This window comes from Xenopus tropicalis, chromosome 6 (assembly GCF_000004195.4).
Source record: "Xenopus tropicalis strain Nigerian chromosome 6, UCB_Xtro_10.0, whole genome shotgun sequence".
Taxonomy (NCBI): Eukaryota; Metazoa; Chordata; class Amphibia; order Anura; family Pipidae; genus Xenopus; species Xenopus tropicalis.
This window is the reverse complement of record NC_030682.2, coordinates 33728822-33800910: the sequence shown is the minus strand read 5'-3', so window position 1 is coordinate 33800910 and position 72089 is coordinate 33728822. Positions and strand designations below refer to the sequence as shown.

Here is a 72089-nt window from a genome sequence, read left to right as displayed (position 1 = left end):
ATTTGGGTGGAAATTGGAAGCTTTTTATACTTATAATGCAGCATAATTACAAGAGCTTGCTAAGAAGCACCAGTGATAACTTGCACAAGATGCATCAATACCGCTGCTAATTAGCACCCGATTTGGTTGGACAAAACCCACTAGGGATCCCAGGAATTACTGCGTCGTCCAGGCCCAAAGTAGTTCCAGGGTTTCTTAGTGTCCATGTATGGCACTGTACTAAATTTACCAAATTGCTAGGAACATATTTTGGCAAAAGTACCTCTGTGAATAGCACCTATATAGTTTGTGTAAGATCCAACTTTCTGCAAACTAACTGGAAATGGTCTAGAAAGGCTATCTGAGAACATTACAGGGAAATTTCAAGGGCAAAGTTATTTGTTAGGCACCCCTATGACTTCAATATATTACCCCATAACCAGGCCGGTGTACTTCATAGCCACCATTTTACTCACTCTTTTAGAAAGTGATGTGCGTATGAACCAAGTGACATACCTGACATACCCCAGAGGATTGCTGGGAATAAGGAGGAAGATGCCTTGCCCTCTAGCCCTGCCATAAACAATCCCGGGTCGATGTGATTTTTTAAGAAGTGAAGTTCTGGCCCAAGGTAAGTGATAAAAGTCACCGTGCCTTACGAATTTGCACCCCCCCAGCGGCTTTACCTTTGCTAGTACAGGTATGGGATCCGTTATCCAGAAACCCATTATCCAGAAAGCTCAGAATTACTGAAAGCCTATCTCCCATTGACTCCATTTTAATCAAATAATTTTGATTTTTAAAATAGATTTCCTTTTTCTTTATAATAATAAAACAGCACATTGTACTTGATCCCAATAAAGGTATAATTAATCCTCATTGGATGCAAGACAATCCTATTGGTTTTAGTTAATGCTTTATTGATTTTTTAGTAGATCGCGCCTTTTTCGTAGCGTTACACCTTAAAAGGCGCGACGTTTCGCGCAAGTTTTAACGCTATGGAAAAAACGCGACTTTGCGCAACTTTCGTAATGGCTACGAAAAACTCGCGTTTTTACGCAAAAATCGTAAAGACGCCGAAAAAATCGCAAAAAATACGAAAAAGTCGTAAAGACGCCGAAAAAAATCGCAAAATTACCGATCATTACGAAAAAAACGCAATCGGACACATTCGGCCCGTTCGCGGGTTAGTAAATGTGCCCCTTAAGGTATGAAGATCCAAATAACGGAAAGACCCCTTATCCGGAAAACCCTTTGTCCCAAGCATTCTGGATAATGGGCCCTATACCTGTACTATAAAAAGATATATAATTAGCAGGTTATGTTTGTGCTTTGCTCCTTTAGGGCTCTGGTACACGGGGAGATTAGTCGCCCGCGGCAAAACTCCCTGCTCGCGGGCGACTAATCTCCCCGAGTTGCCTTCCCTCTGCCATCCCACCGGCGAACATGTAAGTCGCCGGCGGGATGGCAGACGCGGCGAGGCGATTTCGGGAAATCGCCGAAAAAGCCTCGCGAGTCTTTTTCGGCGATTTGCGCGAAATCGCGCCGCCGCGTCTGCTATCCCGCCGGCGACTTACATGTTCGCTGGTGGGATGGCAGGGGGAAGGCAACTCGGGGAGATTAGTCGCCCGCGAGCAGGGAGTTTTGCCGCGGGCGACTAATCTCCCCGTGTACCAGAGCCCTTAGAGTGAAGATACACTGAGCTACTAGTAGCAACTACTTTTTCACAGCTACTAAACTCCAGAAAATACCCTGCCATAGAGAATACTGAGAGTTGCCTACAACACACACACACAGACAATTATCAGTAAATGATCAGCATTGTCTATTTTAGTAGCTACAAGAAGCTGCTACTAGTAGCTGTGTGTATCTTCACCCTTACTGAGAAGTGCTACTTACAATTCAGATTGCATTAAGACGCAAAGGGTAGAGGACATACAAATATACCCTCTGCTCCTGCCTAGGGAAATAGTTACATTTAGGTCCCCTGCAGTCAGCAATGCTTCCCCACTGATTGCTATTTTTGGTGTGGAAGTTTCCCTATGGCATTTCTGAGCCATACATTTTCTAATAATGCTCAAGATTGCATTTTGGCCAAAAACACATTGAAGTACAGGAAAAAAAAACATGGCAGCTGCTATGTTGATTTTGCACAGCGACTTCATGATAAATGACCCAGCTTTTGCTATGTCTTAGAATACAATGCACTTCAAATGGCATTTGTAGCATTATATGATTGTTAATGAAAACAACAGATTATTCTAATTGGACCTCAATAAGATAAGTGACACCAAAAATGCCTGACACCATCATGTCTTGCCAATATTACTGGTCTGACGGAGAAATGGAATTCAGCCATATTGTTTCATGCAGGCATTTATTAGGAATGCACGTCTCGGTTTATTCCTGTGGCGCCACACATTATCATTCTCTTGCCAGTGCATCCACGTTTGCTCTTTGTTTCTTGCTCTCACTAAAATCATTTTGCACTAATTAATGTGCTTCTGTTTTGTTTTTCTTGTCAAAATCTATAAATGGATCAAAATCATATTTTGATGTCTCCTAGATCATTAGATGTTAAAGGGAGCCCTATGTTTGTGTCTCTCCTATATCTCATTTATTATACAATCGGCTTAATTAAAAAAGCATGCCTATATATTTTTTATAGGCTTGAATGGCCTATGTTTTAGACTACTTAAGGGAAAATAATTGGAGCCATGCATCTTTTAGCTTAATTTCAACTTGGCTGAAAAATGTTTTGGCCCATGAAAAGTCCACTGAGACACTAAATGAGCATTACTAAGTAGCAAAATACATGCCTTTTTAAAAAAAAAAAAAATATATATATATATATAATCATGGATAAATTGCCAGCTGAAATATAGCAAACTGAAGAGAATAATTAACGATCACAGCGTCTGGATAAAAAACGATACTTTTAAATACAATCCAAACTGGACCTACAGCCAGTGGCTTCTGTTTTAATCTAAATATGTTTACAAATGGTAGGAAATGCAATATGAGTTTATGTAATATTCTGCAAGTCTTAAGTAAGCATAAGGCTTAAAATGTAATTTCTTGGATGGAGTCGATCTGGATTTCTAGAACACAAAAGGAAAAAAGGAAAAATCAGCCAACTGTCCATTTGATATCTGTTATTTTTGCCTTTATGGAAAATACCAATGCAATAACATAAGCAGTGTCGGACTGGCCCACTGAAATACCAGGAAAACTCCCAATGGGACCAGGTTTCACTGGGGCCTCCTGCTTACCCAACCATTACCCAACCATACTAATCTCTATATAAGAATAAATAGAAGAAATGGAAAAAAGATATATGACTGTATGTATAAAGAAGTGATCAAAGCATTAAAGCAAGTGAGTGAGAATAAAAGCCTGTGGTCTATGGTTTTCTGGCCCCTGCCACCCCAGTCCTACACTGAACATAAGGACCAGGCCCCAAACTGTCCATACTTAAAACTAACTACATATACCAGTGTATGACGACTAGGTCCTTCTGCACCCAGCCTTCCAGAACTCATGCATCAAACCCCCAGCGATAGAGCCGCACTCATAGCCAATGTTCAGTCAAAAAATATATGTAGGGCGGATAAAGGGCACGAAGGGGGGCCGAAACATGTCATGTATGGCATAAAAATAAAAGCACCTTTTTCCAGCAATTTTGCACTTTGTCTCGTGCTCCCCCCTACATATATGTTTTGACTGGATATACCAGTGTATGATATGCAGCAACATGTACCTCTTTGTAAAACTCACAAGTGATACATAAACACTGATATAAAGAGAAACTGTGTTGGTAATGCACATTTTACATGTCTGTATGGGTTGCTACTTGACAGCCATCTACAAACAGCCATGCAAACCAAATCATTTGCTGCCTTTGGCCAGTGGAGATTCCCTGAGGACTTGGGCACCTGCACAATACAACAATCGCATTTACATATTCAGATTGCACAGGGCTATCATAAATGATCTGAGCCTGGAGCATATTCACACCTGCCCGTGATCTGGAATTGAGATAAGAAGAAGAAAATACATTAGCACTTTCAGTAAATGTACTCAGCCTACAGGAGCAAGGGACAATCACTCATCTAAACCCCCAAGGGGACTTGGAAAGTGACAAAAAACAACATGTACAAACTAAGGATCACACCTTTACAGGTAATGGTGCTATTTATATAAGCTGCAGGCTGATAGGAGTTTCATGTCCCAGGTGTTTTTATTTTTTTTTTTTTGTTGTTGTTACAAAAAATCATCCAAAATCATCTTAGAACATCCCAAAAGTGAAATTTTTTAACAGTTTTTAAAAAGTTTTTGTTCTGTATTGAATGCAACCTTTTTTGCACATTGTACACTGCCTTCTGCTGTTGCAAAATAGCTGCAGTCCTCTGTGCTCTGTGTCAGAGACTTGTGGCAGCCTCTCGAATAGAGTGCGCTCTGTGTAAGGGCTTGTACTCGAGAGTGTTCCTTTCTGCGTTCCACCACAGGAAGAGCCATTTTCTATTATTCTGTATGTGTCTGTACTCACACAGGCGCATGTAAGCAGATACAAAGCAAAATGCTGCGTTCCACCTGCAGTCAGTACGGGCACATAGGGAAGTATAGAATGCATTTGTTTCTGTGCTCCAATGCAGTAGAATGCAAGAGAGCACCACTGCAGGGGAATGCAGAAACAAACACTATTGGGTACCCTGAGTGCCTTTAGGCAAGTGGAGCGGACAGGGAGAGGCATGTCTGTGCCTCCTAAAGCAGTGGTTTGTACCTCCTAATGCTGTGGGGTCTGCTCCTCATGCCAGGGGGACAGATAGCACAATTGCCTGGGGCAAATATGCCTGATTAGTGACTGATCTTGTGGTGGTTTGAGCAGGGTGGTAGCACGCTATAGTCAGCCCACTGTTCATGTTCTTTTTCTTATTAATATTATTTGTAGTCTGCAGCTTTAGGTGTATTTTAATTCATCAGAATTGCCTTCATTCATAGCTTCATAGAAAGAAAGGGATGATTAGCACAACTTTCACGAGTACTGCAGACTCTTTATATCTGTGGCTCTGAGTGAAAGACTCTTAAACCTATCGTCCTGAAAGTCAATGACACCTAAAAGAACAGAAGATGTGAAGAACATACTAAATTGCTTGTAAAGATGCTCACTTTATTCAGGTACGTTATATCATCCAGCTGGCTTTTGTGGGCATATGCTCCCATTCACACATAAGCATAAACGGAACAAATGTGACCTTGGATCAGGTAGACAGCTTGGGTTTTAGATGAAAAGGTACTTCTATGGTTTCTAAGTTTTTTCTATGGAAAAAAAAAGTCAAAAAAGGCTTTCTAAACTGGTGTAGTTAAAAGCTCTACTTAAAAACATGTGATAGCTATAGGAAGGGGTAAATACAGACATTAAAGATGAAAACCCAAAAAGTTTCATGCTATACTGGAATTCAGCCAAAATGCACCTCATTATATCGGGGTATAAATGAACTTCCATGTCAGCTAAACTGACTCTTTATTCTATATTTATTTGTGGTGTAATTGGTCAAGATTTTTAATTACTGACCTCCATTTAAACTCTGTGGGACCTGACACAACTAGGTAGCTTACCTGCAGGGCACAGAAAGTGCTATAGAGAGCCCTGTAATAACTTCTGTTCTGCTGTTAACTACAGGTTGTGCATGCTCTGCATTCCATAACCTGCTCTTATTGGGACCTGGTCACCCATTCTGCATAAGATCATCGAAATTCCTATATCACCTGTATCCAGGAAAATCAAAATAAAGACCCATAACTGTGTATACACACATACATACACATACAAGTACTCATACATACAAGTACTCGTTAACAGTAGAGCAGTAAGCACTGGGTGTCAGATCAGTTGAAACCCAGCTGGCACCTACAATATATTTTTTAAATGTTAAACAAATTCATCACAAGGCCAGAACTTTACAAATGTAAGGTACAGGGCTTATGTGCCCATTCTGCCTAAAAATAGCATGCCCTATACTATCTAAAGGGGCTTCCTGATCATTTTTACATAGTAATGAGAATTTGCATTAAGTGTTTAATTGGACAAAGCATGGTTTTTGCACAATCATCACTATTTTCACGACACTGCCATTTAATGAATTGGCCCTTGAGTATTACAAACAGATATGGGTAACACATTATCACACAAGGCTTTCTTACCCTAGTGAGGGCATGTTTAGGAATCTCTCTTCTATTAAGAAGGAGACAAATGCACTAATTTTTGATCCACGTGTAGTTTATCATTTTCTATGTAAAATATTTATTTGTGTGGTATTTATCTATCATCTCCTCTATCAGTGCATTCTAGATAAACATCAGTAATCCTAAATTTTCTTATTTTTTCGTAAATCCCCCCAGCTGACAACATGATGCCACTTGTTGAAAGGCATCAATAAATGTTCTGTCTTAGAATGCAAGGCATTTGCTTTGAAAATCAGAAGGAAAGGATGACTATTTTAATTATCTAGGACATGTGAAGTCAATTGTTCCTAATGATTTTCCAATGACAGATTATGAATGAATTGATATTGGGTCTTTCTGCTCTGCTGCTCACTGAAGAGTTTGTTGAGGGACAAGCACTTGGATGTGTCACCTTGTGTCTTGGGGATAGAAAGGGATGAAAGGATAGGATAAGAATAAGCCTCTTCACTGTTCCAGTGGACTTTTTTTTTATAGAATGTATGTGTATAAGCTCATGTGCCATAGCACCATCTGAGGAAAACATTTCTATTCTCTCTTGTTAGGCTTACTTATTAGTTATTGGAGAACAACTTGTGTAGCCTTTAAAGAAAGCAGTCAGACGAGTAAAGTGACTTATGTGTTCATAGAGGCCAATAAAAGCCTTTGTTGTTCAAGAGCCTATAAATACATCTCTTTGTATAGTGAGTAGTCTCCTTCTTGAATTCTACCTAGAAGTTATTAGTACATACTATACAACAGCCACGAGCATCTTGTCAAATATATCCTTGTAAATGGTGCTTAGTGATTTGGCCACGTGACTCACTGTTACTTACTGTTTAATATACCCCTGTTGTATGAAATGAAGATTTAGACGTCAGAGAATCTTTGAGTTCCATCACCTCTGATGACTTCTAATATGCTTATACAGGTATAGGACCCATTATCCAGAATGCTTGGGACCAAGGGTCTTTCCGTAATTTGGATCTCCGTACCATAAGTCTACTAAAAAATCAATAAAACATTAATTAAACCCAATAGAATTTTTTTGCATTAAATAAATAAATAATCAGTTACTAGGTACTGTTTTATTATTACAGAGAAAAAGGAAATCAGTTTTGAATAATTTGATTAAAATTGAGTCTGTGGGAGATGGGCTTTCCGTAATTTGGAGCTTTCTGGATAACGGATTTCCGGATAAGGGATCCTATACCTGTATTTTACAATAGGATGGCATATATATATACCATATATAAAAAAGACATTTTTACATTTGTGAACTTTTTTGATGGGTTGTGAATTTGTTCTCTATGGTTTCAAAAACTCAAATGTTCAAGGTTTATTATGTGTACAAAAAAACTGCAGCATCTAAAAAGCTTGCCCGTTCATGTTAAAGCCAATTTAGTTAGCAAGACTAGGCAATAATTGAAACAATTTTTTCAATTCGAGTTTTCAAAATTTTGAAAGAGTTTTTAGACCCACTGAAAATCATGAGAATATGAATTTGAGTTGTTTTTCATGGTTTCAAGTTTTTTTAGATTCAAATTTTTTTAATGAATAAGCAAACATTTGAGTTTGATAACATTTTGAGTTTATTAAAAAAAAAACCTCTAAAATTTACAAATTCAAATTTCGCTAAAAAAGCCCCTATATGTTCGAACACTTTAAAACCTGATGCAAAAAGTCAAAAAGAACTTGTTTTTTGATCCTCCTCTCATTTGTTATAAGGTCGACAACTAATCTTTGTTCACAAAAAAGTATAAGATATACTCATAGCATGGATACCCTTGATTCGTGCCTTTTTAGTTCAAATATTGACAAATACCAAACCTCCATCTACAAAGCTCAAGTGCAGTTTATTAAGGTTTCTGTCAATAACAAAGATTCCTTGCTTTTTCCATACTCAGGCCCCGATTTGTGGAAAGGCTACAAAGGCCCCGGCCCAGGGCCGAAATTTTCCCAGGGTGGCACGCCGCCCAGTCGCATCTGTAATTTTTCCTTCCTACAGAAACCGAAGCATTGGGGACTGAACATGCTTGAGATTTTGACAGTGTCCAATCCTCAGTGCTGCGGGTGTCTGTAGGAACTAGTGAGCCAGGGAAGGCCAAAGGAAGGAATGCATAAGTATACGCACACACTCTTCATAGGGGGCAGGCTTCAGGGATGCTGGGAGTGGCCGCCCTAGCCTCTGATTCAAAAATAAAAATATTATGTGTTTATTGTTTAGCAAAGATTTCAAATGCTCACACTGTTCATACTTCCATATTTGCAGTTCTTCTTAAATGAGTGGGGGCAATGATATTGCTGGGGTGAGGGATTTTCCATAGTCATTAATAAATTGGTAATTCTGCTGCTGTTAATGAAGGAATCATTAGAATGAGTGCACATATCTTATAGCTCACAGCAATCCCTAAATGCTGATATAGTGAACATTTTAATGCTATTTGACACAATGACCTGCACTAATATTCTCCATATGGTTCTGCCTATGAGTGACAAAATTGTGCACAGATCAGACCTTTTATATTACATGCATTTGGATTTAGTATTATATTGTGCACATATTTGCAGGTAAATATTTACACAGACCTTTTGGGATATTCACTTATTCTTACAATCTAATCAGAGTGTCTGACATTTAGGTAGCGGAAACTTGCTTAATGTCAAAAGGAACAATTGTCCTGTGTTATACAATTTACTATTTGTGCTTTCATATGCAATATTATTACCATTTCTTAAAATATGTTATATATTGCATGCAAGTGCAGCCCATGATGTTTAGCACTCTATGGTTTTATGTTCTTAACCTCTGGGCACAGGTAGGGAGTCAGTCTGTATGTAATAACATCATAGTGCTATTCTGTGTGCTGCTGTTACCCATGTGTTCAGTGACCACCAGTAACTTGTGTAGAAATATAGATATAAACTTCATAGCAAAGATAAAAGAACAGCAAATTTGGTTTTTGTAAGCCCTTTTTTTTTATCCCAACTGATTCTATCATCTCCAGGCTGCATTGGTATAAATACAATTCTCAAGCTCCTGAAGCTGCCCCCACAAAGACATGCAGTGAAATTCCCTCTAGGAATGCACTGAATTGTAGTAAAAGATTCAGCCAAATACCAAAACAAATCAGAATATTAATTTGCGTACGTAAATTAGGATATGGAAGGGTTGCTGTGTTTATGTGACAAAAAGTCAAATGATTTTAAGGATTAGGATTCGGTTCGGCCAGGTGTGTGGAGTTAGCCAAATCCCAATCCTGCTGAAAAAGGCCAAGTCTTGGCCGAATCCCGAACCGAATCCTGGATTTGGTGCAACCCTAATTCCCACACACACATCTGTGAAGGCTTGTCAGCTGATAATTACATGGAATTGTGGCACAATTTTAAACCAAAGTATAATCACCCTCGGGATAAGCCTAAATTCCACCCCTATTCGTCTCCTTTATGAGGTAATGTATCAGATATGCACCCATTTCATCTACACTTGTGTGAAGAACAATTATCTGAGAAACATGACCAATCTTAAAGGGGTTACTTCACCTTTAAGTTAACTTTTAGTATGTTATAGAATGGCAAATTCTCAGCAACTTTTTATTTATTTTTCAATTTTCTTCATTTGTTCTCAAGTTTTTCAAATCACTGCCTTCTTCTTCTGCCTCTTTTCCAGCTAAAGCCAAAAGACTATAGGGCTGATTCACTAAAGTGCGTTAAAACGTGCGTTATTAATAGCATGCGTTAAAATTTTTATCGCGTCTAATTTTTCACGTCTTAACGCGCAATTCACTAAAAGCATACTTGTGTTCATTTTATGTGCGATACTGCTTGCGTTATTTTAGTCGCGAGGACTATTTTCGTGCGGTATTTGATGGAATGTACGCTAATCAACGCACTGTGACAAATAGTCGCCGTGTGCAAAAAAACGCACGCCATGTTAGCCATACATGCTATTACTATCGAAAAATTACTGACCATTTCCCTGCAAACTGGCGGCTGCATCACTCTAGGGCCAACACAGACTTGAATAAATCCCACTGCAAAGTCCATATTGTGTTGCCAAAAGCTCATGAACTGTACTTTTCTATAATTACCGCCTGCTCCAAGTAGGTGTTAATTTTCGCACAGACTAATATGATATTTAGCGCGTCTAAGTGTTTGTGAATCGTGCGTTAGTATTATTTCGGCGCGCAAATTAACGCATGCGTTAAAATTAACGCATTCGGTAGCATGAAATTTAACGCATGCGATATGCGACTTAACACATGCGGAAATACTGTAGCGAATCGTGCATTAATTTTCGCAAAGTTTTAACACAAAAAGCGCAATTTAGTGAATCAGCCCTTATTGCACTTGAGGCTACAATTTTGTTACTGTTACTTTTAATTACTTACCTATTCAGGCCATCACCTATTAATATTCCAGTCTCTCATTCAAATCAAAGCCTGGTTGCTAGGGTAATTTGGACCCTAGGAACCAGATAGCTGCTAAAATTCCAAACTGGAGAGCAGCTAAAAAGCTAAATAATTAAAAAACCACTAATAATGAAAAAAATACAGACCAGTTGCACATTTTCTCCAAATACACTCTCTACATTATAGTAAACATTACGTTGAAGGTGAACAACCCCTTTAATAATGACATTATTACAAATCTCTAAAGCAGGGCATACATGTACCCTTAATAACATACAAAGCAGGTGGGCTTTTATCCTGACAGATACCCATGTACTATGGATATTGGTTGCTTCCTGTTTGAAAATCAAATCCGCTAATGAACAATGTCTGCCAGCGACTCCAATAATTATGTTATCATTATTATTAATACTATGTTATTCATTTATCTCTTACTTAATCAATATTTACTTATGGGCATTCACAGCACTTGTTTATATTTCCCCTCATCACAGAAAGTATTCTTAGCTTGTGTTTGCATTGCTTGGAATACGTTATATCCACTTAGTATTAATTATTAGCAAGTAGACTAACCAATATTTAAATAAAAAAAAAACATACTTATTATTTATTTTATATTTATATAGTGCAGTCCCTGTCCCAGTGGAGCTTACAATCTATGGTGCTTTTAATATTCACACACACACTATGGTCAGTTTTATCAGGAGCCATTAACTTGCCTGTATGTTTTGGAACTCACGAATCATACATACCAACACCTGTTATTAAGCAGTAATAATACTGTTGGGCAAGATAGATAGATACTGTAGCTAGATAGACATATCGATAGATAGATAGATAGACAGACAGAAAGATAGACCTATAGATAGATAGACAGATAGATAGATAGATGATAGACAGATAGATAGATAGATAGATAGATAGATAGATAGATAGATAGATAGATATAGATAGACATATAGATAGATAGACATATAGATAGATAGATAGATAGATAGATAGATGATAGATAGATAGATAGATATAGATAGACATATAGATAGATAGACATATACTGTAGATAGATAGATGCCCACAGTTGAGCACAGATTGCTGCATGTACCTTTAATGAATGGGATTTTAGGTGCAACAAAGGGGAATATAAATGAAAGCTGTAACACAATTGTGAAAAAAGTACATGAGACACCGCACATGAGAGTTTACAAGCATTTGGGTTAGGGGAAGAAATGGCATAATTAGTGTAGAATAAAAAGATGTTTTAATATTATCTGAAAACAATACTCCAGAGCATCTACCAGCACATTAGTATTCATAGTGTATTTAGAACATTTTGTGCAGAATTTTGTCTCCTCACGTGGAAAATGCACTTGGGACATATCAATGTGCTCTGTTTTTGCTCCCAGCAAGAAATTTACTGAAAAATATCTGGAGCGGTAGTTAGTAAAACCAAAAACATTAATTCTCTTCAGCGTAATCAGCGCAAACCATTGGAATTTCCCTTGTATATGCTACATTAGGCCTATCACAAGTAAAACATAAATAACCTTCCCCAAACACACAAAAAATCTACTTAGAAAAGGAAATAAAATTAAGGTCAATCGAATAAGCCATCAAAATTAATTAGCTTCATATTTTCTCTTTTCCTAATTAATATCAATATGTGTGAGTGCTGGATGAGTCTTTAATCAGAGCCCATTTTATTCATGGTAATCTGCTGAGAAAAATAATATTATGTGAAGATGTTAATAATAATAATAATAACAACAGTAATAGTGTTACTGGGAGCTGCACAGTGTAAAATCCCCATTATCATAGCAGTTGTAGTTTTATACCTGCCAAGGTCTAACGCGGCTGCCTATGAGGGCAGGCTAAACGCTTCACGTGGAAAATCTGTGAATGCTTAAAGAGGTATTTGAAAGCTGGAAATGATTTCCTAACGTAGAAACAAAAAAAATATATATATATTATCCTTCCATCATAAAACCAGAACTCTAAATACAAATTACAGCCTGGAGTCTTTTAGTGCCACTTTGCTAAAACATGAATCAGTACACAATTTTTTCGATTTAACTCACTGAAATAAAAAAAAAGAGGGGGAAACAGACAGGTTTGTATTATGCGCTATATGTGTAATGATACGCTAAGGACTCACAAATAAACCAATAGCACTCAGTTGAACTTGTAAGATTGTGGTTCTGTTAAGAGCAAACATTAATGGTTCTAAAAAATTGTTTGTTTTTACACAACATATAATATTTGCCACCTTCTACATAAAGTGTATCTCCCACTCACCAGAAGATGTTTTTATATTCTTTCATTAGTGGTAATGATATTAGGTGCTACCTAGGGGTACCCAGTGCTGAAGCAACTAGAGTGGCTATCAACCTTAAGGTGCCATACACAGGCAAATTTAAGATGCTGGTATCAAACATTGACCAGATATTGATTGGGCAGGTTTAAAACCTCCATCAGGGACAGGGACGCAACAGCATTTCCATCATTGTTAGTAGGTTGTTTGGCCCCTCAAGAGGGATAAAGATCCACTCATTTGTTGACCTTGCCAATCTTTTAAAGTTTATTCTGTTCCAGGGTCGGACTGGGGGGTGCAGGGCCCACCGGGGCTCCCGCCCCAGGGGCCCTGCAGGTGCCCCAGCCGCGTCCCCTAACCCCCCCAAGGGCCCCCCTAACCCCCCCAAAGGGCCCCCGCCTGACGTCCTCCCCGAGCGCGTATAAATTGAACGCGTCGGGGAGGAACAGTCAGTAGCTGGGAGCGCCGGCAAAGGTCGGACTGGGCCGCTGGGGCCCACTAGGGCCGGGGCCCACCGGGATTTTTCCCGGTGTCCCGGCGGCCCAGTCCGACCCTGTTCTGTTCAAGCCCCCCTTTGAGAGCCAACATTTGGTTTGGGTCAATCTTAGCTTGAAAGATGTCATGGCAGTGCTCAGACCACATCCAATGTGAGTTTCCACAACTATTTTGAAGAGCAAATTTGAGGCTGGGCTCACACCAACCAAGGCTCTGTGCCCCCATAGGTGTTGGCCCCCACAGTTTGGTAACCAATGAGCTACTATAACACTGAGTCAGTTGTGTTACTGCAGCTCTTACTGTGTCAGTGCAACTGCTTTACAGGAAGATCGACGCTGGTCCTTTTCTACACATGAACTTCGGCAATGTTTATGTGATTCTCTCTGCATGAGTACAGGTCACAGGCTCTGGTGAATATCATCATTAGCACATGATCCACTCAGCACATGAATGTAAGACGTGATGGTCAGATAACCCCCTCACTGCATGAACATCATTGACATGCAAATGGTCCCCTCAGCACATGAACATCAGTGCCGGTTGTACAATCCCTTCTGTGCATCACCACTGGTAACATGACCCACTCTGTACATGAATATCAACTCTGTAAATACTGTCTCTTCAGTGCAGAAACATGAATCCATTCACAATACAAATGAGAAACAGGCATATGCAAGAAAAAAGAGGATACTGTTAATGCATTGCTGTGATGACTTTGGCAAACCATCTCTTCTATATCCTCGTCTATACCTCCTCCCAGCCCTGCCTGACAGCTTAACATATACAGGTATAGGATCCATTATCCGGAAACCCGTTATCCAGAAAGCTCCGAACTACGGAAAGCCCGTCTCCCATAGACTTTATTTAAATAAAATAATTCACATTTTTAAAATTGATTTTCTTTTTCTCTGTCATAATAAAACAGTACCTTATATTTGATCCCAACTAAGATATAATGAATCCTTATTGGAGCCAAAACAACCCTGTTGGGTTTAATTAATGTATAAGTGATATTTTCGTAGACTTAAGGTATGAAGATCCAAATTACAGAAAAAACCCTTATCCGGAATACCCTTGGTCCTGAGCATTCTGGATAACAGGTTCTATACCTGTACAAGATCCAACTCAAATGCCTTTTTTTAAACAATGTACACGAGAGCTCTCTAGCTATTACAAATTGTAACACTACAGATTTAAAACTCAATTATGTTTCTATAATTCTGACAGAATACAGAAAATATATATACAGGCACAGTCTCAATTTAGCAAATAATTAATATGCAAGTTTAACTAGCGAAACCCAGCTAAAAAGAAACCTAAAAGTAGAAACAACATTCACTTTGACCTTGGATGCAACTTCAAGAGCACTAGGGACTCCCTAACAACCCTCTATAGTGGGCATCTGAATGATACATAAGTTAGGGCAAGACACAAAGTGCAAAAAACACATTAGATATTTGCACCCTGCCTTGTATGGAGTAAATGACCCTCATAATCTTCACGGTTAATCACAGATACAGTATCTTACAGTTTTGCAGTAATATACAGGAAAACATAAGTTATAGGGAAAGCAGAGTGTTTTACTGAAATAATATCTCAAACCCTAAATAACAAAAAAAATGATCTGACATGGTGGGAAATGACATGGCTATAAGCAGGCAGGTGACAATAGAGTAGGCAAGAAATATAGTTACTATTATCTGCAAATGAATCACAAGCAGCAGTGCCCTTTATGATGTGACATATCTAGACTTTACTAGAAAGTGGTACCTAGGTGCTCATATTCTCAGCCAAAGAGAATTGTTAACATTTTGGATAAGAACACATCATGGCTCATTTATAAACACTGGGCAAATTTGCACCTGGGCAATAACCCACAGCAACCAATCAAATGTTGATTTTTATTGTTCAGCCTACAGCTGGCTGTAAAAAGTTACTGCATTCATTGGTATGGGATACCATACCAATGCAAATTTGCAAATGGAGTTTCGCTGCCCACAGTTTTGTTGGTGAGAGTTTCCAAGGGGTGATCTCCTGACAAGTGGGTCTGACCATACAGACAAAAAGGAAAGGGCAGCCAATCTAAACTTTCTTCAGAAGATTCCCTTTTATGAATGACAAGGCACCAACAGAATTTCATAAATTTCTTGTGGGCAATCCTCATTTCAGTGTTTTGGAATGATCTGGAAAATTGTTAGCCTGAAAAGCAAAGGATCTTTAGGGTTCCATGCTGTTTCCATGGCTTATTTGCAAAACATGATTTTACTACTGCAGAAAGAACGTAGAACTGGCCCTGTTTCATACTGACCCGGTTTCAGTACCAGGGGCTACACACTTAGTGATAATCATTGCTACATTCACAATTAAAATTAAACCACTTTGGCAGAACATCATTTGTTTTTATGCTGCTGACTTTATCTGCTTGGGTGAAACTGTAAAACTGGTCAGAATTTGTTAAATGTTTATTTGCTTGAAAACCAACAAAACCTTGGTTACCAAAACCTGGTTACCAGGAAAACATAACAATTAAAAAATGTAAGTTATTTAGCAAGTCGGTTTCTTTTGATGGTTGGAACAGTTAAGCGACGGTGTCCCTCCCCTCCGTGCTAGCATAAACAGGCCTCCTTTGCAGACTGTTTCTAATCTTTGTGATCAAAGAAAAAAAGCAGCGCTGATTAAAGAAACAGATCTTTCTGTCCTTCATGGTTGCTACTGCTTGTTCTGGAACGGTACAGACTTGTCATTTTCCTACCCTTGCCTAAAACATCATAGAAAGGAAAGAAAGAAAGGGTACAGAGTTTTATTTCTCACGAAGAAAGAAAGCACAACACAGTAATAAATCCCCCAGTCATCTAATATCCCAGTGCCAACATTGGTTACTACTCCAGGCCAGTTCTTTTCACCAGTACATACTAAGGTGTTTGATGATTAGCCACAAGTGAAATTGGCCTAGGTAATTTATTAAGAACTATATGCTGACATATCATTATTTTCCAGTACAGGTATGGGATCTATTATTCGGAAATCCCCCCCATCTAGAAACCTCCAAATTATGGGAAGGCTATCTCCCATAGACTCTATTTTAATTGTATAATTATTACAATTTTTTTTAAATTATTTCCTTTATCTCTGTAATAATAAAACATTATCTTAGTATCTGTACTTTATCCAAACTAAGAGATAATTAATCTTTATTGGAGGCAAACAATGAATGTTAAAATGATTTTTTAGCAGACTTAAGTCATGAAGAACCAAGTTACAGAAAGATCCCTTATCTGGAAAGCCCCAGGTCCCTAACATTCTGGGTAATAGGTCCAATACCTGAACTACCTAATAGTATGAACATTGTATATAATGTAAATGATACACTGATATACTGCTATATATCTATACAGCAGCATATATATTGTCATGTATACAAGCCCTCGTCTTCTGGTTAAAGGGAATTTATAGCCCGTTTTTTTACATAAACTTATTCAGTTGGGCTTTTGTACAAAAGTTGAATGCACACTATCTGAACTCCCAAAAATAAATATAAATGTATATTTCTTTACACAAACATATATGATGTATAGATTGGTAAGTAACTTGATGGACTCTGGTCTTTTTTCAACCTTATGTAACTATATGATTCCTCAGATTGAAAGGAAACCATGATACTCCCCCTCACCTTGTTCTGTTGTGAAGTGATGAATTCTGGGACTTGAAGTCCATCTGCTTTCCTTAGTGGGTGGTGCACAGATTATCTGCAAAGCAATGGGACTTGGGGTGAGGGGAGCAGGGTGTCCTGGGATTTGAGGAATTGACGTCACACCCACAACACAGCGGTGCATTTAGGTCTGGTGCAGCAAACCTAAATACGTCCCTGATCACCATCACTTCACGATGAAACAAAGTGGGGGGTGTTTGCATAAGGGGTGGAAAAACAGACTACGATTTCCTTTCTATATGTAGAATCAGATATGTCTGTGCCAAAATATGCAATGCAAAATACATTATAAATACTGAAATCCCTACTGATTTGGAAATCAATTATTCATTTCTACATATAGCCAGTGGATTAATAGGGGGTAGCCCCCAAAAAACAGTTGGTAGTTGGCAGTGTTTTAATGATGTCTGTATATTTTTTAGTTTGTTTATGGCCACAAGTGCAGCGTGCAAAGTGCAATTTCAATTACAAATTGCCATTCTTTTTACCCACATTGCCATCGCCACGTTGGATCCACATGAAGCAGTGACAGGAGAAAATGATCATACACCAAGATCTGTCTGTCACCGGTCTGGGTGTGTTTAGTATGGCACTATGTCCAGTTATTTCTATCAAGATTGCTGACATATAGACAGGGGCCCATGGACAGCTGCTGATCTCTGCCAGAGGGCAACAGTGGTGGAAATGCCCATATGCCATTAGCTTTAGAGTTTAGATGTTTTTGTGTCTTTTATCAGGAGTTTACAGATCAATAGTTTTTTCCTAGTTCCTCCTCCCCTTTGAGATCACAAGACACCCCCCAAGCAATGTAGCAAGCCAAACATATAAAGAAACAAAAAACAAATACAAAATTAAACAGCAGACGAAGGATAAAGAGAATGAAACATATATAACTTTTGCAGGTAGTCAGAAACTAACCTACAATAAAAGCCCAGGTGCTTTAGGACTGTCCTTCAGGCCATATTTGCATGATAATACTGGGTCTTGTTACTCAATGAGTAACTTTTTTAAGGATAAAAAGACAAAGAAAAGTATGCTGCAAGATGAGAGGCAGATGGATGCAGCACCAATATTTTCATTGGGTTGAAGTCAAGACAATCATTTGAACAGAAATCAGTTATTTGAACACTGCAGTTCTCATCCACTTTTTGACAACCAAGTCCAACTTGCAGTGTAAACTGAAATAAGAAATGTGTGTAGTCTGGGAATGATTGACATACAGAACGCAATTCTATGCACCTCTTACCTGCGGAGAAAAGAATATTGAAAAGACTGACATGAAGGCGGAAGAGGATGTGAGGGATGTTTAAAAGTGACAGGCACGTCTGTTCTTTACAGTCAGAAATGTATGTCTTATTTGTTCTCAAAGTATGTTAAAAAGGAGAAATCACCAAGTCATGTGATCCAGCCAAGTATGTATGCAAAATTATCGTGGGACCAGAAATAACCATCTGTGTGCTCTGCCATTTTTTAGAAATACCAGAAGTTTGCCTTAATATACTTTTCTTAAGCTTATTCTGTAATAAAAGTAAAATCCACACAAAATAAAAATTTCACTTTATGCACAGAATCGAATTGAGCGTTTGTGCAATTTCACTGTAACTACTATTTTTCATCTATTGTCCCCTCCAGAGGTGGTCTATATAGACTGGCATCCCATTCAATTGTAATCAATAAGGTGCATCTTGTCCCCTCTTTAGAACCACCCACAGTGATTTTATTGACACAAGGGAACCCCGGAGCTACTGCCACCTCCAAATGCTCCAGGGTTCCAAGAGCGGGCAGACATTCATTGAATTCCAAAAACCAATAATTTTCTGTGCAGCTGCATCTGATGAAGTGTTAATTGTGTGTATAGTAATGCGTTAGGTGCAAGAATTATGAGAAACTCTGGGAAAAGCACTGCGCTGTTTGCCACGGTCGCCAAATGAGCGGATCTTTCATGATAAGGTGGGCAATATTGGGCTGAGGGTCAAACAACTAGATTGCAATGATAGCAATGCAGGCCACCAACTTGGTCTTAAGGGGCCGAATTAGCAACTTTTATCGGCCTGTGTATGGCCACCTTACCTCTGCCACAGTTTGTCTTCGCAATTCATCAGGCAAAGTCATATTTCCTAAAAATAGGACATAGGTTGTTGTGATAGAAATGTGGCAAATTTTTCTTGATAAATATTTACAGTTTTGCAATGGAGTAATTCCAACTGGTGAAAAGATGTGAATGTTTCCAATGTGAAGTTAATTCTCCAACCCATCCCCCCCCACCCGACCAATACAGTGCTAAACAGTGATGATAATCCCTTTTCCCTTCACCCAAAAATTGGTGAAAATGCTGAAAAATTTGAGAAATGGTGAACAATTTGTGAAATGCAGCTACTTCACATACTTATGCATATATGTATTATTAGTAAATTAACTGAAAAATAAAAAAATTACCACTGATATGAATTACTTGGAGATCATTTCATAATACTTTCATCACCAGGCAATAATTACTTAGCAATACAATTCATTGAAAATCTACATAAACAATTGTATTTTTTGGTAATAGTTTAGTGATGAGCGAATCTGTCCCGTTTCGCTTTCGCTGAAAAATTCACGAATCTTTCAAAAGATTCGCAAAACGACGAAAAATTGTCGCCCGCGGCTATTCTTTCGTCGCGCGGCTATTATTTCGTCGTGCGGCTATTATTTTGTCGCGTGGCTATTATTTTGTCGCCCGCGGCTAGTATTTTGTTGCCCGTGGAAAATTTTTTCATCCATTTCGCGAAACAATCCGCCAATGGCGAAACTCGGAAATTCACAGCGAATCCATGCCTGGTGAAACATTTCGCCCATCACTATAATAGTTTTAATATATTTAATGTTCCACAAAATGTATAGCAGAAACTTTAGTTCAATTGCCACGAAAAAACTTCAAATTTACCAAAATGAAAACTGACATTAGGGGGCCCATTTACTAAACAATTTTGAGATAATTTTGTATTTTTTCTAACTTTTTTTTAACTTATAGAACATTTCGGAATGTATGCGAAAAGTTCATTAAAATTCCACAACTTTTTCGTGGTTTTGTTAAAAAACCCCGAAAAAATAGTATTTTGCGCAAAGACTACAAACATTTTGGAATTCTTTAAAGCTTTGGTTAAACTTGCCTCGGGACTATCTTTTGACAAGGCTTGATCTGTCGAGTCCCATTGAGTCCTATGGAAAACTTCCAAAGCAAGACATGGAGGGCATCAAAGCCAAAAAGGTTTTCGTGGCATAACAAACTTTTCGGCACAAAAATGTAGGGACTTTCATTTCACAATTGCGATATTTTCGTATGGCTGATAAAATAATTTTCATGACATTTTAGAACATCAGAAATTATTGTGGTTACTACGAATTTTTACCATATCCTGATTTAAAGGAGAATGCAAGTCAAAATTTAAAAAGCATACTGCCCAATAGTCCTCCTATTGTTTAGTAAAAACGCCACACTTTTGGCTCACCTAATCAAATATTTACTCAGTCACACTTACTTCACATTTTCTAGAACAGGCAGCCATCTCTAAAAAGGTATTCTCCCTTCCTTTCCCTCCTTGCTTCATACTGCACATGTGTTTCATTCCCTCCCCCCCTCCCCTCTGCCAGATCTGCTTCTGATTGGCTTGTGGGCATGTGTAGCTTAGAACAGGAGACAGGATCAAGTTACACACATGCTCAGAGAATAGGAAGGCTGCCGCTGGCACCTACAGGAAGGGGAGAGAGATTTCAGTGATGTCACTGTAGGCTTCACACTGCTGTAGGCTGCCAGCACCATATCTCAGAGAAGCAAGCAGGGATCTGGGAATTTAGATATGCAGTAAGTACTTAAAAAGAATGCCTTTAGACTTACTTTTAATTTATATTAACCTTTCATTGTCCTTTAAGCCCAGAAAACCATCGGATCTTAGTAAATGTGCCCCTAGCTCTTATGTTTGTGCATAATCTTCATCATTTAAAATCCTGGCGGGGACACTAAAAAATTGATGTTACCAATTGTAAGCACTTCGCCACAGTTTACAGACAGCATGCTGGAACTACAGTAAATGACCCACAATGCATTGTACTGTGATGTTCCTTTCCTTATTTACATCACTTGTGCAGGGGATTGTGGGATATAGAGGATGTAGGCTGAATGCAGGCTGAGGACAATCGACTGCTGTTAAAAAATGTTTTTGAGTCTCAAAGTAGTCAGCCAGACCAGCAGGAGAACAGGGGGTCAGGCTTAGGGGACTGTTCCAAACCATATTACTACTAGAGATGCACAGAATCCCAGCTTTTTTTTAATCCGTAGTCCTGGCCGAACCGAATCCTAATTAGCGTGTGCTAATTAGTATTCAAAGAGGGTTAAATGCAGGGTCGGACTGGGCCGCCAGGACACCGGGAAAAATCCCGGTGGGCCCCGGCCCTAGTGGGCCCCAGCGGCCCAGTCCGACCTTTGCCGGCGCTCCCCCTACTGACTGTTCCTCCCCGACGCGTTCAATTTATACGCGCCCGGGGAGGACGTCAAGTGGGGGCCCTGCGGGGGGGTTAGGGGGGCCCCTGGGGGGGGTTAGGGGACGCGGCTGGGGCACCTGCAGGGCCCCTGGGGCGGGAGCCCCGGTGGGCCCTGCACCCCCAGTCCGACCCTGGTTAAATGATACTAATCAACATATGTTAGTTAGGATTCAGAATCGTTTCGGGATTTGGCTGAATCCTTCAGGGCGGTTTCAGGGGTCGGCCGAACCCAAAAAAGTGGGTTCGGTGCATCCCTAATTATTATATTATAAATCATAAAAAGGCTTCAGCACATATAAAGGCTGTAATTTACATTAATAAATATAGATTCACAGTCTTCATTTTCTCTGAAATAAAAAAACTGTTTATTTTAGAATCATAGAATATTTGTAACCACTTTCATGCCAGCTCCGCATAAAGGAGACATATTGCTCAAAGGACAGAGCATTTGTGCAACGAACATCATAATTTACAAAGCAAGGGCACTGTTTTAACTGTTTAACCTAAAGGAGCAAGAGTTTTATGCAAAAAAAAAAACCATTTGGAAATAGGTAGATTTATTTCAGAAATAAACCCTTATAATTACCGACTTTTGGTTCCCAGGAATATACACATTAAAAGGGGAACATGAATACCCCTTGTATATCAGGGCAAAAGCTCACAAACCTCTGTGATTTATTGTAATAAGAGTTACAGGCACTGGATTTCATTTCTCTCCTGCTGATAGCATTTATCAGCAAAATCTTGATAAAAACAAAATATGCAACTTAAGCCTGATCAAAACTAGACTGCTGGGGAAGAAAGTGAGGGATTATCTGCTTGCACAAATGTAAGGTGCTATTGTCATTGTGGGTTGGATGGGTTTTGCCAGCCGGGACGGTAAGCCTGAACTGACAGACCTTTTCACATCTGACAGATGAAAATATGAAACTTAAATTCTTCATGACAGATAGATCTGATGAATGAAAAAGGACCAGCAGACTAATGTTGCCATGTACTGTATGGAGGGGCCATGTGCATCTTGTATAGGGAGAGAAATACAGAAAGTAAGAGTGTTGGAAAGTGTGTGTGGGTCTATAGCGGAGGCAGGGATGGATAAGGAAAGATACATGAAAGAAAGATGGAGATAGAAATACAGGCAGCTTCTAAAAATCAAATATTAAGACTCTTTAAGGTATTTCCCCTGGGGAGAGCAGTCATCTTGAGATTAGGTAGAATTCACAATGTCTTATTGGATTCAGTACAGGGTTTATTCTACCCCTTCTGGCTTAAATTAAAGAATTCTTTTCTTCACCTTCCTCTTGGCAGTTGTGTGAACAAATAAAGCCCAAGCCCAACCCTACAATACAGCAAAATTCCTCATTTATATGAATGAATGAAATAAGACAGTATAGAATAAAACTGATGGAATGGTGTATTTATTCAAGTTTAGACGCTATGTAACTTGCAAGCAATATACAGTTACATTTACAGGAAAATAATTGTCTTGGGACTTTGTTTAAAAAGCTGCATGACTGTCTACTGTTTGCATGTTTTTGTCTCATTATTTTATGGTCATTTTCCATTAAAAAACAGGTTTATATTACAATAAAGTTGGGAAATGCAATTTCATCTGCCAGTTCTTACTTACCACTAGCATTATTAGCACTATTTTTATTCTTAAAGGACAATGAAAGGTTAATATAAATTAAAGGCATAATTTTTAAGTACTTACTGCATATCTAAATTCCCAGATCCCTGCTTGCTTCTCTGAGATATGGTGCTGGCAGCCTACAGCAGTGTGAAGACTACAGTGACATCACTGAAATCTCTCTCCCCTTCCTGTAGGTTGCCAGCGGCAGCCTTCCCATTCTCTGAGCATGTGTGTAACTTGATCCTGTCTCCTGTTCTGAACTACACATGTCCACCAGCCAATCAGAAGCGGATCTGGCAGAGGGGAGGGGGGGAGGGAATGAAACACATGTGCAGTATGAATCAAGGAGGCACAAGTAAGTGTGACTGAGTAAATATTTGATTAGGTGAGCCAAAAGTGCGGTGTTTTTACTAAACAATAGGAGGACTATTGGGCAGTATGCTTTATACATTTTGACTTGCATTCTCCTTTAAAGAGCGATAATATAAGACATGAAAGCATCCACAAAAAGAATAAGTAATCAATTATTTATTAATTAAATGTAATATTATCATTCTCATTACTAATTTAGCCAACAATATGAAGTGAATTTCTCTGGAATGTCCTGGAATTGTCATCATTTTCTCTTTAGGATTTTCATTAGCATGTTCATAATAGGTGTGACATGAATCCTTTAGTATTTTTCTGGTCATCCTCTTTTTGCTTTTAATTGCTCTGAGGGTAGCAGGTCTTTTAAAGACCTGGAAGATATGGGCCTTCACAGTCCCAGCTCATTTATGCTGCAATTGTGGTAGTGCAAACATGGATGCTATTGGTGCACGAATCAATGGCATTCATTAAAGGTACTTGCGTCCAAAGCTGCTCCTTGCATAGATGCACTAGGCGCAGCTGTGTCCAGTGATCCTGGGGAACCATGGAGCTACCGCTATCCTAAAGGTGACAGTAGCTTCAGGATTTTTACAGCAGAAGTTGGGATGTCCAGCTTTTTGTTAACATTTGTCCCTATCAGCAAAATAAGTACTGTGTTCATAGGGACTTGTAAACAAAAAACACTCTTTTTCTTGAATTTTTTTCAAAGTTGAACCTGAAGGTTCAACACTGTTTCTTGGGGTCTCCAGTTGTGAGCAGAAGAGCAGAGCACACAGCAACCTCCTCCTGGCTGATTCGCATAGCATCAATCTAATAGACTGGCAATACAATTCATGCTACGCAAAGTAGGAAGAAAGGGATTGGAGCATATGCAGTACTGGCGCGGCTTCAAGTCCTTCCTGCTAACTGTTGCCAATCTCTGCAAAGAAGTAGTGGAGGTGGGGGTCAGTGACCCACCTCCTCCACTCCGACAGCACAGGACACAAAATCTGGTAAGCTCCAACTTCTTTTTAAGATATAAAGAAAAGTAGCGATTTCTGTTAACAAGTCCTTATTGTCCAAATACTTATTCTGACAATAGGGACTTAATCAACAAATGTTAAAAGAGAGTAAACTTCCCCTTTAAAGGTTAAGTCATTTTTTTGTATATTATAGAACTGCCTATGCTTAGCAACTTATCAATTGGTCTTCCTTATTTATTTCTTATAGCTTTTGATCTATTTGCCTTTTCCTTCTAACTCTTTACAGCTTTCAAATGATGGGGAGGTCACTGATCCCAGCAGCCAAAAAAACGATTGCTCATGCTACAATTTTATTTTTATTGTTACTTTTTGTAACTTGTTTTTCAGTTCAAGCCCTCTCCTACTCATTTACAATCCTCTCTTTTAAACTGCTCCTGGTCACTAATGTAATTTGGACCCTAGCAACCAGATAGCTGCTGAAACTCCAAACTGCATAGCTGTTGAACAAAAAGTGAAAAAACTACAAAAAAACTACAAAAAACAAAGACTACTACTACAACTACTACTACAGAATATTACTCTCTGCATCATACTAAACATTAACTCAAAGCTAAACAACCTCTTTAAATTATATCTATCTTACATTTTTTTTATTGATTTTTGCATTAAACTTTTTAAAAATAACAATTATCTGCTTAATAAATATAGCAGCAACTGGTGCAAAACAAATAGCAAAGAATGACATTCAATAAAAACCTTAAGAAAAAGACCCCAATACTGAGGCTTAAAATGAAAAAATATGAATGTAAATCCCAATTGTTTTTGTTGGATTAAGACCAGGATGCACAGCCCATGTCCCAGATTAAATCTGATACATGGCAATGAAAGATGTTTCCTGGTTGACTAGAAGCTGAAGACATATCCCCTGCAATAAAACTGACAAGTTACCATTGTCTACAGCTTATTAATTAGATTATTAAATGACCCTAATCCTTTGATGAGTGTGGTCCTCAACAAACTTAAAAGTTTATGACCGTGCTTAAATGATCTTTCCTATCAGCAGATTATGGGGCTGGACATGACATCTCTCCACTGAGTTCAGTTTCATCTCAGCTGCTTGTTGCACTGATGGGCAACATATAAGAAGCTACAGAAATGTAAATTAAAGTTTACGCCTGCACTAATTGTTCTGATTTATCTGTGATACATTTTACTTTCTTAAACCAAGCTTGCATTTTGATTACAGCATAAGCATACGGCATCATGGATTGTAGCTAAATATAACATTTTACATAAATTCTTCACTTCACTGCCCTCCTTCTTTCCTTTCTTTGCCCATGGGATAAGGTGAATTAACACTATCTGGTAAGAAGCAGATTGGTGGCCTAAATTATTTTTCTTATGGAGATTTTACAGTTTTGAATATGAATCATTAGCACAATCCTCTCTATACTGAGTTTGATAACTCTCAATTCAGATACTATCCTGTAGCTTCCCATCAAGTAACAGATCTTATATAAACCCATGTATCATTCAAAGCCCTTTAATAAGGGTCAACGTAGGAACATAGGCAGGGGCGGGCCAAGCCGACCGGGCGCCCTAGGCAACCCGGTCGGCCAACTCCGCCCACCTCCCCGCCCCCCCCCCCCGAACGGCGCATGCGCGCCAAAGCACAGGAGAAGGTTCTGGGGGGCGGAGCGATTAGATCGCTCATTGCCTCCGCCACTAATGACAAGCGGTGGAGGCAATGACAAAGTAGCACTAGGGGTAGGCAGGAGAGGCTCCTGCCTGGCGCCCCTCAATCATTGTGCCCTAGGCAGCTGCCTCTTCTGCCTACCCCTAGTTCCGGCCCTGAACATAGGAATTAGGAAATAGTGTAATTTCTAAATTACACTATTTACATAGCAAATACTTTACTCTACCATTTAAAATGTTATTCTTGAACCAACAAATGTATTTTTTTTAGTTTTATATGGGTGTGTAGGTGCCATCTCAGTGCATTGTGCCTGAGTCTGAGCTTTCAGAAGGAGCCAGTGCTACACATTAGAACTGCTTTCAGGTAACCTATTGTTTCTCCTACTCCCATCCATGTAACTGGAGGAGTCCCAAGCCGGACTTGGATTTCTTACTACTGAGTGCTATTCTGATACCTACTGGGAGCTGCTATCTTGCTCCCTTCCCATTGTTCTACTGATTGGCTGCTAGGGTTTGATATTTATGTCCTCTGATATTTATCAGAGCACAGGTCACATGGCTGTGGCACCCGGGGAAAGAAGAATATGGCTAGCCCCATGTGAAATTTCAAAATTAAATATAAAAAAATCTGTTTGTATTTTTGAAAAATGGGTTTCAATACAGGATTCTGCTGAAAAAACATGCTTTCTTATGACAGTATTCCTTTAACTTGAAAGTGTAGGGACACACACTGCAGTAAGGATCGTAGTCAGAGTGACACCTAGAAGATTGGCCCAAGCAGTGAGCTTTACAGTCAAAAAGCAGAAAGGCAAGGGGGTGCAAAGGGTCCAACTCCAAATAACAGGCATGGATTGGGAACTAGCAAATTTATGACAGTTAGGAAAAAATCAGGTTCAGAGGTGAGCCAGAGCAGGGTGAAGACTACATTCAAACAGATACAGGGATAAATTGCTGGGCAAGATCTGATGGCCAGGCAGACAACAAATGCTTGAGTGAAGTTTATGGGCACAAACAGGTCAATTTGTCACATTAAAATGAGCTTTTCCTCTGCCCCTCCTAAATTTTGAGCCTACCCCTGTCATCTGCACATACTCCAGTGTGCTATAAAAATATACAAGGAATGTGTTTTTTTTTTCCTTTATGTGGTGAGCAGAGCTCATCATTACATTTGCAGCCAGATAATGGATGTGACAAATATAACAAGAGGTGGCAAAATTGATTTGTACTCTGGGCAGGTTCAATTGAAACATACTTAGTTGCTGAAAGATCATTACCAGCAGAATACATTTCTATATAGCAATAAAAAAAAAGCAGATGACTATCTCACAACTGTCACTTTCCCTTGCCACTGTGGAAATACATGGTTTAGTTAATCTCTATTAACTATCAGAAAGGAGAGATAAGGGTGCTGACATTTGTTCCTGTAGCACAGCCTTCAGGCCCTGAGCAGCATGTCTATGATCATACAGACTGTGCTGGAATGTTAGACTGGGGAACTGACTGAGCACTCATCCCAGCCACTCACACAGCATGGAATGATTCTCCCATGAATAGCAGGAGAAAGACATGCACGGGAATGAATATGTGAAATGGGTGGGAAAGGGATAAAGGCAACCTGTCTGGAGTCTGAGAGGGAAGAATCCAGGCGCCACCATGAAACAGCTGCCTCAGGTATGCTAGCCAGTTTCAGCTCGTCCCCAGCTACATTGGCAAATGCTGTGATACCTGCCTGCCGAAGTCTCCAGGAAGATTTGCTTTTTAAGATAATTAACACGTTATAAGGGGCTGCACGAAGGAATTCATCTTTTGTGTAAACACCGAGTGATGTGTTACACTGTGTTACCAGATGTAGATATCAATCAGCATTATATATACTGTATATATATATGAATGAGCTTTTTAATCAATAAAACGGAACGGTGGAAAGATGTACCATTTATTATTGGTGCCAATTAAAGGTAAATGAGGAAAAAAAATTGCCATTTAGTGTTTTTTTGCAGCATAAAGTAAATTTTTGTTTTTTGCAGACATTACTTGTAGATGTAAACTTGGGCTAAGTAAACTGCTTTAATTATAACCTTGCCATAAGGTAAGGCTGATGGCACATAGTGCTTTTTGTAGGACTGTAAAGTGCCTAAAACCCTGTTGACTTGGATAGAAAACGCCTATCAGTGTTTCTAGAATCTAAAGTGCCAGCACTGTCACTGTCAAGCAAGTTCTATTCGAAGGAGGAAGCAGGAGCCAATTCTGGTCAACTAGCTGCAAGCCCAGCCTGGCAATCTGTGGATACTGGCAAATGCCAGAGGGGCTGCTGTAAGGTGCAGTCACTATTTATTGGGCTGATGAGGGAGCTGTTTGGGCCTCTGTGTGGTTGTTATACCAGGGCCTATTTTGAGACCCAGTCCAGACCTGACAGTCAGATATTTGAGTTCATGATGAAGAATACTGTGTACCCAGAACAGTCACCTGGCCAATAAGTGACTAATCTCTGACATGCAAACATATGGCTTCTTTCAAAGTATTAGAGTGGCTTCAAAAAGAACTCATCCACTGTTGATCCTTCATGCACATTTATATACAAAGCACCTGGCACGGCTTTGTTAATGTGTATGAACAAATTACAAAACAAACTGTTCATCAACAATGTCACAAAACCAGTAATAATCAATAATGGTGCGACAGCCAGAAGTCTCAGCCTATTCTTCTGAATATAAGTTTAAGGGGGTACATATCAAGGGTTTAATATTGCCTTAAGCTATATACTGGTTTCGTGGTTTTCTCTTTTTTTTTCTTAAGGTGCACTTAAAGGACAAGTAAAGTGAAAACCCTATTTTTCAGGCACTCTTCAGGCATACCCTATGCACCTGCATAGGGTATGCGCTACCATCTTTGGCCGCTATCCTAAGGCTCTCTCTGGACTGAATGCATGTGAAATAAAACTGCCCAGGATCCTCAGCATAAAGTGAAAACCAGAAATTTTGTGCCCGAATATGGCAGTGCTGCTCTTTTTGGAGTATATCCCTTGTGATGTTAGACATTATCTAGGGATCCCTGGGGCCTTCTATTATAAAACAATTTATGCAATTGAGCTCACTAATTAAACAGAAAATAGAGTATACTGTACATCAAAATTAGGGAATATCAGTATATTTGGGTGTATAGCACAGCTTTTTATTGATACATTTTGGAGTCAAACCCCCAAGCCATCCCTTCATGCTCCAGTATTGACATGTGCCGGCAGCCAATTGGAAGCTAGTGCCTTGTTCATGACAGTTTGCAATCTAGAGGGGATTATTCGACTGACAACAAATGTGCCCCCTGATAAACAAAAGTACTTCTTGCTTCTGAAAACATTTTGCCACAAACACTTGAAAAAAAAATAAATCCATTAGAATATGTTAAATCTTTACCAGATGTAAGTTCCGCCGTGTGTCAGGAGTTTAGCAGGACTGGAATGTCATAGGAGGCATTTATCGAAATACCTGGGGAAATGTAACAAAAAGAACTGTTCTAGAAAATGGCCTTTCAGCTAAATTACCTCATATATTTGCTAATGTATCCGATTTAAAAGTCATAAAATACTATGTTAAAAGCACATTAGGAGATGTGTTATATTTATAAGTGTTTGTCACCTTGGCAACGAGCTGAGCTCCAACCCTTGCACTCGCTTTGATGGGCCAAGACCTTTTAAAACTGGTAAATAATTCTTTATAAGCGAACGTTTTGCTTTCAGCTACTAAATGGAAGATTTGTAAAACACCTTGTCAAATGTAATTAACTCCTTGCATACCTATGGATCCAGCTGTATGTATACATATACAGTGTAGGTATATATGTATGTATGTGTGTATATATTTATTTATATATATATATACACATGTGTCCATGTGTGTGTGTGTCATTTTTTTATATATTGTTGCTTCTGAATCGAGTAACGTTATATTAAATAAACAAACACATTGCAGCATTTATGAGTTAATGTCCCTTTAAAACATTAATCAGAAATCTCTGGTGGAAAAATTGCTTAATTCCTGGTATGAGAATTTAAATGATTTCCTCCATGATTCCAAAATACCGGACTTACCAATCCTTTGATCATCTCACTAAAATATGTAGAATTTAATACCAGTAGCAATACATTTTCTGCTTTACAAAAAGGGCTTCTATCCCTCCGCTCTGTCTGACTGTGCAACTCCTCCCGGCAGTGCATTCCACAGCTTTATAGGTCTCACTGTAAAAGCAACCCTGCTGCTGAAGATGTAACCTCCTTTCTTGTAATTTCAGTAGGCGCCATTGTCTCCTCTGTAGGGGACAAATACTAAGTACCTTTATGTTTCCTAAATTTTAAAGGGGAGGGTGGTCCTGTAAATAAATTTATATATTGTATTAATCTCCCAAGTTAGGAATCTTTTGTCTAGCTTAAACACTAATGGGATGGTCTAACATTACACCTACAAACCTACCAAATGCTTTTTATTCTTTTAGTGCCATCAATCAAGTCATTTTACCATTACAAAGATGGCTTCCACGGATGCTGGAAATGCTTCAAACCATTTCTTGCCGAGTTGGAGGGATATTTAATTAGCTATCACTTTTGTAAGGATAATTTATTTAACATTGCAGAGTGGCACTTTCACAATTTCTTTAGCGAAAAAATTATTGACCAGTGAATAACATCAGGCCCAGACTGGAAATCTGTGGGTTCTGGCAAGTGCCAGAGGGGCTGCTGTAAGATTCCATAGACAGTCGCTATTTATTGGGCTGGTGATTGCTGTTTGGCCTATGTGTACTTGATATACCAGGGCCTATTTTCAATCCCAGTCCAGGCCTGGGTAACAATAAATTCCTTAATTTTGCACAAAATAAGTCCTTTGTCTTCCTACAGGGAGTGGAAGTTCTTTAAAATGGACAAAGTGAAAAAATACAAAGTCAAATTTGCGTCACAAAAATTTCAATCAATGATGATTTTTTTTATAAATAAGTGAAGCTGGAAAAATTCCAAAGTGTTTTCCAACTTCAACACTAATAAACCTTTAAGTTGTCCTCTTTTGAACTCTTAGGTTTTATCTACTAATCAACTTCCTCTTTACAAAAGCTAGGAAAGCCCCTCACTACAAATGGGGTTACACATTCATTCTCAGTACTTTCATTATATATTATAGGCAAAGGGAAATTTAACAGGTTTAGTGAATAAAAAACACACACTTATATCTGCAATATCTCAGTCTATGCTTTCTCTTTTGCTGATACCTAATCTTTGACTACATTTTTGCATCATAATGTAATCAGACCTGTAGCATCCGCTCCTTAACAGACATTCAAACTGGAAGCTTCCGTGCACAACTTCAAGTACACAGAGGCCAAAACACTCCACCAGCCCAATAAGTAGTGACTGTCTATGGTATCTTTAAGCAGACCCTCTGGCATTTGCCAGAATACACAGATTACCTAAAGGCTCTGGCACACAGGGAGATTAGTCGACCGCGACAAATCTCCCTGTTCGCGGGGCGACTAATCTCCCCGAAATGCCATCCCACCAGCGAAAATGTAAATCGCCGGTGGGATGGCATACGCGGCGGCGCGATTTCAGTGAAGTCGCAGAAGTTGCTTTGAGAGGAAACTTCCGCAATTTCATTTTCTCCCCGTGTGCCAGAGCCCTAATAGGGCAATTTAGGGAGTAGGTTAATTATATAAAATACTGAATTTCTAGCCATATTTTGTAATAATTTAGTTGCAATCAGAACATATGGTATTACAATTTTTAAGTAATCATGCATTGCATATTACGCCTTCGTAATTTACTTCGTCTTTAGCCTGGAAGTCAAGGACTAGTGCAGGTACGCATTTTGGGTGATCATATCATGGAATCCTATCAGAGACATCTGTTTAAGGAGGTGAATAGGACACTAAAATATGGACCCAATCTCCTTTCCTCACTCAACCACTTTATTATCCAAGTATCTTTTATTGACATGCTAGCATCTATCCTTCCATCTATTTCTCCTCTTTGTTCCCATTCTGAAATAGGGAATGACCATGAAGTAGGCCAAATGGTTAGGAGCAGGAGGGCCCACTTACACCTGGGCCCACAGGGAGTTTTCCTGGTATCCTGATGGGCCCATCCGACACTGTTTGTACCTATGATAGTTGTGACAAAAATGTTATAAAAAACACCATTAAAGCAGTTCTTGCAGGTGACACTGGAATGACTAAATACATTTTAGAGAAGCAAAGTTAGTCAATAGTTTGATTAATTCAAATAATTTTCTTCAATCTTTTTTTCGCTTGGCATTTTTACTGTAAATCTGAGCATATGTGCTTGGCCATTAAACTTCATTCAGCATACCACATGGAAAATTGTAGTTTGGGAAAACACTAAACAACCCCTTCAGAAGTGAACTATTTGGCATAATAATAATTGTGATCATAACATTTTAGTAGAAAATCGTTTGAAGTCTACTAAGAGAATAAGGGTGTATCTGTATGTAGTGTTCATGCTTGTTTCCAAGTCTCAGATGTATTTGATCAGAATTGTGTTGCCTCAAGGCTCAACAGCCCAGCGTGCCAATAAAGTGTAGGTGAGAGATTTCACAAAATCATGCCTAACTGGCTTGCTGAAGGAAACAGAATTTTGCCCAAGTATTACAGTCATTTTTGTGCCGTTTCTTCAGTTTTAGATTATTTATTAAAACCACCCACATAGATTTTTTTTTTATAGATTAAGCAATACCAGAAAATACACAATCACCTTTATTAAATTACATGTTTTTAATTATAGTAAGACATGGTGTATATTGTAAAATGCATGCCTGTGTTTAGTCAGAGCTCAGCAACAGAAACATTGCAGGAGCAAGTCAAATTAGATGGAGATTCAGTTGGAAGAATGCAATAAATAGCATAACTGGAAAATATGCTCAACGCAAACATTTTTCCTTTGTACAGACTTAACGGTGACCCAACTGCCAACAGATTGCTTGTTTTGTCTTTATACCAATGCATATTATATAAAAAAAAATGATGATGATGATGTAATACAATGTCTTACAGAAAGAACGGTTATTTTGCGCCAAAAAACAACATCTCTCACGTCTTACAACCTATACACTACACTCCGTCACAGATCAAGGAAAGCGTATTTTGAGCTGCTCCCTTGGCACCTTGGTTCTCACCATTAATAAGAGGAGTTGGTTCTAATTATCCTCCTTTCCATCTTGGTTTCCCAGTGACCATAAAGAAGGAGTGTGTATAAATGAATCATATTTCCTCTCCATCCTTTAAGTATTTCCTTTAAAATGGATAACTTTAATAATTACAGTCACCAGAACATTCAGGACCACATCACTCTGTATGGTTAGGAAGTCATTTTCCAGTGCACATTTCCCTGTGCAAACTTGCAGCAACCCCAATGAAATGAAACTGGGTCTGAACATTGTGGCAGCTTTAGGGCTCGTACAGATGGGTGTTTTGCCTTGCGTTCCTCTGCGGTGGCGTTCTCCTGTGTTCCAACCCGAGGGAACGCAAGGTGGAACACAGCCCTTTCTTCCCTTCTGTGCTGTTCTCATACAGGCACGAGTAAGTGCTGAACACAGGTGGAACACATCTTGTTGCGTTCCACCTGCATTTGGTGCTTCCATGCACATGTGTGAGTACAGCACGATAGGGAAGAATGTGCTGCATCTGTTTCTGCATTGCCCTGTGGTGGAATGTAGAAAGGATCCAGCACAGCAGAATGCAGGAGCAGATGCTCGTAATCACACAGGTGCTGTGTTCCACCTGCATTCGGCGCTTACATGTGCCTGTGTAAGTACATTAAGATAGGGAGGAAAGCTTTGAGCAAAGTATTGCAACATGACTTCTAAATAGTTGGACTAAATAAAAAGGTTAGAGTCAGGCAGGCTAGAAGAAGTCTCTCCACTGTTTTATTATAACCTCTTGGGTGCTGTCATTTAGCCTGTCCTATATAGTAGGTGCAAAGAAAATCTGTATCTTTCTATTCTTTCTATTTCTATTGAAAAAATACTTTTTTGTCATCCCTTGGACCTGATTTCCTGTGGACAAAACTTTTCCACACATGAAGCAGAATTCGGTGTGAAAACATGAGAGTATGCATTTTCGCTGCCGAAATTTGCTTTATGATGTCCACACACAGGCCAATTCAGTATCTGTTAGTGCAGACACAGGATTGGGTAGTGAAGAGTGGATTGGAAACAGCTAGGTATAACCATAGTCTAAGGACTCATACAAATCCACCCTTCATTCCCCTGCAATGACGTTCTCCTGCATTTTATATGTAATAAAAGGTACAGGTATAGGACCCATTATCCAGAATGCTTGGGACCAAGGGTATTCCAGATAACACGTCTTTCTGTAATTTGGATCTCAATACCATAAGTCTACTAAAAAATCAATAAACCATTAATTAAACCCAACAGGATTGTTTTGCCACCAATAAGGATTAATTATATCTTAGTTAGCATCAATTACAAGGTACTGGTTTATTTGATTAAAATGGAGTCTATGGGAGACAGGCTTTCCGTAAGTCGGAGCTTTCTGGATGGGTTTCCGGATAAGGGATCCCATACCTGTACTATGTTTGTCCAGGAGCAGTAACCTATAGCAACCAATACGATGTTTGCTGGTGGTGACCAGTAAATGCTTCCTGCTGATGGTTGCTATGGGTTACTGCTCCTGGGCAAATATAAATTTACACTTTGCAAAATCTGCTTAGCAAATATTTTTTTGCCACTAAAGTTGTGGCGTAATTCGGACATTTTAAATATAAACAAGGGCAGGGCAAACATTTCACTGTGCAGATAATTCTGCAATGCGCAAACTAGTAATGGCAGATTCTGTTAATGCCTATAAGAGGGGCCTGGATGAGTTCTTGAATAAGCATAGTATCCAAGGCTATTGTGATACCAATGTCTACAGTATTAATGTTTGTATATATTTAGTTTATGTATGTTTATGTAAGTTACTATAGATTGGTAAGTATAGGTTGTGTGCGCTGGGTTTACTTGGAAGGGTTGGACCTTATGTAACCATGTAACTAACTGTCCTTCAGGTTGGGCTTTCCAATGCATTACCTCTGGATAAATTTGCCTCCTCCTATTTTTAACATGGCTTGGCACACTGGGGGGCATTTACTATTTCTCGATATTTTCACGGAAAAAAGGGATTTTGATTTATTTATTATCCAACATAACTGCAACAATTCCGAAAAAAATACACCAACTAAAACCTGTCAAGATCATGTAGAATCTATGGCATGAAATCCCCCCCCCCTCAAAGTTTGTGCTCTATATAATTAGCTGTGGGTATATACCGGTAGATGATTTCTTCATTGTCTGGACTAATGATACACACAGATTAGTTGATAAATAATGGAATTCACAATGCGCTTGCCACACCACATGAGCTGTTCTTGTACTGAGCAAATGTGCTAGTGTAAAATATTCAGTAAAATTAATGTCCTCCCACCTTCTACAGTAGTTTCATGATGCAAGCAGGAAGTTTATCTGCAAAACAGGAAGTGAAAAGGGCAAAGGGAATCCCTTGCACTCTGTTCCTGTGGGATAGCATGTATCATTCTAATGTAGTAAGTATTCCTTTAGCTAAGTCTTTCAGATAAAAGTCATGATTTTAGAGTGAAGCAAAACAGACCTGCTGCTTTAAAATAATAAGTTATGGAACTTCTTATTTGAGGAAACAATAGAAAGCCTTGGAAGCATGGGATTCTAATACTGCCACTGTGTTATAAGCCATACATGCAAAATAACAAAATATCTAAGACACAATACATACCCAGATGTTTTACTAGCAAGACATAACCTAGTATTAAAACCACACAGTATTGACAGTGACATATGGTGCCCATTCATGTTGCAACCCCATGAGAATATACTTAAGTTAATTCATTCACCCTCCACCCCAAATTTCCACAGGCAATACATACTTTTTTATCATTTGTTGACATATTTTGACTGTGGCTCAAAGAATTCCTACTACAATTTGGCTGGCTTGTGCATCTACTGTATTCAGACAAAATCCCTGTAGGGTTTTTTTTTTATTTTCCATGAATGTGCTCTGATTACTACCAAATTACTAGGTCATGCACCAAATTTCTATCCAGCATACCACCCTAAGCCCAACTGGACAGGAAATGTTTCTCAGATGTTTGGTGTGCTAAAGGAACAAGCCTACCCTTTCCCTGAAGAGCTCAGTCAACGTGGGAGAACATTTTTAAAGTACTAACAGTACTACAAATCAGTAACCCGATAACATCTTTTCATGCAAGTGTCCTGTCTCCTTGGCATCACATGAATCTTTGGGGGTAATGCAACAAGCCGAGTCCACCAGGAACATGTACAGGTCCTTCTCATGATTAAATAAGGAAAATATAGATTTTTAGCTAAACTCAAGTATTGCACGATATTAGGTGAATAGCATGAGAGTGGAACTAAGGTTTGAATTTGCTTTGCTTATTGTGGTCCATAATTTTACCCACTACAGCTATAATAGCGCTGTAGCTGTACTATTAAAGACAGTTATTAAACAGGTTTCTGATTAATTAAAGGAATACTGTCATGGGAAAACATGTTTTTTTCAAAATGCATCAGTTAATAGAGCTTCTCTAGCAGAATTGAAATCTGCATTGAAAATCTGTTTGTTTGTTTTTTTTAAATTTTGAAATTTCACATGGGGCTAGCCATATTCTTCATTTCAGCTGCTGATCAGCAGAACAATGGGAAGGGAGCAAGATAGCAGCTCCCAGTAGATATCAGAATAGCATTCAATAGTAAGAAATCCAAGTCTGGCTTGGGACTCCTCCAGTTACATAGGAGTGGGAGAAACAATAGGTTACCTGAAGGCAGTTCTAATGTGTAGCGCTGGCTCCTTCTGAAAGCTCAGACTCAGGCACAATGCACTGAGATGGCCCCCACACACCTATATTACAACTGAAAAAAATACATTTGTTGGTTCAAGAAATTAATTTTAAATGGTAGAGTGAATTATTTGCTATATAAACAGCTATGTAAAAAGTATACCATAAAAATCATGACAGAATCACTTTAAAATCGATTATCAACCAATGTAAAACAATTAGGTTACAAGTGATATTTAAAACAATTAGGTTACAACTGGAATTAAGAATCAGTGAGAGTGACCTAAGAAATAAAGATATGAATTCAATTGGGAACCCTAACCAACAAGTAATGAATATATTTTTATTAACAGGTATAGTGTAGTTTCAGACCATGAAAACAAGTGTTCTCAAAAGTGAGTGACCACATTTACTAGCTTCAGTATTTGCCGCCATTTTGATAATATAATCTTTATGACAGAGATTGTTAAAATCCATGCACTGCATGAGCTTTATGACAATAAAACGGGGCACTTTATCTACTGTTAGGGTTCAGTCAAATGGCAGAAGATGCAATACCTCTTTTCAAAAGAGTACACCCAGTGTAGTTTTCATGCAGGTATGTGCCTGTTTTTTTTCAAAGCAAGGGTTTCACAGTAAAGGGCACTTTTCAATTAACACAGCATAAGCATAGAAACAAAATAAACTATATTCTTCTTAGACTTGCTTATCCATTTGAACATATATAACTTGTGAGGGTGGGTGCAGCAAATTATACAAAATAAAAAACAGAATAAATAAATATTGGCAAATTTTAGTTTTTCATTTAAAGATTTGTTTTTGTTTCTTAATTACAAATATCCTAATCTACTATGGTCATTAAACAACAAACTTCTTCACCATTACCCCAGTTTCTCTATCGCAGTCTCTGGTGACCCACTGTTTCTCATTCACAAGACCTTACTGCGTCTGCTCAGAAGCTCAACCACAATGGTGATCCTTAGCATGCATTTGTACATTTGTAGTCATCCAGACTATGACCTGACTCGCTGCTCTGAGGACAAAAAACTACAGGGCATGCTTTAAGGACTAAAAACAGAAAGCTCATATAAACAACATTGCAGTATCTAAATTTTAGTTTTGACTAATTATAAAAATGTATTTTAAAAGAAACCTATAAAGTTATTAAGTACTGTCTTTTAACTATTAATACATATTACAAGTATCCATTATTCATAGAGAAATATAATTATACATAAAGACCATCTCCCATAGACTTCATTTTAATTAAATACGTGTATGGGACCTGTTATCCAGAATGCTTGGGACCTGGGGTTTTCCGGATAAGGGATCTTTCCGTAATTTAAATCTCCATAACTTGGAGATAAGTCTGCTAAAAATCATTTAAATATTGAAAAAACCCAATAGGATTGTTTTGCCTCCAATTAGGATTAATTATATCTTAGTTGGGATCAAGTACAAGGTACTGTTTTATTATTACAGAGAAAAGGGAAATCATTTTTAAAAATTAGAATTATTTACTTATAATGGAGTCTATGAGAGATGGCCTTTCTGTAATTTGGAACTTTTTGGCTAACAGGTTTCCGGATAAGGGATCCCATACCTGTAATTCCAATTTTTAAAAATGATTTCTTTTTTCTCTATAATAAATAAAACAGGACTTTGTACTTGATCTCAGCTAAAAATTAATCCTTATTGAGGGTAAAACAATCCTATTGGGTTTTAGTAGACTTAAGATATGGAGGTCCAAGTTATGGAATGACCCAAACACTCTGGATAACAGGTCCCATACCTGAACATTGAAATGTCCGTTGCTACTTACAACTTCTATCCCTCAGGTAAGAGGTGACCATTTTGGACTTGAATGGCTATACAAACTTTGTTTGCTGAAAGTTAAACTGGAATAGAAGAATTATGGGTGCAAATGTTTACTTTATTTCCCTACCTAATGCCTATTACCACTGTTCAATACACCTCCTGAGTGGTTCATTAATGAATATTTCAGCCAACCTTTTGCAATTAAGGTGAGTTACTAAAGAGAGTCAGACTCTACACATAATAGAGCGGCTCATAAATGATTGTTTAAATACATTTTTCATTCCCCGGGGAAATAAAATTTGCAACCTGATCTACAGAGGTGCTTATTGCAGCACATATGTTAGAAATAATATATGTGGTTATCCTGTGGCAGTATCCGTGTTCTGTGGTAGTATTCTGCAGTAATTACCCTGCTTTAATTTGACTTCCTCTATTGAACTTGTGCTCCTGTACTTCATCAACCAACCGGCTGAACTTTAAACTGAAATGCTAACTACACATCTGCACTTTCATCAGCCATAAAGAGAGAAAGAAAAGGCAAAAAACAACATAAATGGAAAGGCTGTGACACTCCAGTTGGATCAATAACATAACTTGGTTGCTCAGTCAGGTGTTCAATTTCCAACTTCTTTTTTTTCTTCACATAAATGCTATTTTTTCCATTTTTTTTCATTCTGACTGCTAAGGAAGAACAGCGCTGTAACATAACAAATCTGCAACAGATTAAGCAACATATGCAACTTGTCATGATTTATTAGATATGTTAATATCCCAAGTACAAATTTTTGCACAGCATTTACACACGCAGATACAGATACAAAATAATAATAATTGCAAAGATAATTAACTGGCAAACATACAGATGAGTTTACAATGGGCCTTTGTGGTTGTGTGCACACAATAAAAAAAATGTTGGCTTCTCATTCTTGGCTGGCCCAACATTAGTTTGTGGGTGCTGGTTTTATAGCCTGGTAATTGGAAGCGAAATGAGGCTCTTAGTCATTTTTACCAACACTGGTGGTCTTGTGTGAATTGGAAAATGGCACCTGTGGACCACTCAACAATTCATAGTTTTTGAACACCTGGTATGAAAACCCTTACAAAGCAAAAAAAAACTTCAACCTTTGCTTTATAAGACTCTAGACAACAAAATACAGTTGCAGCCCGTATAAAAATTCATATATTAATACAGGGTTTATTTACTTGCTCTTGTCACTTGCACTTGTCATGCAGATTTTTCAAACTACATCCTCTTGATGTTCTACCTTTACCTGGCTGGTTCTGGAAGCTGCATATTTCAGATTGAAAAGAAGGAAGATATACTTATTGGACAGCGCTGCGGAATATGTTGGCGCTTTATAAATAAATGTTAATAATAATAATATTAAAGGAGTTATGTAATAAAAGGCACAGGAATAGTAACCCACAGCAACCAATCAATAGGTGGCATTAACTTGTCTTCTGTTTAAAAGCAAATATCTTGCTATGATTGGTTGCTATGGGTTACTGCTCCTGAGCAAACTTAATGCCTTTTACTTCATATGAGGGCAAATGTTTCATAGAGATACAGCATCTTAGTAGTAGTGGAAATAATAAAGAAGTGTATTTACTGGGCAGCATATAGTCAAGACAAAGCATTTGATATTCTAAGGCAATTTGCAACTGATTATTATTTTTTTTTTCATTTGTGGTTTTTCAGGTATTTAGCTTTTTGTACGCAGCTTCCCAGCTTGGAAGTTTAGAAACTATCTGGTTGATGGGGCCTTGTTTACCTTTGCAACTAGGTAGTGGTTTGAATGGGAGACTGGAATATTAATAGGAGAGGGACTAAATAGAAAGATAAGGAATAAAAAGTAACAATAATAATAAAATGGTAACCTCATAGAGCTGGGGTCAGTGACTCCATTTGAAAGTTGGAAAGATGTAAAAGAGAAAGGCAAATAATTTAAACTAAAACTATAAAAAAAAAAAATAATAATAATTAGAACCAATGGCAAAGTTGCTAGAAATAGGAAAATACTAAGCTAATTTAAAGGTGAACCACACCTTTAGTATAGTGCTAGAAGTTTTAAAAACATTTCTGCAAGGCAATTGAAATGTGGGCATATCACTGGTACAGTTTTCCAGTATTCAGAAGTAAATGATGTTAGTGTGTGACAGGTTCTGCTGCCTGGACCAAAAATGTTTTAAAGGTTAAATGCATGGGCAGAGTTAGGGTCAGAATATGAGATTGTGACAAGGGAATGGTTACTCTGTCTGCTGAGGATATTTTCATTAATCAGTAATCAGACCTATACTGCACTATTTGCTATCATAGAACTATGCAGCTGTAGGGGCCGCCTCCAAGCAGGGGAGTGGACAACAACTTTGGTAAGATGGGCATGACAAACCATTACATTAGCATTAAAATTGCTACCTTTTATTGCTAACTTTACATCTGGATTAGAATAAAATGTCTCTTATTAATATTTTAAAATTGTTTTATAGATAAAACTAAAAAAGGAAATTAAAAACAGGCAAAAAACCCACTGTATTGAAAAAAAATGTTTTTGAGTTTAAAGGGGAAGTTCACATTTTGGAATACCTTTCCCACAAGTACCTATTCCCAAAATAGTCATACTACCAGTAGTATCTTGTCTCTCTTTAGCTTTACTTATAAAGTATGCACATACCTAATTTGGGGGTTCTTTGCTGTTTGTGGCATGTCCCCTCACTTCCTTACTACTTTACACGTCATGAATTATACAAAACAATTAATAGTATGCAAATTAGCGAGGGAAGCCGAGACTTGTGTTGCTATAGGCCTTGGCTATAGGGACTATTGATAAATATGTTTCCAAAGTACTAAACTCCACCTTTTATTTAAAAACAATGCACAACCTATGTGCAGAAATTTACATGGTTGCTTTTTAATTTGGGATTAGGACTTTTTTCAACTGCATACCTTGTTTAGCTCACAATTAATGGTAGACTTTTCATTGTCAGTTAGAGTATGATCTAATAATGTAACAATTACAGTACAATCAGACAGCATAATACAAAGCATGTTATAACCCAGACCTGTGCAATCACTCAGTGTAAACCTTGCGCAACATCTGGAAGCAGACCATTATATATGTCAATATGATGAATAGATTTTGGCTCTCCATAGAAAAAGGTAAAGGAAAGAGGATATTTTGTAGTGTATGTAAGCCTTAGATAAGACAAAATAAGTGAATGAGTTGCTTTATAAGGAAAGATTGAAGCATATTGTAACATTAATGGCTTATCTGATTAAAGCCATAACTTTTAAGGTTTTATACTGTGTTTTGAAAAACACAAGCCCAATCTACAATCTTGCAATATTTCTTTCTGGTTTAATGTACTTCAAGAATTTTTTTCTTTGTAACAGTACTTATGTAGGGGTTAACTGATGAAAATGAAAAGATAAGCATCCATCCAGTAAAACAAGGGACATCATAATTAATTTTAACCTGGACCTAAAACTAATAAGATATGAGATATAATTGGCCCACTACATGTAAGAAGTTGGATAGCATAGGTTTACAATATAAACAACCCATTTGAAATGTTTTTCATTCAGTTTATTGTATGGAAATTACAGGAAACTGAAGAAAACACGAGCATGCAAAGTAACACTTAGGGGCACATTTACTAACCCACGAACGGGCCGAATGCGTCCGATTGCGTTTTTTTCGTAATGATCGGTAATTTTGGGTTTTTTTCGGCGTCTTTACGATTTTTGCGTAAAAACGCGAGTTTTTCGGCGTCTTTACGATTTTTGCGTAAAAACGCGAGTTTTTCGGCGTCTTTACGAAAGTTGCGCAAAGTCGCGATTTTTTCGTAGCGTTAAAACTTGAGCGAAACGTCGCGCTTTTTAAGTTTTAACGCTACGAAAAAGGCGCGACTTTGCGCGCAAGTGTTAACGTTACGAAAAAATCGCGACTTTGTGCAACTTTCGTAAAGACGCCGAAAAAATCGCAAAAAATACGAAAAAGTCACAAAATGTTCGTTTCCAATCAGCCCCTTAAGATGCAAACAAACAGGAACTATGGCTACCACATAAGCAACCCACACCAGATGTATCTCTCCACTATTAGATTGTGCTCTATTAAACAGGGCCTTTTCGATAATTTCTTTTGATTATGGTAATAATCAAACCCAGCATGCCTTGGACACCTCGTCCTTTTTCTCAATATACAACACAGAAACTCTTGGTGCAATCAGTTGTATAAAGGACATTGTCCCCAAAGCAGTGTAAACGGTCTGGGAAAACCATAGGTGCAAGCAGACAGTAATTACAGGGTTAACTTGCTGTGCCCTTTGCAGCTACTTTACCAAGGTCTGTCTAGGAAGAGCTCCTAGTAATCTGCCTGTAAATTATATGTAGGTAGAGTATGTAGGCAAGAAATTTAAAAATAACAAAAACCATTATTTTCTGTCATTAATCAGCCTTTACATCAAGCAAGTACACTTGCAGGTTTAACCAGCAACAAAAAAAACCAAAAGTAAGAGCAAAAAAATGCTGATAAATAAGACTAGGGATAACAATGCTTTGTTTTGGGAATACAGACAGCAGTCCAACTTCCACTGTGGCTGGGCTTGAAAGTTCGGTCATCCGCACTGCTGAAAATGTTTTGTTTTATGAGAAAACCCTTCTGTCCCTAGGACATCAGGTCTGGGGGATGACAGCGATAGTCTTACATGAAACATATAAGCATGCTTATAAACTACCTTATGAAGTTTACTTATCATGCCGTGTAAAATAATTAAAGCCTTAAAAATGGTGTAAAAAGTGCAAAATAAATGGAATATTTATAAATATGTGTGTTTTCCTTTACTTAGTATGATAAATAGGGTGTATTTGTTTTTTACAGCTTAAAAATAAATAGGTCCCTATATACATTCACACGAGTAGATGGAGTAAACACTTATTTGACATTCTACATCCCACACATAATTCATTTCAGTGGAAAAACTTGTCACAATCTATGTAATTTAGATATTTGGCATGTGTTTTTATGGTGTCCCTTTGCACTAAATGCTTATCACATCACATGCTTTAAGGCTAATTAGTAATTAGTAGCAATTAATTAGTGTGGCACTGACACATGGGGAGATTCCAAGGTGTTTTGCCACCTGCATGCTTTCCAGTTCTGTGACTGGCAAATTGTTTAGAATTGCCCCACTTGTAGGTCAGGTGTTTATCGGTTAGAAACGCTCACTGCCACATTTTTCTGCCTGGGTGAATTCCACTTGGCAGACGGGCAGAAATGCACTGGGAATTACCATTTGGGCTGTTCCCTTTACAGGTGCTGATTTTTAAATACATTCTGCTTCTTTATAGGTAATTGCATAGTTTTTATGCCATTCCCTTCCACATGTGTGCAGCATAACAGGCACAGTTATCCCAAGAAACATTTTGGGTTTTCTCCAGCCATGTCACCACCTCAGTTCATCCATTAAAAGGCTGTCATAAAGTGAATGTGGAACTGCTATGCAAAATGAATAGGCCACAGCCAGGAAATGACAGACCAGCACTACTCACATTTTTACTCATTACTAGAGAGTAGATCTGCAGGCCACAATGGCCACCAGCCAAGCACTGTACTTTCAAAACTGGGTACTGGGGTTTTGACAAAGTCAGGTAAATATACTGAAATAATAAATATGTACTAACTCCATGTTTTTTGGCAGACAACCCAATGGTTTCATGAATCCTGACCCTACCACCCCCCACTCCCCTCCTCCATGGCAAAATTGCCCTACAACGGCTGCTAGCTAGGATGCTGACAGTTTCTGAAGATATTTTGGTGCATTTTCAATGTTTTTCAAAGGTGAAGGTTTGTTTACATTAAGGTGCAAATTATAGAGAGCAGGTGACCAGGCTCTTACAGCGTGTGCCCTGATGAGAGGGGATACAAAATAGGACCATTAGAAACAAGGGTACCAGATCATTTGAAAATTCAAGGATACATCTAATAAATGCATGATGCAGGGTTGCATTGACTGCTGTGCAGCCCTTTTGGATGGATTTTCTAGAAATGCCCCAAAGTTTTTTAAAAATTTTACGTTTTTGCATTATCATAATGATCCACTTTTGAGATCTTAATGATTTAATTCAGAGAAAAGAGGAATAAGATTATACAAAATATCCAGAAATAGATCCACTTAATGATTGGGGTTTAGTTGACATGATTCCAACAATCGCTCAGTCTTGGTAACTCTGGCGTTAACAGCGGCACAGCAATAACATTCTCTCGTTTAGAAAAACGTGACTTGTTTAGCAATATAATATATATATAATAATGTATAGATACACATGAAGTTCACTTTACAGGTTATTAGTAACGCTCTCTGATATTACGGCCAGGAATGCTAACCAATTCACGCATGCGCAGAACCGCAGCCAAAGTGGAACGCTTCGCCCCCTAATGCGCATGCGTGAATCCATAAGAGGGCATGCGCGCGGTATCTTCCGGTTCCGGTTGTTACGGAGTTAGATTTGTTGATAGGAATAAGTATATTTTTTTGATTTCTGTATCGCTTTCTGAGAATGTCGTCTGATAAGAAGGCACCTGTTGATTTGGGTCTTCTGGAAGAAGACGATGAGTTCGAAGAATTTCCCGCCGAAGGTATATACGGACTGGAGAGGGACGTGCGAGCGGCCTGGCATGACTCAGGGTTCGCTCATGTATAGTAGCGTCAATATCATGTGTGCCATTCACTCTGTGCTTCTATACTGCGGTACCTACATTATAGCCTGGTGCCCGGCCTTTTGTACAGCCGCACCTACCGCTCTCGGGATGTGGAGTTAGCACTGTTTGTCAGGGTCTGTTTAGCCATAGGGTTGTGTGTTTGTGTGTGTGTGTCTCCTCGGCTGGGCTCTGTGTGTCCTCAGTCGCAAGGTTCTGTGTGTGTGTCCTGAGTCGCAGGCTTCTGTGTGTGTGTCCTCAGTCGCAGGCTTCTGTGTGTGTGTCCTCAGTCGCAGGCTTCTGTGTGTGTGTCCTGAGTCGCAGGCTTCTGTGTGTGTGTCCTGAGTCGCAGGCTTGGTTGTGTGTGTGTGTCCTGAGTCGCAGGGTTCTGTGTGTGTGTGTCCTGAGTCGCAGGGTTCTGTGTGTGTGTGTCCTGAGTCGCAGGGTTCTGTGTGTGTGTGTCCTGAGTCGCAGGGTTCTGTGTGTGTGTGTCCTGAGTCGCAGGGTTCTGTGTGTGTGTGTCCTGAGTCGCAGGGTTCTGTGTGTGTGTGTCCTGAGTCGCAGGGTTCTGTGTGTGTGTGTCCTGAGTCGCAGGGTTCTGTGTGTGTGTGTCCTGAGTCGCAGGGTTGTGTGTGTGTGTCCTGAGTCGCAGGGTTCTGTGTGTGTGTGTCCTGGGTCGCAGGGTTCTGTGTGTGTGTGTCCTGAGTCGCAGGGTTCTGTGTGTGTGTGTCCTGTGCTGCAGAGTTCTGCTCCAGGGTTCTGTGCATACTGTAATGTACAGGAGAAATCTGGGCATACACCGTTTTTTCTCATAGAGAAATGGTTAATGACATAGGCATACCAGGCCAAATGGCTGGGTAAGCAGGAGGGCCCACTGACACCTGGGAGGTTTCCTGGTACCCTGATGTGTCAGCTCAAAACTGAGGGAGTTGTTGGTTCATTTATGATTCTAAACCAGTGATCCCCAACCAGTGGCTTGTGCGCAACATGTTGCTCCCAACCCCTTTTGATGTTGCTTCCAGTGTCTTCAAAGTAGGTGATTCTTTTTATATTTCTGGCCTTGAAGACAAGCTTTGAAAGCACAGAGACAGTTTTACTCAAAGCAGAGCCTCCTGCTGCTAGCAGGCCATGTGGGGAAATTTTTTCATGCTTATGTGGTTTAAAAAGTGAAAAAGGTTGGGGGAACAGAACTTGTGCATATTGTTATATTGGTTGGTGGAGGTCTGTGTAGTTACACTTATCCTAATTCTAGGAGTAAAAGTAACAAATATAACTGATGTACTCTCATGCCCATAGTGTAGCACTCTGGATACTTGCACTGAAAGAGAGTGGCTTTTAACAAAACATCTTACATACACAGGATTTTTATAACTTTCAGTTTAAATTTAATGTTTCTTTTGCCTCGTAGACTGGACGGGATTAGATGAAGATGAAGATACACATGTCTGGGAGGATAACTGGGATGATGACAATGTAGAAGATGATTTTTCAAATCAGTTAAGGTAATGGCTAGTAATATATACAGCAATGTTAATGGAGAAGGGAAGGCTAATATAGAGTTAATCTCAAGCTGCAGGCATACCTTCAGTTCTCTCAATAGTGCCCTTAAGTCTCCCCATATTTCTCCCGTTCAGATGATCAGAAGCCAAACAGGAAGAAAAAATGCCGAGCTGTGTAAAGAAAGTTCCCATAATGCCTCACTCCTGCACCGACACCCAGACCAAGTGAACATGCTCAGTTAGTTAGACTATGAGTCAGCTTCCTGCTGATTGGCTCAGATCCACATTCCTAAGGGGGGAGTGTGTTTTTAGCATTCTTGAGGGAGGGGGAGCAGGAGAGAGCTGCGTGTCTCTAGCACATGAATTACAGACACAAGAAATCTTTTGACAGAAGTCAGTGCAGCGTTTCTGTGAGTGCTTATGGCTGTAGTTACATAGACCTTTCTGATAAAGCTTACTTAGTTTTTACCTTTCTTTCTCCTTTAAGCAAATAGGTTCTTATGGATATTCTTTGTATAATATTCAAAATGAGCTAGCTGGGTGGAGGGACTTGCTATCCAATTTCATTTCTAAAAGTCAGACTTGTCTGTTTGTTTGTGTATACACAGGAATAATTCCCAGGCTCCAGAGGGCTGGCACTGTAGGGGGCTGTTTGCTGAGAGCCTGTCTGCATGTCAATTTTGTGCCAGTTAGGGTGCAAGAGGCACATATTCATTGCCCCTTCTGCCCCATTAAGTTGGGGGAGATGCAGGTCCATGTGCTCAGAAATAGTACGTGGAGACCTGCAGCAAATTCATTTAAACTAGAAAAAAAACAATTCTGAATTTCTCCTTAAAGGAGCACTAAACCCTAAAAATGAATACGGCTAGAAATGCCATAGTTTATATTATAAATGACTGGACTGGATTAAAATTTCAGCATCTCTATAGTAGTAATGATATAGGTCATTACAGTTGTCACAGGTGCTCCCCATCTTGGATTCTGTTATCCCTACCCTGGAACTGTCTGACACAGTGCACATGCTCGGTGTGGTCGGAGCAGCTGTTGAGAAGCTGAGTTTAGGGGTCGTTGCAAATTATCAAGCAGAAAAGGAGGGTTGTCTGTCATATAAGCTGATGCCCTAGGGCCAAACGATCTCCCACCCATAGCTATGCATATCAGGAGAAGATCTGCTCGCTTGGCTCGTTGGCCACCTTAAAGGACAACTAAAGCCTAACTAAAGAAGTAGTGCAGAAATGTTGTACATTAGGTTTTGGGTTTGTGTACCAGCCCAAGGCAACCATAGCCCTTTAGCAGGGAAGATCTGTGCCTCCAAAGATGCCCCAGTAGCCCCCCATCTTCTTTTCTGCTGATTCCCTGCACATATTTTGTGCTGCTGTCTGTTACTGAGCTTAGGGACCCACTCAAAATATACTGCATAGAGTATAAATGTAACAGTAAAGAGGTGCAAATATCCTTGGTTGATCACTGCAGCATTCTAAAGGTGATAAATTATCTGGAATTCTCTGGATAATCCCTATGTTAGGTAACTGAACTGACCATTGTGGGGTATATTATGGCTCATAAGTGCTCACCAACTGAATATTTTTACAGTTTTTATACATTTCTGCTTCATCCTTTCTGTAGTGTATGGTATGATTGTTATCTAAGCCAAATTTGTTCATATCCGCTACTTGCTTTCTGTCATGCTCGCTAAGAAAGTGAGCTTAAAAGTAGAAATTTTTTTTTAACCCAGTCAGACAGCATTTTAAAACTAGCTGAACAGTGTAGCGTTTGTGGTACAGCAGAATACAGTTGGAATTACAAATTATTTTTGTTGGATTTGGAATGGTGATTGCTTGGTTGCATGGAGATAGTTTGCTGTTATTACAATTATAGTGATATCAGGTATATAGTTAATATTTTATTGAAGGCACATAGTAGTAAGACTTACTGTAACAGTTCAGAATTTAAATGGTTGCTATGAAGGTTACAACTTTTTTTTTCTTTCCAGAGCTGAATTAGAGAAACACGGATACAAGATGGAGACATCATAGCTTCCACCATTGCGAAGATCAAATAACCTTTTTGTGTATTAAAATATTCTTTCATAGTTTGTCTAAGTATATTTGTGTTTCTTATTTGGTTTTAATAAATGTCTTGCCCCATTTAAGTGGGTTAGTGGTTTTTAGTAATCAGTTTGCTGTTTTATTTTTAGGTGTTCTCTGTTCCACTTATTGTCTAAGGCAGTGCTGTCCAACTTCTGTAGCACTAAGGGACAGAATTTTTTTGGCCTACATGGTGGGGGGCCGCTAATACCACTCCTTTTTTAAACTGCACCCACTTCAAACCACACTCATGTTATCACAAGAGCTTTTAAGACTATACCCACATTAATGGTGGTAGCGCAGCAAAAACCCAAATGGTTGGTGCTTACTGTAGGGATATCACCCTTTATTCATATGTGAAAGAATTATATTATGTCATATTAAGACACACACTTAAATCCATATGCCTCCTCCCCTGTGGATAGCACAGCAACCCCCAGCACATAATTACACATCTTAGGGACCATATAATGACTATTCCCAACTGCTACCAACCTCCCAGAACAAACCCCTGCCAGGTTCACCTCCCTCAGGCAGCATAGGGCAGGCAGAGTATGGCACACACAGTTAGCATAGGGCAGGCAGAGAATGGCACACACAGTTAGCATAGGGCAGGCAGAGAATGGCACACACAGCATAGGGCAGGCAGTGTATGGCACACACAGGCAGTATAGGGTAGGAGAGTATGGCACACACAGGCAGTACTCTGCATGCCCTATGCTGCCTGTTTGCCATACTCAACCTACCCTGCCTGTGTATGCCATATGCTGCCTATGTGTGCCATACACAAGTTGCATAGGGCAGGCAGTACATACAGTGACACAATGCTGGCCTACAGTCTGAGGTGTGAACAATGTGGGCATTTAAAATGTGATCCTGAGGCGTGAACAGTGCAGGCACTAAAGGATATAAATAGTGTAGGGGATTGCATATAGAAACAATACAGGGGTTTACAGTTTGAATGTTAATTAGTTTAACCCAATCAAGTCAATGGGGATACATTCAGACAGTAAGTGAAATCTATCAGTGACAGTGGATGACTGCATTTTTAAATGTACAGCTTACTTTTGAACTGGAATTAAATTCTGAAACCTTTTACGCAAAACGTTAATACTTAGTTTGATAAATAGGGTGTATTTGTTTAATTTTTTTTACACAGCTTAAAAATAAATAGGTCCCTATATACATTCACACGAGTAGATGGAGTAAACACTTATTTGACATTCTACATCCCACATAATTCATTTCAGTGGAAAAACTTGTCACAATCTATGTAACTTAGCTATTTGGCATGTGTTTTTATGGTGTCCCTTTGCACTAAATGCTTATCACATCACATGCTTTAAGGCTAATTAGTAATCAGTAATTAGCACTAATTAATTAGTGTGGCACTGACACATGGGGAGATTCCAAGGTGTTTTACATGTTTTCTAGTTCTGTGACTGGCAAATTGTTCAGAATTTCCCCACTTGTAGGTCAGGTGTTTATCGGTCAGAAACTGTCACTGCCACATTTTTCTGCCAGGTGAATTCCACTTGGCAGACGGGCAGAAATGCACTGGGAATTGCCAGTTGGGTTGTTCCCTTTACCGGTGCTGTTGTTTAAATCCATTCTGCTTCTTTATAGGTAATTGCATAGTTTTTATGCCATTCCCTTCCACATGTGTGCAGCATAACAGGCACAGTTATCCCAAGAAACATTTTGGGTTTTCTCCAGCCATGTCACCACCTCAATTCATCCATCAAAAGGCTGTCATAAAGTGAATGTGGAACTGCTATGCAAAATGAATAGGCCACAGCCAGGAAATGACAGACCAGCACTACTCACATTTCTACTCATTACTAGAGGGTAGATCTGCAGGCCACAATGGCCACCAACCAAGCACTGTACTTTCAATACTGGGTACTGGAGTTTTGTCCAAGGCAGGTAAATATACTGAAATAATAGATATGTATTAACTCCATGTGTTTTGGCAGACAACCCAATGGTTTCATAAATCCTGACCCTACCACCCCCACTCCCCTCCTCCATGGCAAAATTGCCCTACAACTGCTGCTTGGAAGCTGACAGTTTTTGAAGATATTTGGGTGCATTTTCAATATTTTCAAAGGTGAAGGTTTGTTTACATTAAGGTGCAAATTATAGAGAACAGGTGACCAGGCTCTTACAGTGTGTGCCCTGATGATAGGAGATACAAAATAGGACCATTAGAAACATGGCTACCAGATCATTTGAAAATTCAAGTATACAAAGTTTTCAAGTTTGACGATTCTGCATTATTATCACAATGATTTACTCCTTTTTTTAGATCTTAATGATTTAATTTAGAGGAAAGAGGAATAAGATTTTACAAAATATCCAGAAATAGATCCACTTAATGATTGGGGTTTAGTTGTTCCAACAATCGCTCAGTCTCGGTAACTCTCTGAAATGGTGTTACAGCGGCACAGCAATAACATTCTCTGGTTTAGAAAAACACGACTTGTTTAGCAATATAATACAAACAAAAAAGGCAGGCACTCTGGAACTCAAAAAATGTCTGTAGTAGCTCAAAAAGTTGAAGTAAAATCAAAATTGTTTATTTAAGCTTACACATAATGCTACAAAGCCTTACCCGTTTCGTACCTAAAAGGGTACTTAGTTATAGCCTATGACTATGTACCCTTTTAGGTACAAAACGCGTAAGGCTTTTTTGAGCTACTACAGACGTTTATTTGAGTTCCGGAGTGCCTGTTTTTTTTGTTTCAATTTCCTAGATTGGCTCCCTAAGCTGAAGGTCTGGGGCATGAGCACCCGGACTCTCTACTACTATGGGTAAGAATTCTACCTCATTCACCTAGCGCTGTGTACTTCTTATATTTTTATTTATCAATATAATATATATAATAATGTATAGATAAACACGAATTTCACTTTACAGGTTATTACAGGTAACGCTCTCTGTGATATTACAGACGGAATGCAAACCAATTCAGGCATGCGCAGAAACTGCAACCAAAGTTGAACGCTTCACAGTTCTCTACTGCAGGGTTGGGTTCTGTATGTTTCCTGGGCTGCAGGGTTCTGTGTGTGTATACTCCACTGCAGGGTTCTGTGTGTGTTTGTCCTCAGCTGCAGGGTTCTGTGTGTGTGTGTGTGTGTGTGTCCTCGGCTGCAGGCATCTGTGTGTGTGTGTCCTCAGCTGCAGGGTTCTGTGTGTGTGTGTCCTCAGCTGCAGGGTTCTGTGTGTGTGTGTCCTCGGCTGCAGGCATCTGTGCATCCTGTAATGTACAGTAGAGATGCTCTGGTTTCTATTGGGTTCTATGATCAAAGGGGTGCAGTGTTGGACTGGGATGCTAGGGGCCCATTAGAAAAACCACAGGCCCACTTTTCGCATTCCTGATCTCCTCACATAGCTTCATTATTCTCCTACTCTCTCCATTTTCCGTACTTTTCTCTATCTTTCTCTCCAAACCACTGACACCTGGGAGGTTTCCTGGTCTCTCAGAGGGAGTTGCAGGTTCATTTATGATTTAATAATTTATATAACAATTTAATAACTAAACCAGTGATCCCCAACCAGTGGCTTGTGTGCAAAATGTTACTCACCTCCCCTTTTAATGTTGCTTCCAGTGGCCTCAAAGTTGGAAGCACAGAGATGCTGTTTAACTCAAAGCAGAGCTTCCTGCAGGCTAGCAGGCCATGTGGAGCTACCAAATAGCCGGTCACAGCCCTTATTTGGCATCCACAAGGAAATTTTTTTATGCCTATGTGGCTCATGAGTGAAAAAAGTTGGGGATCCCTGCTCTAAACAGAACTTGCATATTGTTATCTCCGTTATATTGGTTGGTGGAGGTCTGTGTAGTTACATTTATCCTAGTTCTAGGAGTAAAGTAACAGAAATATATATTATCTGAAGTCCGTTGAACTTGGGATACTTGCAGTGAAAGAGAGTGGCTTTTAACAAAACATCTTACATACACAGAATTTTAATAACTTTCAGTTTAAATTGTATGTTTCTTTTGCCTCGTAGACAGGACGGGATTAGATAAAGATGAAGATACACATGTAGAAGATGATTTTTCAAATCAGTTAAGTTAATGACTAGTAATATATACAGCAATGTTAAGCAATTAGGTTCTTATGGGTATTGTTTGTATAATATTTAAAATGAGCTAGCTGGGTGGAGGGACTTGCAATATAATTCCATCATTTATAAAAGTCAGACTTGTCTGTGTGTTTGTGAATATGCAGAAATAATTCCCAGGCTCTAGAGGGCTGGCACTCTAGGGGTCTGTTTGCTGAGAGCCTGGGCAGAAGTTCAAGGTACTAAGGGGCTTAGGAACATTTGCCTTGGTGGATCTTCTCCCGATTTGCACACCTGTGGGTGGGAGATATCAGGCTAATTTGATCGTTTGGCCCTAGGGCCAAAGGATCAAATTTAAAACGGAGGGTATAGGCACCATCGGATTGTGGACCACATCAAGTGTCCCCGATCTGACAGAAAAATGTAACCCGGCCAATCAAGGTCTGGCCAATTTCAGGCCAGATGTCAGTCGGGGAGGCCCATTGGTGGCAGAATAGCTGCCAAATCGGTCTAAAGGACCAATATCGGCAGCTGCAATTGCCCTGTGTATGGCTACCTTAACTTTGCAAAAAGGAAAATCTTACCCGCACACCCTGGCACTCCAATATGGCGAAGCTTGGTGCACAAATGCTGGACAAATTGGATTTTGTGCTCCAAAACATTGCACGTTCCCAATTAACTTGCAAGAGCTTGCCTTGCTTATAATTGCTTTTTTGAGTGCCACTGCCTACCTTTTTTTTTACACCTTAATGTTGCACCCTGACGTTTACTATGCACGTGACCCTGTATAGGTTCTGATTCATTAATAAGAGGTGCAAACATCCTTGGTCGATCACTGTAGCATTATAAAGGTGATAAATTATCTGGAATTCTCTGGATAATCCCTATGTTAGGTAACTGAACATTGACCATTGTGGGGTATATTATGGCTCATAGAGCTCACCAACTGAATATTTTTATAGTGTATAAATTGCTGATTCATCCCTTCTGTAGTGTATGGGTTGATTGCTAAATAAGCTGAATTTGTTCATATACGCTGTTTGCTTTCAGTCATGCTCACTAAGTAAGGGAGCTTGGAAGTAACATTTTTTTTTTCTTTTTTTAACCCAGTCAGACAGAATTTTAAAATTAACTTATGCGTGTAATGTTTTTTGTACAGCAGATTTCAGTTTGAATTACAAATTATTTTTGTTAGATTTGGAATTTATCCCTTGATTTATTTATGATGTCAGCTGTACTAAAATACAGTATAGCTATAAGGCAGGGATCCCCAACCTTTTATACCTGTGAGCCACATTCAAATGGAAAAGGATTTGGAGAGCAACACAAGCATGAACAAGGTTCTGGGGGTGCAAATAAGAGCTATAATTGGCTATTTGGTAGCCCCCTATGTGGACTGGCAGCCCACAGAAGGCTCTGTTTGGCATTATACTGGGTTTTATGCAACCAAAACCTGCCTCCAAGCCAGGAATTTTAAAAATAAGCACCTGCTTTGAGGCCCCTGGGAGGAACATCCAAGGGGTTGGGGAGCAACATGTTGCTCACAAACCACTGGTTTGGGATCACTGCTATAAGGCATACTGAGTGGAGATATTTTTGCTGTTATTACAATTATAATGATATCAGTTATATTATTTTATTGTACGTTCTGTAGGTACTTTACTGTAACAGTTCATATTTTAAATGGTGACTGTAAAGGTTGCAACTTTTTTCTTTTTCCAGAGCTGAATTAGAGAAACACGGATAAAAGATGGAGACATCATAGCTTCCACCACTGTGAAGATTAAATAACCTCTTTGTTTATTAAAATATTCTTTCATAGTTTGTCTATATGTCTAAATATATATAAGTATATTTGTGTTTCTTATTTGGTTTTAATAAATGTCTTGCCCCGTTTAAGTGGGTTAGGGGTTTTAAGTAATCAGTTTGCTGTTTATTTTTATGTGTTCTGTGTTCCACTTATTATCTCAGTGCTGTCCAACTGGTGGCCCGTGACCCCCGACCCCCCCCTCTGTCTGGCCCACCACCTGTCTGGCTGCTGTGACTCCTTACCTTTGTGTTATCTTTAATGGTATCAGCATTTAGATTAACTGGCCCCCTGAATTGCTCACACCTCAGATTCAGGCTGTAATCCTCCTGTATTGTTTAAAAATGTAATCCGTTGTACTGTTCACACTTTATAATCCCTGCATTGGTCACTGTATGCTGCCTGTGTGTGCCACAGAGTATAAGTACATACAGGTAGCATAGGGAAGTTAGAGTATGGCAGACACAGGCATCATAGGGAAGGCAGAGTATGGCACACAGAGTTCTGCCGGCCCTGCCCTGCCTGTGTGTGCCATACTCTGCTTGCCCTACTCTGCCTGTGTGTGCCATACTCTGCCTACCCTATGCTGCCTCTGTGTGCCATACTCTGCCTACCCTATGCTGCCTGTGTGTGTCATACTCTGCCTACCTTATGCTGCCTGTGTGTGCCATACTCTGCCTGCCCTATGCTGCCTGTATGTGTTAGATACATGTGCTTCAGACTTGTCTTATAAAATTTGCTCTCAGACTAACCACTACTTATGCCCCTATAGGTAGTCAGAAAATATCAGGTTGCCCCCCCCCCCTTTAATTATTATGTAAAAATATACTTTTATACACTTACTGGGTCTGTATATATTGTATAAGGTTGGATCGCAGAGCACTTTATGGTGTTTTGGCACCAACACTCCTGAGGCACCTAATAAATGTAATTTGTCGTGGTTGTGATGATAAAATAGAGGAGATTTTCATTTGATTATTTTGCCAAATGACCCTGGGAAGAGTTGTCATTCAGCTGTCATAGAATGAAACCCTTTTATATAGTTTTGGCTACTTGCTGGGCTTCCTTCCACCTCCCAAACAACATCACACCCCCAATGCTGCCCCATTAGCCTGTAGCTGTTAATAAAATGGAAAGTTGTTGCCACCATTTCTGGCCACTTGATGTCTTTTTTCCCAGTCAGATATGGCAGCCACCAACCCGGCTGCACTTGTGTGCATTATATTAACAGGTTTGGACACATGTGGCTACATTAGGGGTTGTGTGTGATGTGAATTGCGAGGGAGGACATGTAGGTTATACATATATGGGTCCCATTCTCATTTTATAAAATTAGTTTTTAACGCATAGCAGCAATAGAGCATTAGAGTAATGCACTTTCATATGCATGCATTTTTTTATACCTGCGTTTTCTATGTATAATTTTTTGTTCTGGAAAAAAAATCAATGTATCACTGCAATACTGATGTGGTTATGTGAATGTCCTTATTTCCTAGTGATCATGAAGATATGAAACTGTGCAGTTTGCCACCTACACTACATGTTTTATTTATAGAAAATGGACTTAAAGTGTAGAATAACTGTTAATTACATTGCAGTTGTCCTGGGTAAGAGAGTTTAAAGGCATTATTATGCCCTGTTTAAAAAAGAGAAATCCTCAATTAAACATATTGCAAAATGAAGTGAAATAAATGGCCCTGGAAAAATATACTCTTCCACCTGCTTCGAGAGACTGTATATTGATGTATAGATTTACAGTGTTCAAATTTGTTCTGAATTGCTTTTTAGCCACTGCAAGGAAGATTGTGGAAAGACACAATCTCACTCACGCGACGTGTGTCGCTTGATAAGTTCATGACAACAATTGTTACCTGGAATAGCATACCAGGAAACAGAGTGTAACCTGGGGAGAAATAGATGGGTTGACGTTTTGCAATGAAATTATCTCTGGTGTATATCTGGACACATACCCCTATCCGCACTTCAATTACCCTAGTCTATAACCTCCATTAAAAAAAAAAAAAGAAAGAATATACGGAATCTCGCAATGTGGTCCTTTGCTGTCCCCACTGTAAATTCCTGACCGGCTGAACCTATGCAGTAGCAGCTCTGTATTCAATGCTTGTGGTCATGTTCACTGATTGCTCTTTTTGATTCCTGAAGAGCGATCGGTGAAACTGGCTAACGTTAATGAAAGCTGAATTGGTGCCACTGCACTTTAGCTCAGCAGGATTAAAGTTGGAAAAAATATCTAATTTCTTGGAGGATAGGTGGGGGTTGGGGTGTAGCTGCAAAGAATAAGATGAAAGCGTAGAAGAAAATAGAAAAAAGGGCTTAGTGAGAGAAAAGAGCCTGGACTATGCCTTGGATTGCTTTCTTTTAATGACAGAAATCAGTGGCCTTTATTTTCAGCTTGAACCACAGCGCAGGGTTTTCCCTAACACAACCAATCTAATTGGGAATTGGAAATTTTATGATTGATTTCAGATTTAAGAAAAAACAGCTTTAATGTTGCCGAGTTTCCCAGCAATAGCACTGCTCGCGTAGGAATTCAGATACTGAGGGGTATCGGCGCCTCTTTTTTCTGGTACAGCCGTGTTTAGGAGTTGTATGCAACACTGCTTGTCATGTGAACCATGTCTGGTAATGGAGAAAGGACTGATTGTTCAATTAGAAATTGTGTTTGGAAATAAACCAAGACGGGCTCAATGTCTTGGAACGATGTTTGTGAAATAAATGAAACTGGTTAGTGTTAAGTTATACAATGTAATTCAAGGCCTGATCCTATTGTACAGGTAGGGGATCCATTATCCAGAATGCTTGATGCCTGATACAGGGTTTTTTGATCATTCTTTAGTCTGCTAAGAGCATTTAGATGTGAAATAAACCCAGTAGGATTGTTTTGCCACCAATATGGATTTAATCTATCAATCTATCTATCTACAGTATCTATCTATCTCTCTATCTATCATCTTTCTATAATAGTGATGTGCGGGTTGAACACAACCCACGGGACTCCAGGGGCTCACCCTTAGGTCAGGTGGGTTATGGTTGAAATTTGGGTGACCATTGTGAGTTCAGGTTGGATGCAGGTCAGATTGGAGACATACACTCTTCATTTGCTCCCAAAATTACCCTCTCTTGGAACCTAAGGCCTGTGCAATAGTAGCGTACAGAATGGAAAGACGCGGGTACGGGTTGGGTGCAAGTCCTACAATGGCAACATTTTGCAGGTTAGAGTTGGGTGCGGGTTAAAGTTTTGTGGGTTAGGTTTAGTGTGTGCGGGTTGAGTTTTTCCTGTTCCGCACATCACTACTATCTTCTACATCTAGAATGCTTTTGCGTTATTAAGGTCACTTAAAGATGTGCCTCATTTTAAAGGTTTCTCTGTAGCAACCCTTCATAGCTAAAGCATGTTCTAAGATGCAAGTTTCTCTTTAGTAGATGTTTCTGGTGCTATAGCAGATTAGTATGGAGGATGGAGGATGGAAATAATACATCAGCCTCTCTCTTATTCTGATCTCAGACATGGCAAAAAAGTAAAAAAAGATTAATATGGCAATGAGCTGTGCAAGTAACCCATGTGGAACATTAAGCAGCAGGAGGGTATGTGAATGGATTAGGAAAAGCTGAACGTAGATGATGTATAGAAAACAAATAACATGGATAGACCTTTAACCCATGCTAGAGAAAGGCTATTGAAAAACTCCAATTTGTTTTTTTTGGTTAAAACAAAAACGACGATTGATAAAAGTGATGCTCATAAACCCAAAGCTTGTCATATACATTCATACAAGTGTTCGAGGAAGTTTCTACTGATAAATCATAAAGAAAAAAAAACAGGGCCTGTATATAAACAGTGTTCATTTTATGGCACAAATTATAATATAATGCAGCTGCAGATAAAATGCCCCATTTACAGAGTTTCCATTAGGTATCATTTCCATATGAAAATGATGTACATTCTCTATTGTGCCAGATATGCCAGAATTAGGCTGGCTTTTTTTCACCACTGTAGATTTGACCTCTTTTAATCAAAAAGCTATGAGTGTAGAAAGTGACAGAAGTTTCTTTATCAGTTTTCTTTATTGCACACCAGGTCTCACATTAGTTTTTTTGTCTGTACAGATTTTTTTTTTTTTTTCACACTTGGCTGCACCATTGCTAAACATCATGGCATGGCTTTATCACTACATACAATATTATATGGCAAACTGTAATGTACATTGTAACTCTATATTCCTTTATAATTATTCCTGATAGTGACCCTCTGTGCTATTCTGTACTAGATACAAATGCCTGTCACCCTGGGCTGAGAGTGGTTTGCTTATAGGTGGCTGAGTCTGCTCTTTGATTCACAATTTTTCCTATTTAATATCACAGTTTCAGTGTAGAGCACTGTGGCAGAGATTTTGGGCACCATGTAGGAATATGATGGGATTAGTGAAACCTGTCTTTTTTTGTATGGAAAAATTTATACATTCCTGTTGCTATTACACAATATGACCAAAATAATAATGTCTATCTCATTGCCAAATCCTGGGTTTCAATATCAGCTCCACTGTTTGCTGTATTAGCTATCTTTAATTTGCTGGGACATTTTTTATAATATGTTGGAACAATGATGTTGAGATTTGCTGCAATTTAGCCCCAAGAGCTTTTGTGATATTGAGGAACTGGTGTTCCAGTTTATACAACATGTGTTAGTTGGGTTGAGGTCTTGGCTCTGTGCAGGCCAGGCAAGTTTTTCTACTTCTATATCAGCAAAATGATTCTGTACTGGGGTATTATAATGCTGAATCAGAATGGGCCCTCCCCAAACTGTTGCCACAAGAATGAAGCATGGATTTATCAAGTATGTCAGTGTATGCAGTAGCATAAAGGCTTACAGGAACCAAAGGACCTGGCTCAGCCCATGCAAATCACCCACAGACCACAGTTCCTTCTCTTCCAAACTACGGAACAGAAAATGTCAATTCCACTTAAAAATATTTATTATGTGCATAATATACAGTAAGTAAATAAAACCTAAACAAATCAGACCAAATAAAAGCTGTATATTAGTGCTTCATGATCCCAGTGTGTGTATGGCTGCTGGAAGAGGTGACCGATATCGCAAAAGGCTGCGAATGATCGGCCAGGTTAAAAGATTTTGTTTGGGCGCCATTGAAGGTGCCTGAATATACATTCAGGACTGAATTGGCAAGTGGAGGTAGAATTTCTATTGATTCTACCTCCATATCTGATGATTCAGCCCTGAACATCAGAGGAGGGTGGGTCGCACGAAAGATCGAAATTGTACGTGTATGGGCACCTTAAGTTCCATCTTCCGAAAGTGCTTTGCATCATAGTAATCAGTCAATTTGGCATCCAAGGGAATTCTCCTTTTTATAGCCTACGGCTGTAATCAGTACATCATGCAGGGCATACAATTGCAGTCTGAATCCATAAACCAATAACCATGAAACTATCAATATTTAAAACAAGCTGTTTATTCTTGAACATTCATTCAGGTAAGAAGTTTGAAAATGATTTATTTTTTAAGAAAAAATATGGGATGCAATGGGTAAAAGGTCCATAAACTTCACTAATTATATTTAGATCATATCTTTGTATTACTCAAACGGAAATCTATTTATTACAGTTAAAAGATTGTTGTATATATTATAAGCTATTTTTGCTAACACTGGCTGATTTCGAAGAAATAAAAGTGTTACCTTGGAGTTCTTATTATTTCCATATATACTGTATATGGAAATCAATGAAACCTTTCCTATAAAAAAAAAATCAAGACTGCCAAGGGCTGGGACTATCCAATTCCAGTAGCCCAATGACCCGTAGTAAAACGTAGGGAAGCAGGGGCATGACAGACGCGTTGGACAGACTTAGCCACTCCCAGTTACAGGTGATTGGTTAGTTCGTAAGGGGTATAAAATGCGGGTAACTGTTCCCGCTTCTCACTCCATTTTAGTCAGCAGAGTAAAACGCCCACCCTCCCTCCCTATAGAGGTGGAGGTAGCGGAGTGTCGTTGGCGGGGTGATTAAGTTGGGGGAAAGCAATGGTTGGGTTAGGAGGGGAGTTTTATAGTTAAGTGGGGCTGGCATGCTTGGAACCTCAGGGGTAAGAAAGTGGATTAGGAGGTAAGTTTTGTTGGGTAGTTGGTTCCGGGCCAGAAGGGCAGCTGGCAGCGCCAGTTGCGCTGCGCAGTTATTGGATTGTTACAGTGTTTGGCTATTTAAAAGTTGATTTGTTTGTTATACAAACATTTGTGTTATGTTTGAGATGTTGTTTCACATTTGTTATTTATGTTATGTTTTAAATTAAAACTTCACTTGTTGTTAATAAATTTTCTGCGGCCATTTTTATCCCAAGAATTGGTGTCTGTGTGTTTATTGGGGATGGTAAGTAAAGAGGTAAAAGGGGGTTGTTGGTTGGGAGAAGGGCGGGTCAAGTTCCAACGTTACTCATGTCATGCATCAGTTGTTAACTTTTTATTTAGGAACAACTGCTACTTTGTCCCTTTCACTCAGCTGTGCATGTCAGAAATTACAGATCTGAACACAGGCATCATATTAATCTACACAATGCTTGTAATTGCCACCTTCTGAAAAACATACTTCTCCAAATGACCAGCAGCACATTCCCCTCTTTAAACTCACTTTTGGTAGGAAATTGCATAATACAACTGCTGTTACACTAAAGACTACTGAGCATAAGTAGCACTAAATAACCATAATGGTAGTGTGACTGCTCACAAATGAGTGATTGGAATACGGTAAGTGAAGCATTTTGTGCTTACTGTGGCACATAACACTCTTGTGACTGCAGCCTATGTGCATATACAATATACACTGAGCATCATTTGGTGTTTCTCTGCCAATCTGCAATAGTGTTGAAACGATCATTTGTCATCTGATCATTGTTACCAGCCCAGTGGAAGGCAAGTGCAACCTTATTAAGGTACAGGATATGTATTGCCCAGATCCAGACTGGAATGCCAAATAGGCCCTGGCATTTCAGGTTCGCAGAGGCCCAAAGAGCCCCACCAGCCCACTAAATAGTCTATGGCATCTTACAGCAGCCCCTTGCCAGAAACCACAGATTGCCATTCTGGGCCTGTGTGTGCCTATACTTATGCCACAAAAACATTATATCATTTATTTCATGTTGCTTAAATTGCCTTCATTAATGGCAGTGCATCTCTCTGGGACTTGCCCATATGTTTTTGTATTGTGTTACATGTCCCTAGGTTTAACTTGGCACCTTCAAACTCTTGTTTTCTTATTGCAACCATCTGTCATCTGTGCACCTGAATCTGAGGACTGGAAAAAGTGATGTTCTTTCTTTACACCTAAGAAACAAATCCTGCTAAAAAAGGCAACACGGGTTATGGCACTGATACAAATGCTGATACTGGATCCTGTTACATACCCCATAGTAGGTTGTCTGAAATTGAATAGAGAATCCCAGTTAAAAGGATTAAGAATGAGAAAAACTGTTCCCTATTTGAATCTATAAAATCAAGTGTACAGTGGACAAATAATTTCATCAGAATTCAGAACCAAGTTTGTATAACTTGTGTTTCAACAACTGAGGACATTTTATCCCCAATCACCTCCAGGTTTTTAAACCCGCATAGTGCAGATAAGGGATGTGCAAGGATTTAGCCTTAGCCCCTACACTGTGGTAAGAGGTTTCAATTTGTGTTCCCATTCTTTGGCTGCTGTTTCTCCACCCCGTTAGTTTTGCCCCTTCCAACACTTAGGGGTTCATCAAAGTACAAGTTCCAATCCCGAAATGGGAAAAATTCGGATTCGATATAATAATTTTTGATCTTCACAAATATCACGAAAATGGTTAAGAAAAAATCGGAACAAACCAAAACACTAATTTTGTTGCAAATTACGAAAAAGTTGCGCAAATGTATGAAAAAGTTGCACAAAGTACGAAAAAGTCGCAGAAAATACACACAGAATTTTTTGTATTTTGTACCTGTCCTACTTTGATAAATGTGCCCCATAATCTAAAGAAAATGCAAAGTTTAGTTACATATAAACATCTCACTAGTTACTATGCTTGCCACCTTTTCTGCCAAAAATACCAGCCTTGCTATATTTTTATATTTCTGCCCTATTAATAACATTGGTATCAAGCAGAACTTTACTGGCTAGGCTGGTAAAATTCCAGAAAGGTAGATAGAGGTTTTTTAGAAATCATAAAGTATTAGCAGAAACTGGGGTTACATCTGGCATAGAAGCCGATGATACAGGGATGATTGTTAAGCTGTTTTATGCAGAATACACTGCAGTGTAATAGGGATTAATCTGAATTAACTAATAGAGAATATATTGAATCAGTCTGTAAGCTCAGGTAACTGACAGTAGCCCAGAGCATACACTAAAAATAAAAAAAAGAAGATGGGGAGCTACTGGGGCAAACTGATTTTATCAGTCTGCTACAAGTTACAAGAAGAAAGCAAACATGAATTGCTGTGTTAGTAATTAACTCAACCCAATGAATATGATGGGATAATCTATGATTATTTTTGTGCCAAAAGCTGTTTTTAATGTTTTAAAATGCTATTTCTATAGAAATCATCAATATGTATGTATATCAGAAATCACTTCATCAAACTTATGAACAAAAGATTAGTAAATGGGACATGTAATTCTGCAGAACGACTGCTACCCCTTTGTGCCAACAGCGTGGGAAACTTCCTGATATTTCCCAGTGGTGCAAAACACCTGTTGTCTGTAATTCTGCTTTTCAGTGGGTTATAAATCTCTTTTTACCACCTATAAGAGGTGTCTTTAAGGAACAAGGAAATTGCAGTTCACTGGGGGGTATTTATTTATTTGCCCAAGTAAATATAGAGAATGAATAATTATCTCTCTAAATATCTATCTATTATCTATCTATCATCTATCTATCATCCATCTCTAAATATATTGTGTCTACTTTTCTATCTTGGCTTTGTCTTCTTTCTCTTGCTATCTATTGAACTATACTTATTGTTCATTTCTCTCACAAAAAAACATGCATTTTACATAATTTTCTTTTTAAAATGCAGACTTTTTGCTGAGAGATTTTAAAATCATCTTGTGGAAAACTGGCTTTGCAAGAAACAAAGCAAAATGACAGCTTAGAAAGCACTTTCCTCCTGCCCATCTCACAGCAGACAAACCCTGAAACTGCTGATGGTTCTGGAGCAATAAACCACCTGTACAGCCATGGTGTTTAATACAAGAACATTCTAGCTTATGAATGGCTTTAATTATACAGTGTATTTATGGCACGGCCAGTAATGAAAGCAGAATAGGAGACAAACTGTCATCAAAGCAGGAATGTTGTATCTTTTTATTGTGCTAACACAAAATTAAGTTAAAGTACACCCCCTTTAACGTTCTAAGGCATTACTTAGTAGACTGACAGAGCCTAACAGGGCCCAGCTTGAATGTTCAGTTGCTGGCAGTCTCTTTCCTGAAGCCCAAAGCCACAACTCCCCCATCTGCCCACCTACTGGCTTTGTTAAAATTTAAAGCTGTGTAAGCAGCCAGGAATGGTAAACCATACAGCAGACTCTGTGACTCTCCAGGTCCTCCTGTCTGCTTTATGGTAGTTACACCACTACTTAGTAAGGAACACTAACATTGTATTATCACTTGCTTTCTTGAGTAGTTTCTTCATAATTTATGACAACATTATAAACTTGTTTTGTAGCACATAATATCTCCCCAGACTTACAGATGATTGCATAGCAATAATAAGCATTTAACAACACTTAACAAGCAAATATTACTCAATTTTACAGGTATTCTGTGTAAAATAAAGGCACAAAATGATACTTATACTAGGGCCCTCCCCCGCTTTTTCCACTATTGGTGCCTTCTAATGAGACCTTTAGAGGATTCATCTCTTGATTATTAATTAAACCTCTCTTGATTATTAATAAATCCCATTAGAGCAGCCTTTATTTTTGTCAGTGTGGTCAAATAGTACAATGCTCCACCAATCGAAATGGCCCATGTATGAGCAGATACAATAATGACATGATAGCATGCTTGTATTAGAGAATACAGTCAGCAGCCCAACATCCTCCATGTGAGTCAGGCCTGTACCACCATAAATACTTTGTGTTGAAAGAAAAGAAGTGCCATCCCCAGCAAACAGAGTCCTGACCTTTTTATTTATGTTTGTGAGACTGAATTGACCAGAGAACTGATCACCTTCTAAAGGGAGAGAATGTGGTCAGACCAGGAAATAACATAAAAATGCTTGCAAGGTCCAGGCTCCTGTTATTTTATTGCACCCAAACTAAAACAATTTCAAAACTTTATTCAAATTTATAATTTGTACTTATTTTTTGCTTTAAATGTCTTTTTCCTATCCAATGTATTAACTAATTGCCACAATTTATTAAACAGTGGTATATTTTTAAAAGTGTACCTTTTATTTTCTGAAATAATTGTCCCTACATGCAATCTTAATTATTATTATTGATACGTATTAGTAGAGCTCCAACATATTCAGCAGTGTTGTACAATCAATAAGTTTATACCTTGAACATAAAGAATTACATTATTGCAAGAGGTGAAAAGGGCCCTGCCCAAAAGAGCTTACAATCTGGGGGCTTACAATCAGGGATTCAAATGGGTATCCAATATACTCTATTTAGGCTAGTGCATTTATATGATTCATTAGATGCAACTGTCAAGCATTTTTGCCCTAGGGAAGGTTGTGTGGTCAAAATGCTGGCATTTCTTCAGAACAAAACAATGGGAGAAACATGTGAACTTTCCTCTGTTTCCCACTGCAGTCTTTCATCTTTCACTGTAACCTCTACATTTCTATTTATGGTATGAAGCTACCGGTGTCAAACAAAATAAACACTCAGTTATCTGCTCAACTAACTGCCCTTTTGCACTGGATGTGAAATCCTTAAAAAGAATCTGCACTGGTGCCTTCCTGGATTTTAGCTAAAGGCTTTGTCACCTAGAGGAATGCATAGATGTATATGTCAATGTCAATCACAAGGGCTTACCTGATAATTCCAGACGCAGGGTTTATAAAGATATGATCATTCAGCATATATGAAATAAAATTTCAATTGAGTTGCCGCTATAGAGCAGCCAGTTTGAACTATGATTTACAAAGTTTAGGAGGAAACCATACCAGCAGGACTTTAGGTCAGGGTTTTAGCTTCATAGCTTTGAGTGAAATACCAAGACCCACAGTCTTTTTTTTTTGTTATCTTAAATAAAAAGTGACTACTGAATTCCACACTTTAGAAATGTATAACAATATGACACATCTTATTGTACATGTGTTTCTTTGTTAATAGCTGCACTATAAAGTCTTTTTTTATGCATGTTGTGTGATGCCTATGGTTTAGAATACACTGCAAAACTCCAAGGGTTCAACTAAAAAAATTATGAGGAAAAAATGCCAGGGTATGCAAGCTTTGCCTCATTATACAGTTTTGGAGCAGATAGAGGAACTCATTCAAATGACAAACAGTGTTCTTTATTATATGCCTACAATGCTGACATTTAACGCCTGCAAAATTAATCCATTTTTTAAAGCTGAAAAGTACAGCTTGGGTGTACCCCCTTGACATTAAAAAATAAGCAGTAAAAAGATAGCAAGGTCCTCATCTTGTCCTTCATAACCTTAACTGAATGGGGGCTGGACCTCCATTATTGAAATGGTTTTCCCAACCCACACAAGAATGAATATGTTGAGGTAGTATACTAAAAAACCATGTTGATTGACTTTCAAGCAAGTTCAAGCATTGCTTTTTCCTCACATAAGGGCTCTGGCACACAGGAGAAACTTCCGCGATTTTAGGGAAATCACGCCGCCGCGTATGCCATCCCACCGGCGATTTACATTTTGGCATTTCGGGGAGATTAGTCGCCGGCAAATAGGGAGATTTGCGACTAATCTCCCCGTGTGCCATAGCCCTAATAGTTTAGATAGGTTCATGTGTGTAATCGTGTTGATGGAAGCGCATGGAATTAGAGAAAAACAAAAGCAAAACTAGTGCAATACGTACAAAACTTTCTTTGTGACTAAAACGCTAAAAGATTTTTAGCGTTCTAATTTGGTGCAAAATGTGCAAATATATTAAGTGAATCGGACAATCAAAAGTGCTTATATATCAGCCCAATGCAGTGTATCACACCCACACGATGTGTCCAAAGTAAATGCTCACCAGATTTAATTAAAATAAGAGCATGTAGAGAAGTCAATTCGGCTATTGATTGCAGTGCATCCTTAGTCCTTTATCTTTTTTTGCATGGCTGTAACTAAAACAGCAGCTTTTAAAATGAGCACGAGCCCCACAAGACCCGACTTTCTGAAAGTCGCCTCGCAAAGCCCCATGGGAAATCCTACAATTTGTTATCTTCAGGGAGAACAATAGGGAAAATTGTGCTGACCACTGCAAACAACGTCACAAACCACAATAGCCCCCAGATTTTCCTGCCCGTCTTTTCAGTGTTTCCCATCTGGGCCGGTGGGACCAAGAAAAAAAAGTTCACTTGATATCCCTAATATTTCAAAGACGTTAATTTACAGTACTATAATTATATCTTGGGACATAGTTGCAAACAATAGTCAGGAATGTATTGATAAAAAGGGAAAATATAGTATTGCTGGGGAATCTCTGCAATCGACCAGTTAAACATGTGATAAATCTACCTCTAGGTGTTTTTAAGAAACTTGTTTCTATATTACAGCATTACTAGAAAAAACAACAACTTGCCCTTGGGGAACGCACATTGCATTACGTTAGAGATTCGTCAGTGGCTGAAATCTGAAACTGGGTGATTTTAGTAAGATATGAGTCTGAAGTTTCATTACGGACTTTTCTACTTTGCATTTAATCCAAAAAAGATCCAGACAGTCTATCTGCTGCGTCAGAGGACCCTGAGCAAGTGGCATAACCTGTTTAAGTAACCAAAAAAACCAGCCTGCATTTAAAGGTCAAACTGAAACAGGGATTGCTCATGGTGAAGCATTAGCTATGTGACGTCCTTTAACTTACTGTGGCAAGAATGCTATAGGGCCAGGGGTGCAACTACAGAGGAAGCAGACCCATCATAGTGACATGGAGATCTCCCTTCCAATTGTTATATGAGGTGCTTATGCCTCCTCTGTCACATTCACTACACAAATCTTTGCCTGTGACCTTGTATTTGCTTGAGCTTGCTGATTATGTCACCTCTATGGTTTCCCTTTTCTAAGCTCTCGCACACGCTTTATTCTAAACATTTGTATGATGATAAATGATTGTGGACACTTTGACATCCGAATTCCAGTAACAAAAGTCTACGTGTGTTGAGGGATAGGATTATAGCAGCAATAACAGCTGCCTGTTTATTCTAGCTGTCACTGCAGTGCTCACTTTAATAAGGACTTTAAAGTGCATTAAGCGATTAGTAGTATTCTAAACATGACAAACTAATGAGACAAAAACAGGATCACACAGTGGCCTTACCAAGAGCTAGCTGGATACAAATACTGCTACCCTCTGTTAGTATTTATGTTATCTCATGGGAAATGTAATCTTTATGCAGGTGATTGATGAAAGACTTCAAAATGATATTAACAGTAATGTAATTTGCCTACCCCCACCCCCTGAAAAAAAAGAACCTACCAACATGAAGTTATGCCAGGGGTATATAACGTTTGGTGCAATAACCCAAGCAGTATACAGGTGGCAGATTCAGCACTTATGCAACAAAACTCTCTTCTGAATTGTTGCTGACTTCAGGAAGGCACCAGAAATGCAGACTGGTGGGTTCAGCTGCCTATAGAACCGTATGTAAGCGCATGAATATTTTTTAGGTACCAATGTTTGTAAGGTGATCTTGGTTGTAATAATTTAGATTGTAAATTGGTTGTTTGGGTCTGATGAACAAATTTTACAATATGTTATTGTTTTTATTACTGGTTTGGCCTTTTCCAGGCTGACAGACACTCATATTTCAATCGTAAGTAACTGAAACTTGTATATTTGAGTAGTAAATGCCATTTTTATGATTTGTATTGCTGTGCTAATTGCTTGGAGCATGTTAGAGACCTCAGTGATTGTATCCTGCCATTAGTCTCTTGGCTGACTCCCACGTCAGACACTGACATAACTTGTCAAAGGAAAAAGGCAGAAAAATGAATCACCTTGAGGAACAAGTTCTACATTTACTTTGAACTTAACAAATGCACCTGAGCACATAAAATTTGGATTTTGAGGTAGAACCGAAACCTCCATCAAAAATGTGACAAAACTATCCCCTAGTGGGCAGGTGAGGAACAGGTATGGAACCTATTGTCCAGAACCTTTGCGACCTGAGGTTTTCTTGATAATGAGTAATTTGGGTCTTCATGTCTTAAATTTACCAAAACAAATTTAATTGTGAATTATTTGAATGAAATGAAGTTTAGTTGAGATCACCTTCCTGTAATTCTAGGCTTTCTTTATAACCAGTTTCCGAATAACAGATCCCATATCTGTACATGATTTTCATAGGAGAGTGCTTTATGGCCTAAAGTCTGGTTCTGCCCTAACTCATCACAGGATGCTTGTATAACACAGCACATGGATGAAGCCTAATCTTAACGTTATTCAGATGAGAAAAAAGGCATTATTCAGAATGCTTAGATTTCAAAAGGTATTGCTTGTTACACCTATGGCTTCCAGTTTAGAGCTTTCTAAGTATCATATTCCGATAAATATATACTAAATAGCCACACACTTCAAATATTAATACATCTATGGCTTCCTAAGTGATTTACAGATACTTGTTTAAAATGCATACACACATCTGCTGTTTAGGTTGCTAACCTAAATATACACTTCCATACTAAAGCTTTGGGGAAAAAAGACATTTTGATCTCTCTGTAAAGGACTGAAAAAAGCTTTCATCATTACTGCCTGAGTCAGCCCTGGAGGTTAAAGCATCTCTTTCAGCGCTGATTATCGCAGATGTTGCCACACATGAGCAGAGAACTGTGCTGCAATGAGAAGTCAAGAAGAAGAAGAGTCGGGATTAAAATTTATTTTATTTAAAGCGATACTGTCATTCCAAAATGTGTCCTCTTATATTTGTATATTCTGTTTTCCAGTTTTCACAAAATGCCATAATTGGAAACTGTTATGTAGTTGTTTCCTTTGCCTTGCTAAGGGTTCTAATACAAATGTGTGTGTTTTAAACAATGCAAAACCATGATACCAATAGAAATCAAGGAGGTGGGATCAAGCCAGTCAAACTCATTCTTACCTGTAAATGTGAGACTAGGGCAGCAACAAGGGGAAACTAGAGTATTGTTTTATCACTTTATTTATTTATGCAGCACCTATATGGAAATTATTTGACAAGATATTTATAGCTCTTGTGTATTATATCACTATACATATCAATAGGTCAGACATTATTGCTATATTCTGCTACAAGTTATTTTGAAAGAACTCCCTGACCTGTTGAGCTTACAATCTAAATATTAAGTTACTTACAACTACAAATAGGATGGTAATAAGCACTTCTATTCACAATGGCTGGGGCACTGGCCCGAAAGTACACAACGACGTGCACAAAGATAAAGTGTTGCATTCTGATTCTGTTTTACATTGAATTAAATTGTTGACTGTATGTTTTGGAAACAATTTTTTTTAATATATTTGTAACATGAGTGTGTTTCCTTAGTACTTTGCATCTGTATGCTTTTATTCAATGGGTAGGCTGTTCTCCTCCACTTGTATTGCTTAAGCTAGTGGCACTCAGACGCATTGTCTTTTGGTTTACTGTTACTCATCTGAGGTGTTTACTTTGTGGTTGGCCTCTTGGGGGCCCTTAAACACCTTTTGTTGTTGCATACTATGTTTGGCCTTTCCTGGGCTTCCTCCTGAATGCTTTCTATAAGGCTAGTGACACACAGGGATGTTAAATACACAGGAGGAGAAAAACCCATATCCTCTCATCCAGTCCTTCTTAGAGCTCTGGCACACGGGGAGATTAGTCGCCCGCGACAAATCTCCTGTGTCTCGGGCGACTAATCTCCCCAAAATGCCATCCCACCGGCGAAAATGTAAATCGCCGGTGGGATGGCAAACGCGGCGGCACGATTTCAGTGAAATCGAACCGCCGCGTATGCCTTCCCACCGGCGATTTACATTTTCGCCGGTGGGATGGCCATCCGGGGAGATTAGTCGCCCGCGAACAGGGAGTTTTGTCGCGGGCGACTAATCTCCCCGTGTGCCAGAGCCCTTACAAGTGCACTGACATGCATGGCACACATGGAGCATATTTCTGTGCAAAAATTTATACATATAAACACAGGTAGAGAAATAGCAACGAGCAGCTCTGTGTGCCACTCACCTTATAGAGGAATAGAGTGCAATCTGCTAAAAAAACAAAGGTACTTAAGGCCCCCAGGAGACCAACCACAAATGAATACCTCAGATGAGAAATGATAAGCCAGAATACACCACTTCTGGGCAGGGAATGTATAGTATTGAAACGTACTGATGATGACACTGAGTATATAACAGTAGATTAAATCAACTACACACGTTATTAACCCTAAAATGCAAGAGGATGTTAAAAAAAGTGTGAAGGTTATAAAGGGTAAATGTATCAGTAACTGCATTAAAGTACAATAGTGTGAAACAGTTAAGCTGGCCATACACATTTAGGGGCGTATTTATTATGCTGTGTAAAACTAATTCGCCGAAAAAACGGTGTAAAAAGCTGTGTAAAATAAATGGAAAAGATCGCCATCTGAACACCGGATTTTACGCCAGATATTACGCCGTTATTTTCCATAAGTTCCGGTGGAAGAAAAAATGCGTAAAACAATTTTATGCTGTTTTTACGCCATTTTTACACGGCGAAGCCTGGCGATGTGTGGCGAATTTTCTCGCCGTTT

At 38.9% G+C, this 72089-nt stretch overlaps 1 protein-coding gene across 1 annotated transcript; it reads left to right on the top strand.

Moving 5' to 3' along the window:
• Positions 1 to 45561: 45561 nt before the first annotated feature.
• sem1 (SEM1, 26S proteasome complex subunit) lies at positions 45562 to 49354 on the top strand. Its single transcript, NM_001045572.1, is given in 3 exon segments — positions 45562 to 45643; positions 47112 to 47205; positions 49196 to 49354. Coding segments are annotated over 3 exon segments (216 nt in total). The 5' UTR covers positions 45562 to 45564; the 3' UTR covers positions 49239 to 49354.
• The last annotated feature ends 22735 nt before the right edge of the window (positions 49355 to 72089 follow it).